Source organism: Garra rufa, chromosome 21, assembly GCF_049309525.1.
Source record: "Garra rufa chromosome 21, GarRuf1.0, whole genome shotgun sequence".
NCBI lineage: Eukaryota > Metazoa > Chordata > Actinopteri > Cypriniformes > Cyprinidae > Garra > Garra rufa.
Window position 1 is genome coordinate 9,657,447 of NC_133381.1, and position 72,089 is coordinate 9,729,535.

A 72,089-nucleotide genomic window follows, 5' to 3' on the forward strand; every position below is an offset into this window, starting at 1 on the left:
ATCAAGAGAGGTGGAGCTGGAGGCCATTTGGCTCTGCAGTGAGCAGTACTTGCAAATCTACCCCAATTGCATTTTAGAGAGGGTCGGGTAGAGGGAGAGGGTAAAAATTATGTTATAGGGAGTAAAATACCTGTTTTTTGTGGGGTTTCGCCTGGAAAAATTCGCATTCCAGGGGCTTAATATCACATTATTGGGGTCGCTTCAACCCGCGCCAACAGTGTTAATATAGCCCAATTACACAGGAAAATCGTGGAAGAACGGGAACGAGACACTGCATCCTCTAGTCCCCTAGTGTCCTCTAAAGGACGCAGTGCGAGATCTCTCAGAAGGGAACATCTCAGGTTATGTATGTAACCATGGGTCCCTGAAAAGGGGAATGAGACGCTGCGTCCTCTAGAGGATGCTAGCGGACTAGAGTGAACTGCGAGTTCCCTCGGAAGGGAACTACCCTAGTTGTATTTCACAGGGCTACCCTAGTTGCATACCCTAGTTGCATTTCACAGGGCATTTCCAGTAAAAAATGTTGGGGTAATAATTATCATTTAGATAGTTCCACGCAGTCCAATTATTTCAGCTAATATATACACAGACAAATAAATAAAATACAAAATAAATAAAGACAAAAAAACAACAACTTTGTGTTAATCTTTAAAGTATAAACCAAGCAATTTTTAGAAACACACTATCAATCACAGTCTTTTTTGTAATTGAAGTACTGATCCAAGTATGATTTGATATTTGCTTTTTGACACTGGCTTTTGTAAGTCCAGACATCTTGTGTGTGGTAAGCTTGATAGTGTCTAATCCTCCCCAGTGAGGATGATGTGCGTCACTCCTGGCTGCTATAAGTATTGCCTCTGCAGCGGGGAATGCTGAAGCTCTGCCCACTCTATTCCCCAGCCACGCCTGACAAACAAGATGCTGAGCAGCAGCAGGAGCAGTCACCTCACCCCCCACCACACACACGCATACACAAAGCACGTGCCGCTAACACACTAAACATGAGCACACGCGTGTCAGAAAGCACACACCCAGGCTCTTTGTCTTTCTCTCTCTTACAATGTTTAAACCTCACTTAGAAACCAAAGAGGTGGTTTGTGTGGTTTTTCTAGGAACATAAGAGCAATTAGATGTAAAATAGTTAGCAAGAGAAAAGAGAAAGTATCAGATCCTTTCCAAAGCATGCTACAGAGGGGAGAGAGACAAGCTAAACGTTGTCAGATGTTTTTATCAAGGATTTGTACCAAAAAAAAAAAAAAAAACTTTACAATTACTGGGGCAATTTCAAATAAACATGCACCTAATGACCCCCAGGAATAAATACACGCTTAAAATAACTTTTATGCCTCTGTGTCAAAGTTAGTCTAGTATCATTAAAATCTTCATCAGCATATTATTTTCTGGTAAAAACATAATAATATCCTTAAAACAAGATAAATCTACTTTAGAAGCAAAACTGTCAGAGAATGAGCTGTAAGTCATAAAATGAGTGTAAAGTCATAAAATGGCAAAGACCTAGCTCATTTTCAATTTTCAATTATACTCTTAATAGTTAATAAATAGTATAAAAGCCTGTTTTCGCCACTGAATAAGAAATAAAAAAGGTAATTGCAACTTCTCGCAAATCTGACTTTTTTTTCCTCAGAATTGCTTTATACAAACTCACAATTCTGACCTTTCTCCTCAGAATTAGGAGATACAAACTCACAAATCTGACTTTTGCATGATATAAAGTCAGAATTGCAAAACAAACTCACAATGCTGAGAAATAAAGTCACAATTCTGAGAAATAAAGTCACAATTCTGGTAAAAAAAAAAAGTCACAATTATAAAAATGGTCACAATTCTGAGAAGTAAAGTCGCAATTGTAAGAAATAAAGTTGCAATTCTAAAAAATAAAGTTGCAATTCTAATAAACTCACAATTCTGGTAAAAAAAAGTCACAATTCTAAGAAATAAAGTCGCAGTTCTGAGAAATAAACTGAATTCTGAGAAATAAAGTCGCAATTCTGAGAAACAAACTCACAATTCTAAGAAATAAAGTCACAAATCTAAAAATAGTTGCAATTCTGAAAAATAAAGTTGCAATTCTAAGAAATAAACTCACAGTTCTGGGAAATAGAGTCCCAATTCTGAAAAATAAAGTCGCAATTCTATGAAATAAACTAAATTCTGAGAAATAAAGTCACAATTCTAAAAAAAAATAAAGTTGTAATTCTGAGAAATAAAGGTGCAATTCTAAAAAATAAAGTCACAATTCTGAGAAATTAAGTCGCAATTCTAAAAAATACTCACAATTCTGAGAAATAAATTCAATTCTAAGAATAAAAGTCATAATTCTAAAGAAATAAAGTTGCAATTCCAAAAAAATAAAGTTGCAATTCTGAGAAATAAAGTCCCAATTTTAAAAATTAAGTTGCAATTCTGAGAAATAAACTCACAATTCTGGGAAATAGAGTCCCAATTCTGAGAAAATCTAAAAAAAAATAGTTGCAATTCTGAGAAACAAACAATTCTGAGAAATAAAGTCACAATTCTGAGAAAGAAAGTCGCAATTCTAAAAAATAAAATTGCAATTCTGAGAAACAAACAATTCTGAGAAATAAAGTCGCAATTCTAAAAAATAAAGTTGCAATTCTGAGAAATAAACTAAATTCTGAGAAATAAACTAAATTCTGAGAAATAAAGTCACAATACTAAGAAATAAAAAAATTGCAGTTCTAATAAATAAAGTTGCAATTCTAAATAATAAAGCCACAATTCTGAGAAATAAAGTCTTAATTCTAAAAAATAAAATTGCAATTCCGAGAAATAAAGTCACAATTCTAAAAAATAGTCACAATTCTGAGAAACAAAGTTGCAATTCTAAAAAATAGTGGTAATTCTAAAAAATAAAGTCAGAATTGTGAGATATAAACTCAAAACTTTTCTCAAAATTACGTTACACAAACTCACAATTCTGAACATTTTATCTGAATTTTGAGATATAAACGCGCAATTCTGACATTATAACAAGCAAATGCAAGTTTATATCTTACAATTCTGAGAAAAAAAGTCAGAATTGTAAGATATAAACGTGCAATTGCTGATCTCGCAATTCTGACTTTAGAACTCACAAATGCAAGTTTATATCTACATTTAACAATTTTGACTATAACTTACAATTGCAAGTTTATATCAGAGAGATATCAGAGAAAAAAAGGTCAGAATACACTACAAATTCAGTAGCACATTAAATGCCTTTTGTTGGCTACATTTACATTCATTCTTGCTGACCAGTTGAAGTGCTCAAATATTTTAAATATCACATTCACCACTGTCAGTCTTTGTGAAGCTCAGTGGATAAATACATGATCAATACCAGAATCAATTACTCAATCAACTAACCAACACCACCATGACTTGTTGATCTAGTAGTAAAATCTGAGTATTCTGAGTTCTAATTCAATATTAATAAACCAACACTTAAAAATGTTTTCATAAAGTTGTGGGGACAAAACCTGCCATTCATTAAGTAGAGGGAACATGTCTTAAAAGCAAATAACACTTACGACCTTGTATATTTTATTTTAAAGGAACAGTTCACACAAAAACTACATCACCATTTACTCCTTCCAAACCAGCATGACACAAAAGTAGACGGATGGTACAAAATAGAGAAAGTGATTCACACAGCTGAGTCATAATTCCCTGAAAACCTTCCCCGACTTGTGTTTCATGGAGGAAAGAAAATCATACTGGTTGTGAGAGACATAAAGGTGAGTAAACGATTTAAGCAATCTTATTTAGCGCTGTTGCATTGCCAGATTTTTTTCCCCAATGGTTAAGCGTAAACCTTTCTTGTTTTCTTACAGCCATTTTGTGCAGAAAACATGCTGAAGTCAGTTCGTTTGCTTTGAGGCTGACAAATCATTGACGGTTTATTTATTCCAAGTGTTCTCAGCTGGAAAACAGCTGTTTTTCTCACATCAAATAGGACAGAAAAAGAACTGGAGACTTTATGCACTGCACTCCATTGGCATCACTAGTTTACGTGGGTAATTCTGCCTAGAAGCATTAAAGATGCGGATCATTTCTAGACGCCATCTCATGCATCTGTTTATCATATGGAGCAGCAAGCCATCTGGAATGAGGCCCAGTGTCCTAGGTAGAGAAATCACAACATCCTTTTACAATACCATCAGTCCTATTAAAGACAAGGAAACAATTATTCGGAAGGTCTTTAAGGAAGCAACACTTCTTATTTCTTCTAATAGAGCAAGCATCTGGACTTGCTGTTAAAAGCTAAATGGTGCAGTTTAAGCTTTAAAAGATTTGTTCATGTTGCATTGTACATTTACTCATTGTGTTTGTGTTCTTAGTAAGCACTGACTAAATTGAAAACACAAAAGTGCACACAAACTCTATTCCAGAAGGCTTACATTTATTCCTTAAATTTAGTTTGATGCTAATATGTTGCAAAGTTTACAGCATAATATCTCAAGTATAATCAATACTTGCGATATTAGAAGCAATATAAGGCATCTCAATAGTAAATGAAACAAAGCAACATTGCGTAAATGGTCATTTTCACTGCAGTTAGCAATGAAATGCATGCAAATTTAGGCCGCAAAAGTCAAGGCAAATTGAATATTGTACTTTTAAGTGTCTGTACTTCATGCATTTCTAAATATCTTTGTTTAATTTAGACAAAAATAAGATGCACATATGCCACTGTTCAAGTAAAAATACTTTCTGCAGTAAAAATATATACACTACCGGTCAAAAGTTTGGGGTCAGTAAATTTTTCTTCTTCTTCTTCTTTTTTTTTTTTTTTTTGAAAGAAATTAACACTTTTATTCACCAAGGGTGTGTTAAATTGATAAAAAGTGATAGCAAATACTTACATTGTTAGAAAATATTTATATTTTGAATAAATGCTGTTCTTTTGAGCTTTTTATTCATCAAAGAATCCTGGAAAAATATCACAATTTCTAAATAAATACTTTGCAGGGCAACTGTTGCAATATATAATCCAATATAGATCATTCTTATAATAAATCAGTATATTAGAATGATTTCTGAAGGATCATGTGACACTTAAGACTGAAGTAATGGCTGATGAAAATTCAGCTTTGCATCACAGGAATAAATTAAATTTTAAAGTATATTACAATAGAAACCATTATTTTATATTGTAATAACATTTCGCAATATTACAGTTTTTTTCTATATTTTTGATTAAATAAATGCAGCACTGATGAGCATAAGAGACTTTCTTTAAAAACATTACAACTCTTACTGACCCCAAACTTTTGACCGGTAGTGTATATATTACAAAATATTTTTACTTCAAATAAATGCTATTCTTCCAAACTTCCAAATAAAGGGAGGAAAAAAGTTTTCACAAAAATATTAAGTATTAATATTAAGCAGTTTTTAATACTGAAAATAATATGAAATGTTTCTTGAAGAAGAAAATCAGCACATTTAGAATGATTTCTGAAGGATCATGTGACACTGAAGACTAGAGTAATGAATAAAAAAGGTAATTGTGACTTCTCACAATTCAGACTTTTTGCAAGTTTACATCTTGCAATTCTGACTTTTTTCTAAGAATAGTGTGATACAAACTTTTTTCTCGCAATTCCAAGTTATAAAGTCACAATTGCGAGACAAAAATCACAATTCTGAAAATAAAGTCAAAATTGCAAGATATAATCTCACAATTCTGACTTTTTTTCTTAGAATTGAGAGTTTGTATATGCCACTGTTCAAGTTTGGGGTCAATCATTTATACACTTTTAAAGAAATTAATACTTCTATTCTTCAAGAAATGCAATAAATTGATTTAAACTGTCAGTAAAAACTAATAATATTACAAAAGAGTTCTATTTCAAATAAATGCTGTTCTTCTGAACTTCATAAAAACATTATCACCACATTATCAGCAATGTTTCCAACACTGATAATAATAAGAAGCACATTACAATGATTTCTGAAGGATCATGTGACACTGAAGACTGAAGATGCTGAAAATTCGGCTTTGCATCACAGAAATAAATTACAGTTTATAATATAATAAAATAGAGAACTGTTATTTTTAATTGTAATGTTACTTCATAAATACAGCCTTGGTGAGCATAAGAGACTTGATTTAACCCTCTGGTGCTCTTCGTTTAGCAGTCACACGTGTGCTCTTCGCGGTCAGAAGTGACCGGACACCTGTAACGCATCCTGTAATTTTTTCAGTAAAACCATTCCAATTCATTTTTGTTTAATAATATTTTTTCTTTTGCATTTTGAGAGGGTTTTGTGGTAATAATGAATATTTATGCTGTAATTAATATCAATTTTTTGCCATTGAGAATAAAAAAAAAATTTATTTTAATTTTTTTTTTTTAATTTTTTTAATGAATGCAGTATTTCAGGTTGAAATAGAGACTCAGCCATTCAACACTAATTTTTGAAGGCAGATTAGCGCCATCTGTTGGTAAAAAACGAGAAAAACATCTGTAATGGCAGGTGTAACTTGATGCCTGTATAGTTCTCTACAAAGCAGCGTGTGAATTGCCTAGTTGTTTTTAGACAATTGATTCAGCATTTTTATTAGGTGGAATAGTTGAACATACATTTAAACAATCTCAAAGACTATTTCTTATCCTGTTTGGGATAGTTTTTTGTTATAAATATGATTTGAAGTGTTAATTTTTTGTATATGCAAGAGAGTGTGTGTCTTTTGCACTCTGGATATGTAATTTTTTTATACATATATTTTTTTTTATTTTACATCTTCTCAATTTGCTGTGTTTCAGTTCATTTGTGCATGTGTGTGTGTGGATGTGTGAGAAAGAGACAGAAAAATTCTGTACATTTTTGTATTTTTGTCGATTTCCCATTCATTTCCTGATGTCGGTCATTTTTGACCAAAGAGCACAAGTTTTTTTTTTTTTTTGGAATCGTCCCCTCATTTTTTATGTGTGTCCAAAAAAGTCACTGAATTTGGTAGCGTTCTCATGAAGCTGTGATTTTTAAAAAAAATTCAAAACCGAAAATGTTTTGGTCAAAAGTGACCGAATAGAGGTGAGTATATTAGTGTGTGTGTGTGTGTGTGTGTGTGTGTGTCTGTCTGTGAATGGGTGTGTTTTAGAGTGTCACCCCTTCACTGCTGTGTACTTTTTTCAGCATTGTGGAGGATTTGTAGATTGTACACACAAAAATTCTCTGAATGTTTGTATTTTTGTCAATTTCCCATTCATTTCCAATGGTCGGTCATTTTAGACCGAAGAGCACAAGTTTTTATTTTATTATTAGTTTTTTTTAATCGTGCCCTAATTTTTTATGTGTGTTCACATTCCAAATGCCATAAAAGTCAATGAATTTGGTACTGTTCTGATGAAGCTGTGATTTTTTGAAAAATTCTAAACCGAAAATGTTTTGGTCAAAAGTGACCGAATAGAGGTGTGTATATTAATGTGTGTGTGTGTGTGTGTGTGTGTGTGTGTGTGTGTGTGTGTGTGTGTGTGTGTGTGAATGGGTGTGTTTATGAATGGGTGTGTTTTAGAGTGTCACCCCTTCACTGCTGTGTACTTTTTTTCAGCATTGTGGAGGATTTGTAGATTGTACACACAAAAATTCTCTGAATATTTGTATTTTTGTCGATTTCCCATTCATTTCCTATGGTCGGTCATTTTAGACCGAAGAGCACAAGTGTGACTATTTTTTTTACGACCACTTAGCCTGCTTGAATCATGCCCTCAATTTTTTTTTGTGTTGACATTCCAAATGGCATAAAAGTCACCGAGTTTCATATCATTCCGATTAAGCTGTGATTTTTAAAAATTCAAAACAGAAAATTTTTCGGTCAGAAGTGACCGAAGAGCACCAGAGGGTTAAAAAAAATTCAAAGTTTTAAATGTTCAGGTCCAGTACGTAACTGAAGACTGAACTCCACGAGGAACCCACCAGGGATTGAGTAATTAAAACCATTAATCAAAAACTTAACATATATGGGGTTACCCACTGAAAGAACCACTATAACCGTAATTTTTATTCAGCTTGTGGGTGGGAGTTTTCAATTTTAGCCTTTTCGTTTAAAAAATCATTTATCACAGTCACAAAAAAAGGAACATTCATGCAATTCCAATAAGTTTCAGTTTTCACTACATGGTACTAGGGGACAAGAGACTGACGTGACCATTAAGTTTTACAGAGGACCACTAACCTCTTCACATTCGAGAGGGGGCAACGTGACATGACAAATTTTATGACAGCAATTGTGGCAGGTCGTGGTTTATTAGAAACATGTTTAGACGAGTCAACCAGCAGTAAATTCACATCCCATCAACTGCTGAGCATTTCAAGATTGCACTCCATGACATCAGCCACTTCTCCCAAGGTTATGCACTTTTCCCGCATATACACACACGGAAGCCGATAATTTATGGCGGCGTTTGGTCAGACAGTGACTCCTCTGGCTTTACTGAAGGAAGTGACCTTACAAATCTCATCGTGCAGGATGACCACGAGGCCTGAGACTCCCGTTAAATCATTCCAAAAAAAGCCCAGCTCCGATCGGTCGACTGAGGATATGACTATTACTGTCATTCTGTGGTTTAGGCAATCCGATCTCAATCGGCCACACCATCCTCTCAGCTGTTATGACTCTATGTTGGTTTGCCTCTACCCGTGTATTTGTCATTTTCAGCTCTTTTCCTCCCCACAACATCCTTGGCTACATTTCCCCACACTGTTCAGATCATGACACTGATATACACACCAACGCTTGTGTTTAAGTAACAGTGGAAGTATACAAGTGTACTCATACACATTGGCAAACGACACCCAGCCACAGGGAAAACCCATACATTCTTCAAGCTGATGAAGCTTGTGAAAAATACGATTTTAGGTGTTTCAACTAAATGCAATTATGTATACAGTAAGGGAAAAAAAATATTTGATCCCCTGCTGATTTGTATGTTTGCCCACTGACAAAGAAATGATCAGTCTATAATTTTAATAATAGGTTTATTTGAATTCCAGAAAAAAAAAACATTTCAAAAAAGTTATAAATTGCATTTTAATGAGTGAAATAAGTATTTGATCCCCTATCAATCAGCAAGTGCTCCTAATCTCAGCTTGTTACCTGTATAAAAGACACCTGTCCACAGAAGCAATCAATCACCTAGATTCCAAACTCTCCAGCATGGCTAAGACCAAAGAGCTGTCCAAGGATGTCAGGGACAAGATTGTAGATCTACACAAGGCTGGAATGGGCTAGACCATCGCCAAGAAAACAATTGGTAACACACTACACCTTGAAGGACTGAAGTCCTGAAGCTTTGGTGTAGGATATATTTCCAACACAATAAAGCATTTACTTTTAGCAACGGTCCCCGGATATTTGAATTCTGAACCACCGCAATAAGTACCTGATGCAACATAATAAAAACACAGCAATACGTACCTATATCAAGGTAATAAATACATGCCAGGGTTCATGTATTAAACCTGTGTTTTAGCACCACTCAGTGGACATTTCTTTTTGAAACGCGCAGGCACGAAAAAACGGTACTGCTAAAAATGACCTAGAGGTACGTATTTTTCTGAGACTGGGTTGGGAAAAAAACTACTGATAAACATCTAAAATGTTACTTTATGAGTTGCTATGCTGCTATAAAATAGCATTATCATGGAAAAGGGGAAAAAACTATGGATAAACAACATGATCTGTCTATAAAATGCTAAAATGATTGATTTATATTCAGGCTTCTGACTTACAAGTATCAATAGTCAAAAGAAACAATCGGAAACATTAAAATTCAATATTGAATTTAAGGATACTCACCATTCTTAAAGAGTCTGAGTGAAGAGTTAACAGATGCATAATCCAAAAAAATCCTTAGAGGATTCAATCTAATATGAAAGTTACTTATTCCACAATTATGGATGTCATTGTGAATTTGCAGTGTTCAAAAAGGCCAAAGAGAGAACCATATTGAATCTTACATGTCACATGATTAAAAGGTCACATTAAATGAAATAACAAAATAAAAGCCAGAACACACTACAGATGTACAGCCTTCACTAGTAAAGTCAAACAAATATATTCTTCTTTATGATAACTATTCTACAGGACAACAACAATATATGATATCTGAAGTCTATACAAGACAAGGCTAGACAAGAACTAGACCATATGTCCCCTACTGTTTTCATTTTTGCTGAAGGTAATGACTGAAAAGCAATTTGACCAATAGCATTCAGGGATTGTCCATAATGGACCAATTGTGGTTTGCAAGAAGTTGGGATCTACAAAGAATGGTCAATGCAATGCAACTATGCATGAGAGGACAGTAGAGAGCACATCAATAGGAAAACAGGCCAAAACCCAGACATTTTACGCAAAATCCCAACCAAGTTGTGGAAACAGAGGACGTATGGTCATAAAAGCTCATATACAGCCACGCTTCAGTTAGAAAAGCAAGACAGATCTTTGTCAAACCTCAAAAAGGCCATATAATGAATCCATCTAGCTTCATACTACAAAAACATTCTCCACTGAGTGCATACAGGAAATTTCAGATGTTTTGTTTTGTTTTCGAATTGCCTTTTACATGGTAGAGCAGGCAAAGTCAATTCACTTGTGACTTCCACCCATAGTTAAAAACCTCCGAAAAGGAAACACACCTCCATTACTGGAAATATAAGACTGGAACAGAATACATCCCAGAGTTTTTGTTAGAGTCACTTATACTGTTGCTAATGGACATGGTCTGTCTTACAACCTCAATAAACCCAGCTTAACTGCTGTCTGCTTGAAGCTCTTTTAGTCCATGTTTATAGCCACTTTAGTGCCTCTCCAGATAGAGCAGCTGCAAACTAATAACATCAGCTGGCTGCGGTAGAACCTGGATGTTAAGTTTCCCACTTAGCACAAACGTCCCACCCCAGAAAAAGTACCGTTCTGTGTCATAGCTAAACATTTCTGACTCGAACGCTGCATGTTGACACTGGTTAAGAATGATCAGCATCTCAAATAGCTTAGGCTTTTGTATTGAGGCATCATATTTATGCATATGGTTGACTTTCTAGTTAGCATATTCATAATCACAAATGCAATGCATTTTGGAATTTTGCAACACATTTTGTGATACTGCATTAGATTTTGACCAAACGAACATCTTATAAAGCAGCATAATCAAATTGAAATATTATAAAATTGTCACATGCATACTATTCAAAAGTTTGGGCTTTGTTTTTTTTTCCAAATAAATACTTTTACTCAGCATGGATGCATTAAATTGATCAAAAGTGACAGTAAAGACATTTATAATGTTACAAAATATTTCTATTTAAAAAAAAATGCTGATATTTTGAACTTTCTATTCATCTGAGAGTCTTGAAAAAACATCAGCATCAGATATTAGTATGATTTCTAAAGGATCATGTGACACTGAAGACTGTAGAAATGGCTGCTTATATATTCACTACTCTATTTCAAGACAAGTCCAAGTCAATTTGACCCTGTACAACATGCAAACAGACTTTTTCTACACGACGACAGTCTAAATTTGGCAGTTTTACCAAATATTAGCAAAAGGAGCTTCAGAGTGTTTTGACTGTCATAGCGCAGTTTGCCGTTTGTAAACCACTGCAGGCGGAAACACTCACAACACTTCACACACTCATGTAAGCTTTACACGGATGTGTATAAAACATGAAAGATGCGTCACGTATAGAGGCAGATCATCCTCCAGATGTCCAGTACACTACTTATTATGGAAGTTAAAAGAACTGTTTATAAGTGCTGGCAAAATGGTTTAATTAGCAAAAAGCTTAGCAGTAAATAGCTTTAGGAGACAGATTTGAAAACCTTTGCTAAAAATGTTTACCACTTTACCACCTATTAACTTTAGTTGGTCAAAATATTGCACCCTTTCCTGCTTACTAAGTCATTTTCCATATAAATTAGCAGCTTGCACATGTTTTTTCTGTAGTTTAGACAGCATAATTTAGCAGAACAACATATTCAGTAGTACATTAACCGTGCAATCCATGCTGTTGTTTACATCCGAGTATTGCCAATATGGCCACGCATCCGGGTAAACCCTCTATTTGACAACAATAAATCCAACTAAACATTGCTTTTTTGCATTGTGGACTATCTCAGCTGAGTGGCACTGATTTCCATCTGTTCAGTATGAAAGGAACACAATACCAGCTCTTTCTCTCGTCAGATTTGCAGATATGACTTGGCGTTTTAATGTACAATGTCATTTCATGGTCTCATTGTCAGAAAACACATAGGCAAAGAGTGGTAAAAATTGGCACTAGAAGACTAAAAGCATCTCTGTATAATCATTATTATGATTTTAAACAGAAAAAACTAAAACAATAGCTGTCTCCACACTGGGTCTCCGCCAACACATTTTGTGATACTGCATTAGATTTTGACCAAAAAAACATCTTATAAAGCAGCATAATCAAATTGAAATATTATAAAATTGTCACATGCATACTATTCAAAAGTTTGGGCTTTGTTTTTTTTTTCCAAATAAATACTTTTACTCAGCATGGATGCATTAAATTGATCAAAAGTGACAGTAAAGGCATTTATAATGTTACAATAGCTGTCTAAAGAAAAGAACTAACTTATTTTCTTTTGAAGAAATTGAACAGTACTATTTCAAACTTTGGGGTGAGTACGATTTGTACTTCTATTATGATTTTGAGATCAATCTTTTTACACTGAAGACAACTGAGGGACTCATATGCAACTTTTACAAAAGGTTCAAACGCTCACTGATGCTCCAGAAGGAAACACAATGCTTTAAGAGCCGGGGGCTGAAAACTTTTTGAATTTGAGGATTAGGGTAAATTAAACTTATTTTGTTTTCTGGAAAACATGTAAAAGGGCAAAAAAGTACTGAAGGGCAGTACTAAATGGAAAAAAAAAAGATAATTAAGCAAAATAAGAAAAATGTACATATCTTCATTCAGTTCAAAAGTTTTCACCCCCTGGCTCTTAGTGCATCGTTTTTTCTTCTGAAACACCACTGAGCATTTGAACCTTCTGTAATAGTTGCATGTGAGTCCCTTAGTTGTCCTCAGTGTGAAAAGTTGGATCCTAACATCATACAGTCATAGTTGGAAAGGGTTCAAATACACAAAAATGCTGAAAAACCAAAGAACTGTTGGGTGAAGCAGCCATTCATGAATTAAACAAAGCTGCTGACCAATCAGAATCGAGGACTGGAACTAATCGAACACAAATAAGTTACTGCGGAGTGCAGACAATATTCTAATAGTTTTTACAGCATCTCTAAAGAGATGATATTTATCTAACAATGGCAAACGCATAAAAACATGAAACATTTCAGTACTACCAATCCTCTCACAGCCCTGATTGTCCTTATCCCTTGTGGAAATGTGCTCTGGGAAAATCTGAAACCACACAAAGGAATGAAGTTCAGCCAAAAGCAGGGAACTTTTTCTTTTCTCTCCACACTGGGTCTCCGACATTGTTAATCTCCTTTTCTGCTGATGAAATTTAAACCCTGCTGCCTCCATTCGCCCTCTTCTCCACCATTCCAGTGCTCTTACTCACAATACACACCTTTTTTTTTTTTGCATGAAGGGGTTAAAACTGTGAGTTATTCCTCTGGAAATGAACTCCTTGACCCCTGCACTCTCTCTCTCTCCTTCTGTATCCATGTGCTGCTTCTTCTCTGGATAAATAGGCAGCTTTCACCAGGGACCACTATGAGCGATGGTTTCACTCTTTACACAGTCAAACTAAAGGAAAACATTTATTTTTATTTTCCTCCAAGGAAATCATTGCTACTATGAGCCCCTAGACTGAACTGAAGGCATATATACACACATTTCTGGCTTCAAACTTGGTAATATAGATGGTGATGGTTATACTATCCATAATGAACACCATCCAGGTGTTTTGAAAATAACAGAACAACATCCTGACTTTATTCTAGCTTCCATAGGTGTTTTAACTGCCAGTTTAAATATATTGATAATTGATAAGTTAAATATGAAGTCAAAAGTTTACATACACCTTGCAGAATCTGCAAAATGGTAATTACTTGACAAAAATAAGAGGGATCATACAAAATGCATGTTATTTTTTTTATTTAGTACTGACCTGAATAAGATATTTCACATAAAAGACATTTGAAAAGTTTACATACACTTGATTCTTCATACTGTGTTGTTACCTGAATGATCCTAAGGTGTTTTGTTTAGTGATAGTTGTTCATGAGACCCTTGCTTGTCCTGAACAGTTAAACTGCCTGCTGTTCTTCAGAAAAAAATCCTACAGATCACACAAATTCTTTGGTTTTTCAGCATTTTTGTGCATTTGAACCCTTTCCAACAATGAATCTATGATTTTGAGATCCATCTTTCCACACTGAGGACAACTGAGTGAATCATATGCAACTATTACAGAAGGTTCAAATGTTCACTGATGCTTCAGAAGGAAAAACAATGTATTAATTTAACTTATTTTGTCTTCTGGAGAACATGTAAGTATATTCTGTAGCTTCTGAAGAGCAGTACTAAATTAAAAAAAATATATGATATTTACATTTATTTATTATTTATTTATTATATTTATTTGTAAGTAAGAAAAATGTACACATCCACATTCCGTTCAAAAGTTTACACCCCTGGCTCTTAATGCATTGTTTTTCCTTCTGGATCATCAGTGCGCATTTGAACCTTCTGTAATAGTTGCATATGAGTTCTTCAGTTGTCCTCAGTGTGACAAGATGGATCTTATAGTAATACAGTCATTATTGGAAAGGGTTCAAATACACAAAAATGCTGAAAAACCAATAAATTTGTGGGACCTGAAGGATTTTTCTGAAGAACAGCGGGCAGTTTAATTGTTCAGGACAAACGAGGGACTAATGAACAACTATCACTAAACAAAACAAAAGAAACACAGCTGTGGATCATTCAGGTAACAACACAGTATTAAGAATCAAGTGTGCGAAAATTTTTGAACAGGGTCATTTTTATAAATTCAACTATTATTTTCTCTTGTGGACTATATGTAAACGTCTTTCATATGAAATATCTTACTCTGGTCAGTACTAAATAAAAAATAGCATTCATTTTGTATGATCCCTCTTATTTTGGTCAAATAATTAACATTTTGCTGATGCTGATTCAAGGTGTAAACTTATGACTACAACTGTATAGTTTTTTTTTCTAAGAATGATGGGTGGTTATATTAATCTGAATCAGGAGAAAAATATGCACAGATCAAACACAGTTTACGAGCTAAAATAGTCCAAAACAGTTCTTAACAAATATGCCAGAGGATTTTGATATGAGAAGACAGGAGATGGACTTTTTCACTGGACGAAGCATTATTATAGATTATTATAGACTGGATTTAGATGGATTATGGATTTGTTCCTTACAAACATAAGCTTTTCTCTTCACAAGATGTTCGTTGATGGACTGGAGTCACATGGATTACTTGTGGTCTATTGTGATGTTTTTATCAGCTGTTTGGACTCTCATTCTGACGGCACCCATTCACTGCAGAGGATCAATTGATGAGCAAGTAACGCTAAATTTCTTTAATGAATAAAAAACACTTGAGTGGACTGAGGGTGTTTACATTTTCAACAGATTTCAATTTTTGAGTGAACTATTCCTTTAAACAAAGACACTCATAAAACTCCTCCTGCTTTCTGACGGCACCCATTCACTGCAGAGGATCAATTAATGAGCAACTGATGTAATGCTAAATTTCTCCAAATCTGTTTTGATGAAGAAAAAAACACTTTGATAGACTGAGGGTGTGTAAACCTTTAACACATTTAAATTTTTGAGTGAACTATTCTTTTAAACAAAGACACTCATAAAACTCCTGCTTTCTGACGGCACCCATTCACTGCAGAGGATCAATAAATGAGCAAGTGATGTAATGCTAAATTTCTCCAAATCTGCTCTGATGATGAAAAAAAACTTGAATGGACTGAGGGTGTATACATTTTTTAAAATTAACATTTTTAAGTGAACTATTCCTTTAAACAAAGACACTCGTGAAACTCCTCCTGCTTTCATATGTAGCCACTTTTGAGCAAAGCTGTTTTTGATTAAGGCTGCAGTGGGCAATGTGCTAAACCTTCCATTCATCATGATTCTGACAATAGCAATGAATCTGGCACTGTGCAGAGATCACGATGTGTTGTGCAATGTGCATGTGTGCACACACATACACAAACTAAATGGAAATCAAAAGCAACACCATTTTCTTGAAAATTCTGCTTTGTCCATTGAATGTTTTTATGCACTGTTTGTTTTGCATGGAGATGGATTTGTTGAAAATGACTATAGCCATCTATCAAACGCTTGAATTGCAACATCACCTTTTCCACATATGGCTGGCGAGAGACAAGGCATCATTCTCAAATATCCCAGCGGGCATCGCTGAGTGCCTTCCATTCTTCTTGAGATGATGTGGAGAGGCTGACTGGAAGGAAAATAAACAAAGCCTGTCCTTGGTTTGACCTTCATCAATGGGCAGCATAGGATTTCCACCACTCATAAACAATGAAGCAACCAGGGAGGTCTGCTGACATCATCACGCCAGAAAGGAAGTCTAGGGGAAATCGATGGTGTGTTGTGAAGGAGCTATGACAATAGTCCGAATGGACAGAAAAAAAAAAAAACACTGTGTAAGGGTGTTGCCACACATAGTTTGATAACTGCTACTAACGTTTTCAGTATGGTACTTTTCTACTACTGTATCCCTCTGGGACGACCTAGAATTAAATACTTTGCTCAAGGGCATAACAGTGGCAGCCAAAGAATTACCTCCTTTGGAGTTTGAACCTACAACCTTAGGGTCACCGACCCACATTTTTTACCCACTAAGCTCTCCATCCTTCATCCACTTCATCCAAGCTTTGGAATTATTGACTAAAAAGTGAAAGATCAGGGTTGAAGGAACAGTTATGCTAAAAAAAATTAATTCTGTCATCATTTACTCACCCTTTTAAAGTATCAAAGCAATTCTTTCTGACATTGAAAACAAATAAGGTTGTTAGGAATAATATTAAATGAAAGTAAATATGGAGAGACACTGTCAAATTTCAAAATGGACTAAAAAAAGAACCAAAAGTGCATTAATGCAACATACACTACCAGTCAAAAGTTTTTGAACAGTAAGAGTTTTACTGTTTTTAAAGAATTCTTTTTTTCTCACCAAGCCTGCTTTAATTTATCCAAAATGCAGCAAGATCAGAATATTAGGATGATTTCTGAAGGATCATGTGACTGGAGTAATGATGCTAAAAATTCAGCTTTGAAATCACAGGAATAAATTATATTTTAAAACATATTCAAATAAAAAACAGATATTTAAAATAGTAAAAATATTTCAAAATTTTAGGGTTTTTTCTGTACTTTGGATCAAATAAATGCAGGCTTGGTGACTAGAAGAGTCATAAAAACATTAAAAATCGTACTGTTCAAAAACTTTTGATCGGTAGTGTAGGTCTTTCACATTTGGCAAAAATACAGATTTTCAGATATATTTTATAAATATATTTCAAGATATACAAAAATGCCCAAAACTTATTGCTAATATACATTTTAAAATATATTTACAGATACTTATATTTAATCAATAATTTTGAGGCAATTTTTTTAATAAATTTTTTTTTTCTATCTATAATTGCTATAAAATTTAATATACAGATTTGTGCATCGCAACTGGTTGAATTTAGGTTTTAAAAGACTTATTGCAATATCATTTGTCATAAGAATTAGTTTATGGTGATTTTATGATGCTTTTTATAGTCTTTTATAGAACTTTGACACTTACTTTGGAAAAGAGCAGCATTAATATTCTGGCTAACATCTTTTCTGAAGACAGAAATTCATATGATGGTGAGTAAATGATAACATAACTTTTTGGATGAACTTTTCCTTCAATAATATGACACAGCCACTTTAAAAAAATAAATAAATAAATAAAAAGAAGGACTGTCTCAAACACAGACAATGCTTATTGAATAAGGCAGGGAAATATATGAAATTATGCCCACAATGACTTAATCAAAAAAGCTTTTGCAGTTGAATGGGAATCACAAAAGTGTCAATGAATAGATTCATATGAGATCAATTTGGGGTCATGCGTCAAGAACGATTACTTCCAGAACAACAGGAAGTGCTACACAATAAATCACAACAAAACACCAGATGGAAGTTAATTGCCTCTTATTTTGTTATCAATGTCTGTTGCACAAAGTGGAAGTGACTCCCAAGATCTCTGGTTTGCATGAGGACATCCGTTGACGTGTTCCACAACCTCTGTGACTCAAGTATTTTTATCCAAGGACGCGTTGGATCCTGACTGGTTTGACTGGTGAATGTGTGTGAGCACTGCTGACCTGAGCATCTTTCCCACCAGAGGCGTGGTCCTGCTGATTTTTTTTTTTTGCCAAGGAGGATGTCTTATATTTCAGCAACTATTGTTCTCGGATTCCTCCTGGCAGACATCCCTCTCTCACTTCCATATACACACATATCACTTCCTATAACTTGTTGACTTGATATGTGAATCTGAATCACTGGTTCTAAGTTCACAGAGAGTTCTGGGTCTATTCTTCTGCTTTCCTTTTTAGTGACGAGAAAAAACTGATTTTAATTCTTTAAAAATAAAATAGTAACAATATAAATGACAATCAAGAAAATGTATAGTTTTTGTAATATTCGATAAGTCTTTTATATTTTTTTAAATTATTTTTTAGCTTATAATTTACTAAATCCCAAGTTTAAAATATGAAGGTGAAGTCCCTCATCGTTTATTTATAGTAAAATATATGTATATATAATATACTATATTCTCATATAGATAGATAGATAGATAGATAGATGATAGATAGATAGATAGATAGATAGATAGATAGATAGATAGATAGATAGATGATAGATGATAGATAGATAGATAGATAGATAGATAGATAGATAGATAGATAGATAGATATAAATCTAAATATATATATATGTAAATTGTGAATGTATAGATGTAAATCTGAATACATAAGTCTGAATATATAAATGTAAATTGTGAATATATTTATACTTCTATTTATTCAGACTTTTCACTATATATTCAGATTTACTTCTACAGTATACATATATCATGATTTACATATATATATTCAGAATTTGTAAATATATATTTAGATTTACATCTATATATTCAGATTTACAACTATATATTTTGATTTACTTATATATCTTTAGACTTACATCTATATATTTAGACTTATAACTATATATTTATATTTACTTCTATTCACAATTTACATTTAAATATTCAGATTTACATCTATATATTCAGATTTACTTCTATAAATTCCGACATGTAACTAAATATTCAGATTTATTCTATATATGTCATGATCGGGGCTGTGGGTCTTCCCTCAGCCACCTGGGGTCGCCGTTTTCCCTTCCCTGCACTGCACTTCCCTGAGTGTTCACTTGTCCTGATTATGTCACCTGTCATTCCCCAGCTGTTCACAATCACCAGTGTCTTTATAATCCCACACTTCCACTACCCTGGTGAGTCTGCATTGTCTACATGTTGCCTGTTCCTGATGGTTTGTCTCTGTTATCTTTGCTCCAGTCTAGCTCCAGTTTGTTGTGCCGTGTTGGCCTTTGTTTTGTTTGTTTATTTGTGTTTAATTAAAATATATTTCTTACCTGCATCTGGACCCAGACCTCTATCTTACCGTGACAATATATTCACAATTGACATTTATATTCAGGCTTATAATTATATACTCACAATTTACACTTATATATTCAAATTTACATCTACTGTATAAATTCAGATTTACTTCTAGATATTTAGACATGTAACTAAATATTCAGATTTACTTCTATATATTCACAATTTACATTTATATATTCAAATTTGCATCTATATATTCAGGTTTACTTCTGTATATTTAGACATGTAACTAAATATTCTAATTTACTTCTATATATTCACTATTTACATTTATATTCAGGCTTATAACTATATATTCACAATTTACATTTATATATTCAAATTCGCATCTATATATTCAGGTTTACTTCTTTTTATTCAGACTTTTAACTATATATTTAGATTTACTTATATTCATGATTTACATTTATATATTCAGAATTATAACTATTGTACATTTATATTCAGGCTTCTAATTATATATTCACAATTTATATTAATATATATTCATATTTACATCTATATAACCAGATTTACTTTATACATTCAGACATTTAACTAAAAATTCAGATTTACCTCTATATATTCACAATTTACATTCAGGCTTAACTATATATTGTAACGCCAGGCCAGCAGAGGGAGCCCTTACTCACACTGACTGTTGCTGCTCCCTCTTTTCCCTGGTTACTTCCTGTTTGTCAGCCATTTAAGCAGGGCCATGCCAAACAGGCCCTCGCGAAGTATTGTTTTGCTGTGCGGACTCTACTAAGCGTTTCTCTGATTTTCTTGCCTTGTTCTTGTTATTTTCACGGTTTGGTTTCTTGTCATAGTTTTGCCATTGTTTTGTTCTGTTTCATTGCCATAGTTTTTGCCTTGTTTAATTGCCTTGTTTATTTGTTACTTTTCGGACTGCCCTCTCTGGTTTTTGGACTCTGCCTGTATTTTTGTGGATTACGCTTTTGTCTTGCCCTGGATATTACTGTTTGCTGGTGTTCGACCCTGCCTGTCTTGACTACGATCTGAAATAAAGCTCGCATTTGGATCTTACCACGCTGTTGTCGAGTCCTGCGTTACATATATTCACAATTTACATTTATATATTCAGAATTTTTAACTATATATTAAAATTTATATTAAGATTTACTTCTATATATTCAAAGTTCACTGATTTATTATCAATGTTAGAAACAGTTTTTGCTTAATATTTTTTGAATAAAAAGGTAAAAAAACATCACTTTTTATTAATTTAGGAGAAATTAAGAAATTAATTTCTTTCAAAAAAATAAAAAATTACAGCCCCCAAACATTTGAACAGTAGTGTAAATTATTACAAAAGATTATTATTTATTTATTCCTCCATTCCGATTTATTTCAGATCGAGATCGAGTTTAAAAAAAAGCTTTAAAAACTCCATAAAAGTAGCTAAAATATTAGGTTTTATTTTTTATTTTAATTTAGACTAAATGGACTGAGTACATTAAACCCACACTGAACTGCTGAGTTTTCACATTTCAGATGAACTATGCCTTTAAGCGCCATTAGAAAGTCGTACATAACTAAACACAAAGTTCTACCGCCGCATCTGATGGTAAAATTAAAAACACGACTGAATCTGAACCACATTTAAGGGGGTTTCCTTGATGTCAGATGTTTTGGGGCTAAAACAATTGTTTTATGGAACAGGGTCTGGTGTAAAAGTGAGAAAACCTTTGGACGTACATCCACGCACAGGTTAGGATACAGTCAAATTTTCCGGCCCTCCCAAGCTCAGAGAATGAGATCCGAGAAACCCCTGAGACAAAAAACGAGGGAAATCTCATTCAAAACATTCCTATTTAACATTAAACATTGAAAAAAAAAAAAAGTGAGGTGAATGTCGTGTTTTTCTTTTGCTAAACCGTGGAGAAAGTCCCTCTCTAGCAGCTGTGAGGAAATTCCCTGATATTAACAAAAGGTCCTCACGTATGAAGTTTGCATCATTACTCCACATCTCTGCCTCGCCATCTGTTTGGATAGCTTGAGTGCTTCCTGTCTGTCATTGTGCAATACTTAAAGAGGTTGAGAAGGTGCAGTAATAAAGGAAGAAAGAGAGGCCATGTTGAAAAGCATGTAGCTTCTCTATAACATGCCTGTTCCTATCCGATCATCACGTGAGGGCAATCGTTTCGTTGAAAACCACTTGTAAATATCCTGTTTGATCAAAGGTTAAGTGTGTGAAAAGAAGGAATTATGGTTTCCTATGCTGTACAGGAATTTTAAAATCACGCTACGTGCTGAAACCGACAGCGAGGATACTGGAGCAGACGGCAATAAATGTGTCATCGTTGCAGTCTTTTTTCTTGTAGCCGTTTCCGATGAAAATGCTTACTGCAAAACAAAAGCACTGAGTCAGCCAGAGAGATCTGGCACATGAAGCCTGGCTGCGGTTTGTATATTTCATTGTGCAATGAGATGTTGTAAACACCTGTACAAGCCTATACCAAGACAGTTCACAGACCACCACTGTCAAGACAACATATCAGCACCAGTCTATAATTGTGCACTACTTCCACGTGTTTGTGTGAGAAACATAAAACTGAAATTTACTGTATGCCAAATATTCTCACTTTCAGCTCTCAAATGTAATTTTCTATTCTGTATCTACAGATATTTATGACATATGAGAACCAAAGGCTTTTGACGTCAATGATGATTTTTCAGTGTGAATGTGGACATGAATTGAGTTGTCAGGGCTTCAGTGAAGGGAAAACAAGCAATATGCAGACATCATAACTGCTATCAAGAACAGCTGTGATATTTCGCAATTAATTATTATCACTTCCCTTCAATGGCCTATGTCTGTCTGTAATGTTTATCTAATAAAATGAGTCAAAAATCCTCCAAAGAAACAGGGAAATGAGTGTTTCTTTTAAGATTAATTGTAAGATTTTGGGATTTTCCCTCAGTTTATTATTATGGCATGGTATTATTATTATTATTATGGTATTATACCAGTAGTAAATACTGTTTAATTTATTTATTTGTATTTATTTATTTATTTATTTATTTATTTATTCATTCATTCATTCATTCATTCATTCATTCATTCATTCATTCATTCATTCATTCATTTATTATTATTATTATTATTATTATTATGATCTTTTTTGTATACCAGTAGTAAATTTAAAGTAAAAGGTAAATTTAAAGTAGTCAAATTGTTTAATTTATTAATAATAATAATAATAATAATAATAGTAATAAATAATAATAATAATAATAATAATAATAATAATAATAATAATAATAATAATAACATGGTCTTTTGTGTATACCAGTAGTAAATACTGGTAAATTTAATTATATTTATTAATTTATTTTTTTATTAAAATTATTATTTTTTAAATAATTGCATTAATAATAATAATAATAATAATAATAATAATAATAATATGATCTTTTGTGTATACCAGTAGTAAATACTGTTGAATTAAATTGTATTTATTTATTTATTTATTTGTATTTATTTATTTATTTATTCATTAATAATTATATTATTATTATTATTATTATTATTATTATTAATAATCATAATAATAATAATAATAATAATAATAATTAATAATATGATCTTTTGTGTATACCAGTAGTAAATACTGGTGAATTTTATATTTATTTATTTATTTATTTATTTATTTGTTTATTTATTTGTTTGTTTGTTTGTTTATTTTCATTTATAATTATTATTATGGCCTTTTGTGTATACTGTTTTATAGTAGTAAAATAGTTGTATTTATTATTATTATTATTATTATTATTATTATTATTATTATTATTTAATAAAATGATTTTATTATTATTATTAATAATAATAATAATAATAATAATAATAATAATGATATAGTATTTTGTGTATACCAGTAGTAATTACTCTTGAATTAAATTTTTATTTATTTATTATTATTATCTTTTGTGTATACCAGTAGTAAATTTAAAGTAAAATGTACAAAGTAGTAAAATTGTTTTATTTATTTATTTATTATATAATAAAAAATATTGTATTAATAATAGTAATACTAATAATAATATGGCATTTTGTGTATACCAGCAGTAAATACTGTTGAATGAATTTATTTATTTATTTATATTAATTAATAAATTAATTTAATTTATTTATTATTATTATTCTTAATATGGTCTTTTGTGCATACCAGTAGTAAATTTAAAGTAAAAAAGTAAAAAGAAAATTTAAAGTAGTAAAATAGTTTTATTTATTTAATAATAATAATAATAATAATAATAATAATAATAATAATAATAATAATGATAATTTTGTGTATGGCAGTAGTAAATACAGTTGAATTTAAATTTTATTGATTGGTTGTCTTTTGCAGATACCAAACAAATACTGTGAAATTAATGAGATTTATGAGACTTCAATGTGTGTGTTTATAGACAAATAATGTCTACATTTAGTCAAATAAGGCTATAAAATAATTTTAAAATCTTTTTCCAGATAATTTGTCAGATACATTATGATTTATTATGCTTGAAATGTTAATTTCATAATCAACTATGAAGGGTGCCCTTTCAAAAGAAAGAAAAAGATGCATAATATTTTTTTAAAAGAAGCTGTACATAATTCTTTAGCTTTGCAAAATGTAGTATAACATTTATAAACTAAATTTGGCAAGTTTTCCTTGGAGCACCTTCTGGTAACATCATCCACTAAATTAAGACAAAGACTTAATGCTCTCAGATCCATTAGCGTAACGAAAAAATGTAACAGCTGCTCGGAAACGTGAAAACAACGTTTAAGAAAAACAAATGGAGCAGGTTTCTCATGAATCTGACACCTACTGTTCCATGCACGAGTGCCTCCCGCCATCAAGAGGAAATTACGTGTTTACATGTAAGGATATGCAACTATAGGGGGAGTCCAGTATCAAATGGCAGCTCTTTAAGGAAGCAATTAGACATATTTTATGCTGTGATTTCTCAAAACGCTCAGGGTCAAACAAAACGAGTGCGCACTATACACCAAACAAGGGTTGCTATGCAGACAAATGCATGATATACAGTGCGAGGGCCTCCCCATGCAATGATGGCATATTTCTTTTCATTGCAGTTCTATTACAGTTGCATTTGGCCATTTGCCGACTATGACTTCAGTGCTTCCATCATAGCTGGGAAAGTTTGGAAACCCCTGCCTCAGACATAAGTATGAACTTGTTTCAGTACAGCATATTTGAGGTTATAATGATGGGTGTTTTTACCTTCTTTTGGTATCGCCCCTATGACATCACTATCGAATGATACCCAGTGGGGGAAACAATTCACAAATCACAACACGGATTTGGATATGCTGACATTTTTGAATGCACTCATGTGCTGAACCAATAGTTTTACAACTAAATTTGTTAGTAAGGTGTTTTCCAGGTGGTTTCTAAACGACTTGAGCCAAAAGAATCAAGCATATTGAGATATTCTGTTTTTTTGATATGGACGTTCCATCAATATAATTAATTTTATCTAATATTTCTTATATAGTTTGCAGTGCACTACAAAATCACAGGATTTGTGCATCTAAAAGAATACTTACTTGAATGTTAAATAAAATAAAATGTATTTAAAAAACTTTTATTTGAGCTACGCTACCAGTCAAAAGTTTTTGAACAGTAAGATTTGTTTTTTTAAGAATTCTCTTTTGCTCACCAAGCCTGCAATCAGTTGATCCACAATACAGCAAAAGCTGAATTTTGTGAAATATTTTTACTATTTAAAATAACTGCTTTCTATTTGAATATATTTTAAAATGTAATTTATTCCTGTGATCAAAGCTACATTTTCAGCATCATTACTACAGTCTTCAGTGTCACATGATCTTTCAGAAATCATTCTAATATCCTGATTTGCTGTTTAAGAAAGATTTTTATTATTATAATTAATATTTAAAACAGTTGAGCACATTTTTTTCATGAGTCTTTGATGAATAGAAAAATCAAACCATAAGCATTTATCTGAAATAAAAAGCTTTTGTAACATTATACACTATACTATTTAAAAGTTTGGAGTCAGTATAATTATTATTATTATTTATTTTTGAGACAAAAATAATAGAAATTAATACTTTTATTTAGCAAGGATGCTTTAAATTAATCAAAAGTGATGATAAAGACATTTATAATGTTACAAAAGATTTCTATTTCAGATAAATGCTGTTGTTCTGAACTTTCTATTCATAGAAACCTAAATTATATAGAAACCTGAAAAAAATGTATTCAGCTGTTTTCAACATAATAATAAATGTTTTTGAGCTGCAAATCAGAATATTAAAATGATTTCTGAAGGATCATGTGACACTGAAGACTGGAGTAATTATGCTAAAAATTTAGCTTTGAAATCACTGAAATTAAATTTTAATATATATTCAAATAGAAAACATTTAAAATTGTTACTGTTTTTGCTGTACTTTGGGCCAAATAAATGCAGGCTTGGTGAGCAGAAGAGACTTCTTTAAAAAAAAAAAAACATAAATTTTTTTTGACTGGTTGTGTAGATATAAAACTATATAAAAAAACTAAAAATGTAAAAAATAAAATAAAAAAAAAAACATAAAATTAACTAAAATTACAATGACAACTTAAAATAAAAACTGATTCAAATATGAATAAAAACAGCATTTTATAATACGTGAGTGCAATATAATTGTACAACTATATATTTATATTTTTTATATTATATTTCATAACATAATACTACTAATATAATAGTATCTCGATACTAAAATAACACTGCAGTACTGTTTTAGTGAAAAGTCTTGCACAGAAATAAATGCAAATTTAAGGATATTTATTAGATATTTTTACTGCTCTTAAAAATGGTGTAGGGTTTAAAAATTTTCACTAAGAAATTGCTAGTAAATTTCACAAGTAATCACAAATAAACATACATTTTGAAGTCAAAAAAACAAAATAGTATTTTCTTGTAAAACATACACTCCAAAATAATCTTTGTTTTAGCTGCAATCTCAGAAAAATCATTTTTTACCATGTGGCAAACAAGAAAAATACAGATTACAAAAATCATATTACAAAATGCTTGAGTTTGTGACACATTTTTTACCTTTAGCCGACTCGTGTTGATATACGTCTGTTGTCTTTGAGGGTCTTTTGGAGGTCCGTCTTTGATCGCGGATTAAAGGTCACCGGCAAAAGCTTTTCATTTTCCCTTAGATTCTTCACTAGACAACATGTTTGCTTTCACTGTCTCCAAAATCTGATTAAACCGACAAGACCTTTGAGCGCTGAGAAGAGTCCCGTAGAGGCCATAAGTCTGAGATCAAACGGAAACTGACATCACCTAAGTGGGGTTTAAGTTCACGACCTGTAACCACAAAATCAACCCTGCAAGAGTGCCGTGCCGGCCACAAACCAATACTGCCATCCAACACAAGATTTATCAAGCATCAAGTCAAGCATCACTATTGCTCACACAGGGTTTGGGGTTTTCTAAACCACATTTTTATTAATGCTACAGATTTGCTACAGAAGTATTTCTCACACTTGTATTGCGCATAAATAAAACAACTATCAGTGTCCTCAATGTTAGGTCACATTAGATCTACATGCAGCTGACTCGAATGAAATAAATAATAGGCAACAAAGCAATGCAACATTCAGTATCAGACTGACTTGGGAGAGATCTTCTTCCAAACTCTGGATTGCTCATAAAGAATTTAAACCACATGCACATTTCATTTTCCATTACAGAAGAGGCTGGAGACCAGAGGGGGTCTCTGAAAGAAGCCATCAGTATCTGTCTCGCTGTAATCGTGCACATCTGCAAAGCACATTTAGAGTGCAAATGATCTTTTAAACAATGCCACTGATTCATTAAGTCCAAAAGAAATCATTAATTTAATGTATTTATGATTTTTGGTTTTTCCAACACTATAAGGTCAGGTTTGTGTGCAAGGGAAGGGAAATTTATTTCAGTGTCTTAAACTAATTAAAAGATGCGCTCCATGAGAAAACAAACCAAATTTGCTATCAACAAAACACAATTTTGTGATGTTTATGCTTAAAACAAGAAGAAAACAATTCGCCAGTGGGCTAAGGAAAATAAATGTCATTCAAGACATAGCACAAAATCAGCCTAAAACTATTTATACACTGAAAACAATTTTGACTCAGAAATTGTTGGTACATTTCTCAAATATAAAGAAACAGCAGTAACACATTGAATTAAATGTGACATTTTGAAGTAGAGAAACTTAAATATATACACAGTTGAGGTCAAAAGTTTACATACACCTTGCAGAATCTACAAAATGTTAATTATTTTACCAAATACCAAAATGATTTAGTACTGAATAAGATGTTTCACATAAAAGACGTTTACATATACTGTAGTCCACAAGAGAAAACAATAGTTGAATTTATAAAAATGACCCAAAAAATGTTTAAAAGTTTATCCTTGTTTGTCCTGAACAGTTCTTCAAAAGAATCTTTCAGGTCCCACAGGTTCTTTGGTTTTTCAGCATTTTTGCCCTTTCCAGCAATAACTGTATGCTTCTGAAATTCATATTTTCACACTGAGGACAACTAAGGGACAATTACAGAAGGTTTAAATGCTCACTGATGCTCCAGAAGGAAAAACAATGCATTAAGAGCCAGGGGTGAAAACTTTTGGATTTGCAGATCAGGGTAAATTTAACTTTTTTTTGTCTTCTGGGAAACATGTAAGTATGTTCTGTAGCTTCTGAAGGGCAGTACTAAATCTGAAAAAATATGATATTTAGGCAAAATAAGCAAAATGTACACATCTTCATTCTGTTCAAATGTTTTCACCCCAGGCTTTTAATGAATTGTGTTTCCTTCTGGAGCATCAGTGAGCATTTGAACCTTCTCTAATAGTTGCATATGAGTCCCTCAGTTGTCCTCAGTGTGAAAAGATGAATCTCAAAATCATACAGTCATTGTTGAAAAGGGTTCAAATACACACAAATGCTGAAAAATCTAAGAAATTGTGGGACCTGAAGGATTTTTCTGAAGAACAGCGGGCAGTTTAACTGTTCAGGACAGACAAGAGATTCATGAACAACTAACACGAAACAAAAAAACACAGATGTGGATCATTCAGTTAACAACACATTAAGAATCAAGCATGTGTAAACTTTTGAACAGGGTCGTTTTTATAAATTCAACTATTATTTTCTCTTGTGGACTATACGTAAGCATCTTTCATGGGAAATACCTTATTCAGGTCAGTACTAAATAAAAAATAACATGCATTTTGTATGATCCCTCTTATTTTGGTAAAATAATTAACATTTTGCAGATTCCGCAAGATGTATGTCACTTTTGACCTCAACTGTATATATGTATGTATTTAAATGATCAGAGAGAGATGCTTAACCTTCAGAAAATTAATGATCAGCCTTAGGATGTCAAACTAAATATTATATTGACTATAACAAATAGAGATAAAATAAAGTTGTGACATATTGTGAAATAAATATATAAATAACTAAATTTAGCTTGGATTTGGTCATAGATTTTTAGACATTTTTGCTGGAAAACAAGATCAAGTTCAAGGTAACGCTATTTTGTATGAACAATGTCCTTTATCTGAAATGTCCTCTATGAACAATGCATTTTATTTTGAAAAATGATATCTGTAGATATTGTGCAACAAGCATTGTTATTTATGGAAGAAAACAATCCCACAGTAGATAACAGCAGGTCATGTTCATGACATTTCACCCGAATACTGAATGTTGGCCAAAAGAGACATCATCTTGACTCTCAAGAGTTACACCCCCAGGAAAAAAGGTACAAAAACTGTCACTGGGATGAACCCTTTCAAAAGATACGCCTTTGTAACTTTTTTCCCCTAAGGGGTGCATTTTAGTACTCTAATGGTACATACGTGTAATTAAAGTGTACCTAAATGGTACATATTAGTACCTTCCAAAAAGGTCCAGCCCTAGTGTCATCTTTTGTACCCTTTTTGTAAGAGTGTATGAACAACTATCTTGAAAGGTGACATCAGTAAACAATAATAAATCTGTCATCAGAATCACCCTGAAAAGACTACTAAGGAAGCAGCTAAAATGTAAACAAAGTTTGTCAGTCAATGCTTGTTAAAGAAAGTGTGAACAGTTCTAAACACTGGAATTTTTTACTGACAGTACTTCTGATTGGCTGGCAGTTAGTTGTTCTAAAAGTGTTGCATATAAAATAACTAAAAGCTCTCACCATGTTTTATGTCATGTAGTCTGTCTACTCCTCCAAGAATATGAGGCAAGCTTACACAAAGTCTTAATCCAGAGCCACCATCCCTGACACCTTCATGTAAAGAAACTGTCGTACACAGATCCAGTTGAATAAACCTGTTAAATGATACACACAGACCATGTTAACCTGGCTCACTTACAATTCTGTTCTTATAGAGGAATGTGTAGTGTAAACCATCTGAAGGCCCTGTTTTGCCCCCAGAAGACTCATTCTGTGTTAATGCAGCACAGACATGAGGAAGAGCAGAGCTGTATGGAAAAAAACACAAAGGGCCCATGTTTGTGCTGATACAGACAAGATATATATAAAAGCTATTTTTAGCATATACAAACCGTGCCAGTAAATGCTTTTGATTTAACTCAGGTCTTTCAGCTAATGACAAAAGCAGTAACAGGGAAAACACATGTCACTTTTACTTCTACTACTCCTCATGTTTACTTCCAGTATTTTCAATTATAGTTTTTCCACATTACAGTAGACTGTTGACACTTGGGGAAGAGTTAAGTGTAATGAAAATAATACAAAAAACTAATGGTCTGATGAACAGTTAATATTACATAAATAGTAATTGAAACAGTAATTTAAAATAATAACAATTTCTCTGTTTTGTGCTTTTTGAACTATTTATTCATACACTACCAGACAAAATATTTTAAACAGTAAGATTTTTATGACTCTTCTAGTCACCAAACCTGCATTTAATTGATCCAAAGCACAGAAAAAAAACACTAAAATTTTGAAATATTTTTACTATTTAAAATAACTGTTTTCTATTTAAATATATTTTAAAATTTAATTTATTTCTGTGATTTCAAAGTTGAATTTTTAGCATTATGATTCCAGTCACATGGTCTTTCAGAATTCATTCAAATATTTTGATTTGCTGCTCAAAAACATTTATTATTATTATTATTATTATTATTATTATTATTATTATTATTATTATGTTAAAAACAGCTGAGTAGATTTTTTTCAGGGTTTTTTGATAAATAGAAAGTTCAGAAAACAGCATTTATCTGAAACAGAAATCTTCCGTAACATTATAAATGTCTTTATCATCACTTTTGATCAATTTAAAGCGTCCTTGCTAAATAAAAGTATTAATTTCTATAAATTTTCCAATACTCCAAGCTGAGTATGAATGGTATAGTGTGTAATGTTGCAAAAGCTTTTTATTTCAGATAAACAACATCTTTGAATCTTTCTATTCATTAAATAATTCTGAAAAACTGTTTTAAAATGTTTCTTGAACAGCAAATCATCATATTGGAATGATTTCTCAAAGATTATGTGACACAAATAACAGGCTAATGATGCTAAAAATGTAGCTTTGATCACAGGAATAAATACCATTTCAAAATATATTTAAATAGAAAGCAGTTATTTTTAAATAGTAAAAATATTTCACAATATTTACTGCTTTAACGTTAGCTGTGTTTTGGATCAACGCAGACTTGGTGAGCAGAAGTTCTTTAAAAACATTAAAACTCTTACTTTGACTGGTAGTGTATAAAATTAACATTTTAATGTTTTCGCCACTTACCTAGTCTCAATCAGTCGTTTAAAAAAAAAAAAAAAAACAATCAAATCCTATTAACTTTGCTGCTATCTAGTGGTCGTGTATCATAACAACACGATGTTTTTGTCATTTTACGCCAGTAAGCATTACTTTACGGTAAGTGTGCAGTAGTAGCAGCATGGCGACCGCAGCAGCAGACGTAAACGATGGAGCTTCATGTGGAAGTGATAAATGTGAAGAAGATGGAGATAATAAACCAACACCGAGCCAGAGTTCATCTACCGAAGAGAACACGGAACCGAAACCGGTGTGTCTCATAGTTTTAGGCATGGCAGGGTCAGGAAAAACAACTTTTGTGCAGGTATGACTAATGAACTGTAACACAACAGATATCACAATTTTCAAATTATATAACATTTATTTGATTATATAAGATTCTGTCAGTGTTAAATGTTATATGTAATCAAATAATTACTGATAATGATTATTAAGAAATACGTAACACATCAACTTGAATTCATTTATGATTGGCTATAATTTTTTACATAATATATATTATTTATTTTCCCACCAGAGGCTCACAGCTTACCTGCACTCCAAGAAAACCCCTCCATATGTTATCAATCTAGATCCTGCAGTTCATGAAGTCCCTTTTCCAGCCAACATTGGTATGTCACACTAGCTTTTATAAGAGAAAAGTGTTTTGAAACCCAACTGAGTGTATGATATTGTGATCTAATAATAGACAGAATTGGGAAATAACGAGTTTATGGCTCTTAAAAGCTTTGACAACAAATGCATCCAAACAATTTGATTACAGTGCGTTTATGACAGAACAGTCTGCTTTTGATATACCTTAATTAGTTTGTACAACCTTTAGTTACAGTTTGCTGATTAAAACACTTGACAATAAGACACCTTTGTTTTTTATGGTGGTTAAATGTTCATGAATTTTGAGCATCTTAATTACATTAATGTCAAAGATCAAGTCTGATTGTGTTTTTCCCTACAGATATCAGAGACACTGTCAATTACAAGGAAGTCATGAAGCAGTATCCTTTCAGTATGAAAGTATGTCTTTTGCTGTGAATCATAATTATCACGCATATGCCATATTTCACCAGGCATATGCTGTTATTTGGATAGTTTTACTAAACATTTTCAGAATAAACATTTCCTGATAATTTACTCACCCCCTTGTCAATTCAAGATGTTTATGTCTGTCTCTCTTAAGTCGAAAATAAATTAAGGTTTTTGAGGAAAACATTCCAGGACTCTTCTCCATATAGTGGACTTCAATGGCAGCCAATGGGTTGAAAGTCCAAATTGCAGTTGCAATGCAGCTTCAAAGGGCTCTACACAGTACCAGCCGAGGAATAAGTTTCTTATCTAGTACACAAATTGTCATCTTGCACCGTTATATTATTTTAGACAGACATAACATTTATAAAAATCCTTATCCAGGGAAATTCATCAATCAAAAAAAGTGTATGAACCCTAGTTTAATATCGTTTCATCTAAGTGGATTGTCTTTGACTGTAATACAGATATGGTTTAGGTCCAAATGGAGGAATTGTCACATCTCTCAATCTGTTTGCAACACGATTTGATCAGGTACTGCATTCGAAAAATCCAATAGATGTCACTGTTTTACTCTTTCACATCCACATACTTCTGTTTTAACTTACCATTTATCTGTCTCCTCTCTTAGGTCATGAAGTTTATTGAGAAAAAGCAAAGTAACCACCAGTAAGTTTGTATTCAAATGCAGTTTGGGGATTTCCATATACAGTTGAGGTCAAAAGTTTACATACACCTTGCAGAATCTGCAAAATGTTAATTATTTTACCAAAATAAAAGGGATCAAACAAAATGCATGTTATTTTTATTTAGTGAAAACTTTTGAACAGAATGAAGATGTGTACTTATTTTGGTAAAATAATTGACATTTAGCAGATTCTGCAAGGTGTATGTAAATATTTGACCTCAACCCTAAAATGTATTTTGCTCATTGCAGTCTCATGCATTAACTTTTTTTTTTTCTTCTTTTTCTTTTTTGCAGATATGTTTTGATTGACACTCCTGGGCAAATAGAGGTGTTCACATGGTCTGCATCTGGAACCATCATAACTGAAGCACTAGTATGTGACTCACTCTTACTCTGGATTATTGTTATTGCAGATTTGTTAAATATATTTGCATTGTTCAGTTTGGAGTCTAAAACATATGGTTTCCTTTCTAGGCCTCTTCGTTTCCCTGTGTTGTTGTTTATGTGATGGACACGTCTCGGAGTGTAAATCCTGTCACTTTTATGTCCAACATGCTTTACGCCTGCAGGTCAGAGTCTCAGAGTTGTTTTTTATTTGTTGTTTATGCATTATTTTGGAGATATAAACTGCATAAAACTTCGTTTTCAAGTTTAGAGCACAGCGTGCTTTTGAAGTTCTCAGTCTTACATTCACACTGTATTATTCAGTGTTAACAGCAGCATGAAAGTTATGTCATGATTGCAGTAGATCTTACCAAAATGTCTTTTTTTTTTTTTTTTTCCTCCAGCATTCTCTATAAGACCAAGCTACCTTTCATAGTTGCCATGAACAAGGTAAAAATGATAATAAAATAATAAAACTGTTTCTCAATGGCCAAAACTGATAATCAATATTTAGAAAGCTGGATGACCAATATATATAGGATGATGCATACAAGCAAATTAGATGTATTAATTGTTTTTTAATTAAATTATTTAATTTTTAATAGTGTAAAAATAATATAAATAATTAGGAAATATACATATAAATACATATTAACAAATACATTTAATAGGTATTTTTTATTGATATTTGTTATTTACCTATTATTTTATATGAAATATGTATATATATAATTATTGGATGTATATGAATACAATTTCGTTCTGTATCTTTATCAGACTGACATCATTGATCACAGTTTTGCAGTGGAGTGGATGCAGGACTTTGAGGTGTTCCAGGACGCTTTGAACCAAGAGACATCCTATGTTAGTAACCTGACCCGCTCTATGAGTCTCGTCCTGGATGAGTTCTACACCAACCTAAGGGTGAGTCCAAAGCTTTGGTCCAGTTAAACTGCATTACTATATATTCTGGATGATTGCTAGTAGTTGTTTAACGGCCAAGCTGAAGCCCAGCCTTACATCTTCATGATATTCTGGACTCTAGACATGCTTAGAAAAAGGAACTGCAATACTTAGAAATGCATGTTTGTTCAAAAGGTTTGTTCACCAGACTCTTAAGTATGAGCCATGGTTATAGTGATGCTTATCTTGGCCAGCACCACCAATAATAAAAATAAAACATGACGTGAATACAGATTTATCACACTCTCAGACAGTGTCTGAAATGTATTGTAGGGCTTTAAGGTCAAAGTTGCAATTAGTCTTTTGTGACAGGTTGTTTTTTTTCTCTCACTCAAGTGCCCCTTACAGACTTTTTGTGTCCTGTAGGTTGTTGGTGTGTCTGCAGTCACAGGTTCTGGGCTTGATGAACTGTTTGTACACGTTGCTGATGCTGCTAAGGAATATGAAACGTACGTTTCCCTACACGGTGTAATAAGGAGATTCAAAGTTAGACTAACTCAGGGTGTTGTTATTGTTGACTACTACTAAAAATCGCTTAAATCTATTAAAAATATTTTTTGTTAATCAGCCATCTATCTATTAAGTTTAGGTACTATGATTGGTAAAACTGAAATTAAATGAGTGCTAAACAGACATAAAAAGTACAAAAGAATTTATTAAAATAGCACTGCTGTCTACAATGGAAAAAGCATGGACAAAGAAGCTGCACTTCAGAAAGAATTAAAAAAAAATCATATTGGTGTAAATTTTGAATAGACTGTTTTAGAACATATACAGTACATGATAAATATTTTTTTTGAATTGGAAGGCCAAAGCCTAGAAATATCACAAGCTGGGTTTGATGTAATAGTCAAAATACATACATTTTAATAGCTTTTTAGTAGCACTTCCAGCTTAGTTTATTATAGCGGGAATAGGAGAAGTTTCATTTTAATGTTCATTATAAGGATGTATTTTGTTTTAAGAAAAATCTAAATATGTTTTTTTTTTTAAATCATGCTTTTCTGCAAATATTTAACAAGTTTTACTGTCTTGCAGAGAGTATCGCCCTGAATATGAACGTCTGCACAGGGAGTTGGTGAGTAATCATTGATGTGGGCTGATGTACTAGTCATAAATCGACTGGCCATGTCTTGCAAATATCATTCCATCTCTTATTAAACTACAGTGTGTATATATATATTATTGTTGGCTTTTTTATTTTGTCATTTGAAAGGCAAATAAAAATGTTCCTTTTTTGTTCCATGAGAAAAGGTCAAGTCTGACTGTTATTAATTCTTTCATCTCATAATCAGGCTGAAGCTCAGAGTCAGAAACAACAGGAGCAGTTGGAACGCCTTCGGAAAGACATGGGAGCAGTTCCCATGGAAACTGCGGCACCAACCGGTACATTCATTCAGAACGGTCACGTCTCTGTTCATTCAAAAAAAGATATTTCTAAGTCATTAAGCAACTTTGAACTCTTCACATATAACGTAAGAACTGATCTTTAGATGAGAACTAAAATGACTTGTACATCTTGTTTCTAAAAGAAAGTAGGGTAAGACACTACTGTTTAAAAGTTTAGGATTGGTAGGATTTTTAAACAACTTCAGTACTGCATTCATTACAGTAAAACAGTAATATTGTGAAATATTATTGCAACTTAAAATAAGTTTTCTATTTGAATATATTTTAAAATGCAATTTATCTATGTGATGCACAGCAAAATTTTCGGCATCATTGTCACATGATCCTTCAGAAATCATTCTAATATGCTGATTTTCTGCTCAAAAAACATTGCATATTATTATCAATATTGAAAAAAGTTGTGCTGCCTAATTTTTTGCAATACATTATATTCAGAATGCTTTGATGAATAGAAAGTTCAAAAGAATCGAAATTATTTAAAATAGAAAACTTTTATAAACTTACACTATGATTGTCTTTACTCTCACTGTTGATCAATTAAATGCATCCTTGCAGAGTAAAATAAATATTTTTATAACAAATCTAACTTGAACGTTAATGTATAATTTTAAGGATGCACCGGAATGAAAATTCTTGGCTGAACATATTTTTTCGTGTTTTTCCCCCGATGTATTTTGCCAATTTTTGTTCACCATTGCATAAATGAAATAACCAAAATGTGCTTTTTACAGTTTTGTCTTGCTTTTCAAAAAAAAAAAAAAAAAAATCAATTACAAGAAACAATTTAAAACTATTTACCTAACACTGAACATTTATAACATTCTAGTAGACATTATAGCCTACCAACAAAGCACAATTTAACTTAAAATTAATAAGTTAGTAAAATAATATTCTTTGGCCATTTTTAGGACCCCCTTCTTGAATCAGGCATGTGTTTTTAATGCACAAATAAATGCAGCCTTGCTGAGCAAAGGAGAATGTTATAATAAATGTATTAATAGAGCTGTTGCAATGATTGATTTCATTATTTTTTTTTATACAGAACAACAGTGAAATTACAATGCTAACATTAATGAATGTTGTACTACTTTTTGCTGACAGCAGCAGATTTATGAATGATTCTCATTAAGCTGTTTCAGTGCAGATTTTTCTCACGCTTTGGACTTTGAACCCTGGCTAACAAGCTCGTGCAGCGCTGTCACAATGCATACAATTTGAGCGTGTATTAGACAACATAACGTTCTTTAGTTTATTTACTAATGGTTTAAGGCCATTTTGCGATTTCAGTCTTCATACAGTAACCAGCAACGACCACCCCTTTCTCTTCTCGTGGAAGACATGCGATGCGATACTAAACAGTCTCTCGCTGTCGGTGTTTGTAATGATTTTTGTGTCTTTCTCGGACAGTTTAAATGCTTCCACACTGCCGACATGTTTGCTGTATTAGTGTGTGCCTCTATCTGATCGTGTTTGGTTGCCGAACATTTGGTTCATAATATTATTTGCTGTCATTTTTCTGCATTCAGTTGGTCTTTTGATTCTTCTCCAAAAAGTATGCATCTGTCCTGTATACAATGGCACATCTGGTTCTATTATGTTTCAGAAGCGCCAGATCTTGGTGGGCCTAGTGACCTCATCTTTAACCGCGGCAATCCTGATGAATCTGATGAGGATGTAGACAGCGATACCGATGATATCGATCACACAGGTGAGGATACTTAAAAAGGCTCCTAAAGAACCATAATCACTATGTAACCATATGACACCGGTATTTATAATGTCACTTTTTCCCAAACAGTCACAGAAGAAAGCAAAGAGACCGGTGCTTTCAAAAACTTTCTGAAGGAGAGAAGGGAAATAGTGGATGTGCGCAACAAGAAGTCCAAGTGAGGGCAGGCAGTGGAGGAAATGGTCACTTGAGTTTGACCCCTAAGCGTTGACCTTTTCACTGTCTTAGACTCTAAATAATTGTTACAGCTCATTTGGACAGTGTACCTGATTCCACATCAGCTGGTCTGCACTGAGATTTCAGATTTGCAAATGAATCAATTTGTATTAGAGTGTAAAAGAGTATGTTGCATCATGCACAGGTTAAGAGCTGTGTTCGTTCAAAACCAGTCAGCATTGATTTGAATATCTTTGGTCTTCACTGAGCATGTATTCAAACAATTGTACTCAAGCAACATTTTTGCATTATATTTATGTATAATTATGTGCACTCTAGTCTACAATCTTATATGGCTGTTAATAACAACCTGAAACAAAAACCAAAATTCTGCAAATTCTGACTTCCTGTACCTTTAAAGTTCATGTTTCTATGATTGGAAATAAAATATTTTTATATATATACACAAAGCCTGCTTTGCTGCATACTTTTTGCTTTGTCTTTTCATAATAATGCTCTCGAGTAAGAAGCTTTCAGCGTGTTCATATTGAATGGAGCAGAGCGTGTGCTGAGCTGACGGGTGGGCAGTAGTGGTTTTTTCATCCATATGGCAGAGGGATCCAGTGGGTGTAGTGAGACTGTGGGATCCAGATTCACGCCTTCAGCCCCTCTGTTTCATGAATTAAGATTCTTGTAGACCTTCACATGTGTGAAATACCACTCGGCGAGACCTTCAGCTTACAATTTCTTTGAATGTGAGTGCTGGAGAGGTAATAGAAAGTCAACTTTCAGAGGAAACGACTGAAAGATTTATTTCCTGTTCTTTTGTTCACAGTACAGGTTACTAGAGTGACCTTCATTTAATAATTTGCATGCAGAAATGGCATTCAGCTGTTGAATTAGTTAAGTGCTACTTTAAGATTGGCTTTAATGATAGATAGATAGACAGATAGAGTTGAAGTCAAAAGTTTACATACACCTTGCAGAATCTGCAAAATGCATTTAATTTTTTTATTTTTTGGTTTAGTGGTAGTTGTTCTTGAATCCCTTGTTTGTCCTTAACAGTAAAACTGCCTGCTGTTCTTCAGAAAAATCCTTCAGGTTCCACAAATTATTTGTTTTTTCAGCTTTTGTGTATTTGAACATTTTCCAACAATTACTGTATGATTTTGAGGTCTATCTTTTTACACTGAGGACAACTATTACAGAAGGTTCAAATGCTCACTGATGCTCCAGAAGGAAAAATTATGCATTAAGAGCTGGGGGTGAAAACATTTGAACAGAATGAAGACGTGTACATTTTTCTTACTTTGCCTAAATATCATATCTTTTTCATTTAGTACTGCCCTTCAGAAAAGATACTTGCATGTTTCCCAGAAGACAAAATAAGAGTAAATTTGCCCTGATATTCAAATTCAAAAAGTTTTCACCCCCAGCTCTTAATGCAGAGTTTCCTTTTGAAGCATCAGTGAGAGTTTGAACCTTCTGTAATAGTTGCATATGAGTCCCTTAGTTGTCCTCAGTGTGAAAAGATGGATCTCAAAACCATACAGTCATTGTTAAAAAGGTGCACAAAAATGCTGAAAAACCAGAGAATTTGTGGGACTATATGATTTTTCTAAAGAACAGCAGGCAGTTTAACTGTTCAGGACAAACAAGGGACTCATGAACAAGTACCTGAATCAGGTCAGTACTAAATAAAAAATAACATGCATTTTGTATGATCCCTCTTATTTTGGTCAAATAATTAACATTTTGCAGATTCTGCAAAGTGTATGTAAACTTTTTACTTTGACTGTACATTAAGAGAACATTGTATTGTATTCCTCTGAATTTATTCATTAAATTCTCGTTACTTGGTCTTAAAAGTCTTTAATATACCTTCATAAAACCTGCAGAAATCCTGCACAAAGATACGAATTTTGTAGATTAGAGCGTTTGAATATATCACTATAGGTTGCTTCAAAATTCTGCATCATGGTTTGCATATTCATTGCATTAATAGTAGTCTTCTGTACATTTAAAGACACCGAAAGGTCATGCCACACTTTACATCCTAGTCCTGCAGACTCTAACTGTAGTCTGTAAGTTTCTAGAATAGAGTAGTCGTGAACAGATGCCAGCGCGCTTTCACTGTGTGGGTGACTCATCACATTCTGAGGAGTGTTGGTTGTGTGGCAAACCTAACAATGGCAGATGCCTTTGGATTTTCACAGAGCGTGAGTCACTATGTGGTTGAGTTTACCAGCGCTCAATCCTAACACCCTTGCATGCTGCCGCCACACACATATACACACACATACACACACACACACACACACACACACACACACACACACACACACACACACACACACACACACACACACACACACAAATTCTCGTTAACCAAAGATAAAGGGAGAAAGGATGAGTTGAATGGAAGCGGGAAGTGTCAGGACGCCTACTATAATTGCATGTCTGGGAGGAAGAACATTGCCTGGTGAGATGCAAAAGTCAGTCATAACTGGTTCTTACCGGTTTTAAGGATGCTATTCTGTGTTTTATCAATGTTAAAGGTCAAAGAGGTATTTTGTAATCGTTCATTTATAGACAGCACAGTGCTGCTTGGATGGCAGTATTACTATAAAATACTGTACTGTCACTGTGTATGCATTTTATGGCCAATAAATACTTTGCCAGTGAGGCAAGGACAGAATCTGTTACTATTGCAAATTGAACGACTGAAATGACACTACTATATTATTTTAGCAGTACGTTTATGATGCACACTGTGCATGTTAACTGCTTGCTGTATACTGTGAGGTATACAAGGAATACTGAATAATGTTTTATAAAATAGAATGTGAAATTGTGCAAATGCAACAATTGAGATCTGATACTGGAGCTGCTATTAGTTTTGGTTCTTTTGTCATAGTGGGAATGTAAGGTCAGATTGAGAATACTGTGTTAGTGCAGTGCACATTTTGGGAATCATGTATGGTCTGTATTCTGTGCATAAGAAAAATTCATATGTAATGTTCATAGTGCAGAAATATTGTTTGCAGATGTTTATTGATGGACTGGAGTCTTGTGGATTGTTTTTATCAGCTGTTTTGACTCTAATTCTGACGGCACCCATTCACTGCAAAGGATCCATTGGTGAGCAAGTGATGTAATGCTACATATCTCCAAATCTCTTCTGATTTGCTACACTTAAAGGATTATTTCACTTCCAGAATAAAAATTTCCTGATAATTTACTCAACCTCATGTCATCCAAGATGTTCATGTCTTTCTTTCTTGAGTCGAAAAGAAATTAAGGTTTTTGAAGAAAACATTCCAGGATTTTTCTCCATATAGTAACCTTCAATGGGGATCAATGGGTTAAAAAAGTGCAAATTGTAGTTTCATTGCAGCTGCAAAGGGCTCTACACGATCCCTGCCAAGGAATAAGTGTCTTATCTACGTAACCAGTGTTGGGGAAAGTTACTTTTAAAAGTAATGCATTACAATATTGAGTTACTTTCTAAAATAAAGTAACTAATTACATTACTTAGTTACTTTTTATGGAAAGTAAAGCGTCAAGTTACTTTTGCGTTACTTTTTAAATCTGGGCAGGGCTTGCTTGCTTGTTTTTAATATAAAAAGTTCTATTTTTGGCAAACGTAAAAGCCTTTTAACACCAAAAGCCTTAGGCTTAGAGAAAAGTAAATTCACGTCTGTACAGTAGACCGCAGAAAAAAAAAGGGAAAACAAATGATTATCTTGAGTCATTTTTGCTTATTAGTATGGATGAATTTTAGTATGGATGAATTTCACAGTTTTTTATTTTATTTTGAGGAATACTGTATCTGCTTTTTTAGTGAGTGAGATGAATTAATGCATGTTCACATTTATTCTAGAACTAAAGTAACATCTTACAATTTCTCTCAACATGTGGACAGGAGAGCTTTTAATCAATAAATGGGGGGAAATGTAACTGGCCTTATTTGAAAAAGTAACTCAGATATTTTCTTGTCAATTAAAAAGTAATGCGTTACTTTACTAGTTACATGGAAAAAGTAATATTAAAAGTAATACACTTGTAATGTGTCACCCCCAACAAAAAGGTAGGATGGAGCGAAAAACTCATCTCACTTTCTCCTCTAACTTCCTTTGCACGTTTGCTTTGTAAACACTCAGTCTGTACTTCTACCAACGTCATGCGTGACCTTTTCCAACATGATGCGTGAAGTCGAGCTAGTGCAAGATGAGCATTTGTGGTTAAAAACTAAGTATAGTTTTTTTTTCTTTTTTTTAATGACCATTTGTTTACTAGATAAAACCCTGATTCCTTGGATGGAATTGTGTAGAGCTCTTTTGGTCTGCAATTTGGACCTTCAACCCTTTGATCCCCATTGAAGTCCACTATATGGAGAAACATCCTGGAATGTTTTCATCAAAAATCCTTTAATAGTAAGCATGGTAGAAACATTCATCGTGATATTGCATGCTGTGCCATATATTTTTCAGAAATAGTAGCTGCTACACCATATTCCATTTTCCTCATACCCACTGTCTTTATCTTTTTATGACTGCATGTGACGTCATCTTTTGTTCTCTGTTTATTGTACGTAAACAGCATGGCTAAGCATGCAGATTGGTTTTGACTGTAAGCAAAGGCCAGAGACCAGAGTTAAAAGCTATGAGTCATGCAGCACGCGACCATTAGAGTGATGTCATGTCCTGAGTTTAGAGCCTGCAGATATGACCTACTCTCCCATCACACTATCCAGAGCACTTCGCACCTAGAATACAGAATCAGATCACGTAAGGCTTCGACTTATTCGTTTAAATGCTAAACCCTTTACAGCTACAAATGACGCCTAATGGATTGTAACATTTGGGCGTGTGGATTGAATGTCAAGGCTGTGGAAGAAAAGTAGGGTTCCAATGCCTCAAAAATAAAATGTACATTTATTACAATATAAATTGACTTGATACAGTTGAAGTCAAAAGTTTACATACACCTTGCATAATCTGCAAATATGTCATTATTTTATATCATATTACAAAATGCATGCCATTATTTTTTTTTATTTAGTACTGACCTGAATAAGATATTTCACAATAAAGATGCTTACATGTAGTCCACAAGAGAAAATAATAATTAAATTTATAAAAATGACCCTGTTCAAAAGTTTACATACACTTGATTCTTAATACTGCGTTGTTACCTGAATGATCCACAGCTGTGTTTTTTGTTTAGTGATAGTTGTTCTTGAGTTTCTTGTGTGTCCTGAACAGTTAAACTGCACGCTGTTCTTCAGCAAAATCCTTCAGGTCCTACAAATTCTTTGTTTTTTTCTGCATTTTTGCGTATTTGAATGACTGTATGATTTTGAGATCCATCTTTTCACACTGAGGACAACTGAGGGACTCAGCAGCTATTACATAATGTTAAAATGCTCACTGATGCTTCAAAAGGAAAAACAATGCATTAAGAGCCGGGGGTTGAAAACCTTTGAACAGAATGAACATTACATGCATTTTTCTTATTTTGCTAAAGTAACATATTTTTTTAATTCAGTACTGCCCTTCAGACGCTACAAAAGATACTTACATGTTCCCCAGAAGACAAAATAGGTTAAATTTACCCTGATCTTCAAATTCTAAAGTTTTCACCCTCCAGCTCTTAATGCGTCATATATGAGATACCTTATTCAGGTCTGAACTAAAGTAAAAAAAAAATAATAATAATAACATGCATTCTGTATACCTCTTATTTTGGTAAAATAATTAGCAAATTCTGCAAGGTGTATGTAAACTTTTGACTTCAACTCTATTTATAAAACAACACTTGTCCTTAGAATGTAGAATCTGTGTTATATTGTTGACCTTAATGTATGCCAGTGTAGACAGTTTTGAGACCAAAATACAACATTCACTCCCAGGAAAATAAACAAGCATTTGTGCATTTTTGACTCAAAACAAAGCATGACTATGAATTATTCACTGTTTGGCTCTGTATTATTCAAGAGGGGTGTGTCAGAATGAGCTCATCACAATATGTTCTAATACAATTCAACTGGAACACTGTAATATTCCTCTTAAGCAAAGTGTGCTCATCAGTCATTCTGCCACAAGTATCACAATCCATTAGATCGATGTGTTACTGATGTCAGAATATTCAACTGCAGCTGTGCTTTACTGTGCATGAAGTACAGTATGTACCAAACGAGTTTTAAGTTTTAATACAGCAGAATTATGTCAATATTCCTTGTTTTATTTAATAAGTGCAGTATGCTAAGCCTAGCATTCATATTCCTTTATTTGTTTGTTTATTCAAGGTCAAAAATGCCCAAATATGGTCAAAAATTATGGCAGGCTTTTAAAAAAGCTTGGACTAAATGACCTTTCCTTACACAAAGGATAACTCTTACTTTACTTTTTTGGAGCAATAGCCAAAAATACATTTTTATAGGTCAAAATTATAGTTTTTTTATGCCAAAAATCATTAGGATATTAAGTAAAGATCATGTTCCATGAAGTTATTTGGTACATTTCCTACCGTAAATATATCAATACTTAATTTTTGATTAGTAATATGCATTGCTGAGAACTTCATTTGGAAAACTTTAAAGGGGATTTTCTCAGTATTTTGTCTTTTTTGCACCATTATATCTCGGCCAAATATTGTCCTATTCTAACAAACCATACATCAACGGAAAGCTTATTTATTCAGCTTTTTAGCTTTTAAATGTTGTATAAATGTCATTCTCAAAAAATGAACCCCTATGACTGTTTTTTTTTTTTTTTTTTTTGGTCCAGGATCACATCTGTGGTATTCCCAGGCCTACAAAAAAATTGCTTATTAATTTCTCAATAAGGTATATAACCACCAAATATTGAATTTAATTTTTAAAATTGAATATGAAATTTTTTTTTTTTTTGTGAAAACAGCATTATTTGTGAATATTTTGGAAATTTTCAGCTAAATAATACTAAAATAAGTTAGCAAAAATACTGCTTCCAATATTTGCTTATAATATACCATACTGAGAAATTAATAAGCAATTTTTTTTGTAGGGAACACCACAAATGTAACAAGGTAGGGGGGGAAAAAATCCAAAAAAGTACAAAAAATATCCAAATTTGTTGTACCCTTTGTGAGCAAAATTGCACTTCCAAACACATTCTCTTTAAAAATCTCTTTTGAAAAAAAAAAAAAAAGTAGTTATGTTATGCAAAAAAAAAAAAAAGCATGATTGTATGCATGATTAGCTTCATCATCGTCATCCTCACTGCTGTCAGGTCAGATGTGAACTGGAAACTGCATCATTCTGACTAGAGAATCCAGCGCACCGCTTCTGATTGGCTGGAAATGACATCATAGCAGGGTTACCAGCGATGATCAGGCTTTCCTTGCAGGCACATTGTTTTCCTTCACTACATCCCCCACCCTTGTCTTCTCAGTCCCTCGTTGTCGCTCAGCAAAGGATTTCGGTGCACCTTTTGCGAACAATTCAACTCCCACTTACACACACTTCATGTGTGTAAATCAGGTCCAGGAGCTCATTTGCTGCATTCCTTGCTCTGTTGCCATGTGAAAAACCCTGTATGCTTGCACACGACTCTCCACCTAGCAGACAGCTGGATGACATCATCGCTAAAGCGCTGCCGTCTCCCCTCCCCCTGCGGCCCCCTTCAGTGATCACATCCAGCATATACCAAACCCAACGCTCCCCTACGGTTTATATGGGTGGGTGATCCTTTCTTGCACAAATTATGTGCTTCTATATCATTTTGTTGTATTGTTAACTGCAAAAATGTTTTTTTGTTTTGCATTTACCCATGTGCATTGAGTTCCTTTGTTTTATTCACTTAGCCTACATCTTGGTTGGAGATGTATGGCATGTAATTTAGTTTAGTTTGGTAGGGTAAGTGCCTGACGTCAGTGTTCTTGAGGCCATTGGGAAATAAAGCAGGTACAGTGTGTTCTGTTCCGCCATATTCAACATCCATATCCTACCGCTGGGAATATTTCCACCTCACCTGAGAGACCTCGAAACTGCAAACAGGTTCATATAAGTACCTTATATGGTTGCTGAAATCATTAAAGAGTACTGGCCACATTCATTACATGCATAGCTAAGCCCAGAATTTATATTTTATCATCATTTACTCAGCCTCACATTGTTCCAAACCTGTATGAGTTTCTTTTTTCTGTTGAACACAAAAGACATTTTGAAGACTGTACCAGTTGTTGACTTCCATAGTATTTAGAAAAAAACGGTGCAAAAGGCACAAAAGCTGTCACGGTTGGTACCTTTCCTTCGCTGAAAGGGGGCATTTTAGTCCCTAAATGGTACGTATAGAGTGTTTTAAACAATTGGCCATATTGTCAGTACTAAATGTAACCTAAGCCACTGAACCAAACAAAAATTGCATATTTTACTGATTATTGCAGCTGAAAATGGTCCATTAGTCATGTTTTGGCCTGTACTAATCGGTCGGACCAGAAAAAAAACATTTAGGCCCGGTTTCACAGACATGGCTTAGACTGAGCCAGGATTAGGCCATAGTTCAATTAGAACATTTAAGTAATTTTTATAAACATACTTAGATAAAAACATACTGGTGTGCATTTTGAGACAAAACAAAGGCACTGATATATTTTAAGATCAATCAGTGCAATTTTATTTAAGTTGAAACAGCTCAGACTTACATTTTAGTCTAGGACTAGGCTTAAGCCTTGTCTGTGAAACCGGGGGATAAAGTATAGACTGCCAAAACTGAACCAGGATTTCCAGGGCATGAATCTTGACAATATTTGTGTTTGTTCTTATCATTTCCAGTCAGGTAGGTGAAATATTAGGCTAATATTTCAATTAATACTGCTTGTATGTATCTTTACCACCTATTAACTTTAGTTTGTCAAAGTATTGTGCCCTTTTCTGCTTTCTTTATATGATTTATCAGCGTCAACATGTTTTTACCATTGTTTAGACAGCCTTAGTTAGCAGAACAACGTATTCAGTTGTACAATAACCATGCAATCCATGCTGTTGTTTAGATCTGAGCGTCAACTGTGCATCCGGGTTACTGACCAAATCGAGACACACGTGCAAACCCTCTATTTTCTTCAAAATATCTTTTTTTTGTCGTTCAACAGAAGAAAGAAATTCAGCATGTTTGGAACAGCTTTTAGGGTGAGTATATGATGACAGGTTTTTCATTTTGGCCTAAACTATCCCTTTAACACGGTTACATTCAGATACATTTTGGTTATTAACACGAGTGACAACCGCATTCTATAACCGAGCTCAAAATTTTCAGCACTCATAACCATGTTTTAAGCAAAGCCCGGTTGTGTGAACGGAACTTCTGAAGAAGTAATTGCGTAGGCTACTATACAGTGAGAAAGTGGAGCTCTGCGCTGCACATAGACCTCTGGCTTATTTTGGTTTCTCATTTATAGTTTCGGTAACTCACCGAGACGCAGATATCCCTGGTGAAAAAAAACAGCTAAAACCAGCCCAGGCTGGTTGGCTGGATTTAGCTGGTCATAGCTGGAAGGCAGGCTGGTTTTAGAGGGGTTTTGGCCACTTTTCCAGCCTGGCCAGGCTGGTCAGGCTGGTCTTAGCTGGTCAGGCTGGGAAACCACCAGCTAAAATCAGCCTGACCAGCCTGGCCAGGCTGGGAGACCAGCTTAAACCAGCTAAGACCAGCCAACCAGCCTAGGCTGGTATTAGCTGTTTTTTTCAGCAGGGATGAGCTGAGTGTCAGCTGAAGATTTAGATCCAGTCATCGTACCGTCCTCAACCGGAGCTGCTACCGTCAGTTTTGTGGACTGCGAGGTTAGCTTCTGTGGTTAAGTAAGATTTGACAAAGAAGTTGCACCTCAACCTGAACTTTTGTCTTGTCAAATGTGATATACAGTATAAGATGTTGTGTTTTGCACGTTGCACGTTCATACAGACCGCATTCGAGGCTCTATTATAAACTACTGTGTGAAACCCAAACACTGACAGTGTGATTGTAGCCTTTAACAAATCTCATTTACACTAAAATGTGAATAAATCCATCTAGAAACCATTATTTCCTCAAATTAGAGATGCTACATGCATATATTAAATCCAATTTTGGTTGTAAAATCGGGTTTTTATACATAAAAAGAACGCAATGTTCTACAAGCTGTCTTTGAAATTGTTAAAACTCCTGTAATTGATTTGGCAGAGGACCAGAGCAACAGATGGGCCATTGACAGACTGTTCAAACAGGCCTGGTCTGCCCGAATCCAGACGAGCATGTTGGCAAGGTTACTGTGTCATAGTCATCAACAAGACTCCAGCCATGAGTGAGTGAGAAGATGACACACAAATCCCTGTCCTCCTCCGTTTTTAGACATGACATTTCGAACAGCTCCCAAAACCAGACAGAACTGGTTTAGCACACGATCCTGCACGTAATTAAATTCTAAACTGAAATGAACTAAAAAAGGAACGTGTATGTGATCCAAGCCTGAATTCTTCTTAGAAACGTAGGAAAGCAAATGAAATAATCTCTGTGCTATTGATAGCTCCAATAGCCAGGTTTCCATAAATAATATATAAAGCAAACAAACAAAAAATACTGATATTTACTTAATGATTTCAATTATTTAATGCGTTATAAAACAATAAAAATGAATTTGTATTTCGTCTGCATAAAGCTGCAGAATCTCTGCCCTTCTATGAAATCATAACCAGCTTTCAACAAAGAGTTAACCACCCCCTATCTGCACTCCCGACCATTTCAGCCCATCAGGAGCCTGCATCCCTCTCAACCAATCACGGCGCTGGAAGGTGATGTCATGCTTTATCTAGCAGAGGTGGTGCTGATGCTGCCAGGTTGAGCATCCAAACAGCAGCAGACTGTCAGACTGAACAAGAGGGAAAGACTCTGACAGAAGACCACAGCGGACTGTCGGTGAGTTAAGCTGAAATGGTATATCATAACCTGGTATTTAATGCATTATTGTTTTGCAGGACAAAAGGAGACTGGCGATCTGTCGGACTAAAGTTTTATTTCCTATAGCTAGTTCCATTCAATTTTATTTTTGCTTTGTTTTTAATAGCGCAGAATCAAATTCGGCATTCCTTAGATTGTTGCATTGCAGATTTGGACGTTTGCAAGATTTAGAGCATGCTTATATATGCAAGACTTGTGCATATGTAAGCATGATTTTTGAGGGATTTGCAACTGTCACATAATATTGTGCTTAAAAAAGAAAAGATGTGCATTGCATAGTCAAATAGCTGTGGAAAAAAGTGCATTGCTAAATTTAAAAATAGAATGTAGAACAAAGTGTGTATTTGAATAGACAGTGGTCGCAGAGGACCTGCAGTGAGCGTGCTAGTCTGCACTATGGGTGGTACTGAGAGGTGAGATTATACAGTATGTTGGTGTGCAAAAGGCCACAGCCCCTTACAAGAGCGGCACTTCCTCTGCTTTCAAAGCAGCGAGCGTTTATTCCGATCAGAAAGCAGTGGGAGGTTGAGAAAATGACTTGCTTTGCTTTGCAAACAAATGTTCAAGGTAGACAACAGTGCTGTTGGGTTGTGTTGCAAAGCATGTATTATTTATTAAATCAGCATCAATAAAACAGGAGGATTTTTAGGTTTGTGTGCATGCAGTGTTTGAGTAAACATAATGCACATTGTCATTTAATGGCCTACAGAATGCCCTTCATGCTATTAAATGACTTTTAAAAGTGTTGAAATGTTATATATGCATTGAAAATGTCAAAGTTTTAAAGGTGTTAGCGGGTGCAGCGATCGTGAGCGTGGGAAATGAGGGGGCACAGCAAGGGCAGAGGCAGAATGAACGAGAAAGACTGATAGAAAACAAGCGTAGGCTGACAGATGATCATAATTCCTGAACAAACCACATTCATTCAAGCTCTCTTTTGCGAACGATTGGCATCAAGTATATTATCCTTGTATTTAAGTTTGTTGTTTGTTTTGTGGCTTTGGATTGATTTGTATATGGCATGCATACCATGTACTTAGATGTAGCTGATTCTTTTACACTGCAAACAAATCATTTTCTAGATTTTGTTTTCTTTTTTTTAAATAACAAATGTAAAGTAAACATTTTTTATTAAATCTTGGCTTTTTTTTAAAGATGACAATTCTGATTACAAATACAAAAATGATTTGTTTGCAGTATAAATGTTTGCTTTCTGCTTGTTGTTCATAATCTACATTCGCTTGTGATGCTAAACCTTGTGGGACCTTTATGTGAGGACAAAGACAAAAAGGGGAATCGATTGACTGTGGTTTCTGATTACATCATCGTTTCTCTCTCCTGTAGGATCAGCTGAGTTTGAAACGCCTCAGAGGACTCAGAAGAAGGAAAGATGACTCTTGCAGGTACGTGTACATCCACCTGCTTGTTCGCATGTGAACTTGAGAGTGTTTAATGGAGCTGAAGGAATGATGTGTGAGCACATGGCATTGGTGATGATGTTACCTCAAAATAACTGTCTCTCTCTCTTGCAGCATACAGAGAAAAGATGAAGGAGCTCCCTCTAGTGTCTTTCTTCTGCTCCTGCATTCTACCAGAGCCTAGAGAAAAGCCCACCAAGAAAACACAAGGTACCTTAAAGGCTTTTAAAGAACTCAAATCTAAAATCTTGCATACTTTAGGATAGATGTCTCTCAAGTGAACCTACAGTCAATGAAACATACTGTATTTGTGACCACAAAACCAGTCATAAGTGGCACAGGTATATTTGCACATTGTATGGGTCAAAACTATAGATTTTTATTTTATGCTACAAATCATTAGGATATTAAGTAAAGATCATGTTCCATGAAGATATTCCATGAAGATATACAACTTAATTCTTGATTAGTAATATGCATTGCAAAAAACTTCATTTGGACAACTTTAAAGGTGATTTTCTGAATATTTTGATTCCAGATTTTATTTATTCAGCTTTCATATGATGTAAAAACTGACCTTTGACTGGTTTTGTGGTCCAGTGTCACATTTATGTCTCCTCAATCAATCAAGTAGTTTGAATAGTTTAAGCATGAATAAATATCAATCAAATCAGTCATTGTTGATCTTCTGATCTTTTAGATGTTGTGGACCTCAACCTTGGGATTATTAAAGACATGGAGGTGATCGAGCTAAACAAGCGGTCATCAGGCCAGGCCTTTGAGGTCATCCTCAGACCTCCATCTTTTGATGGTCAGAGGGAATTTCATCCCACCTTCCCACCTCGCAGAGACCCATCACTGGAAGAGATCCAGAAGAAACTGGATGCAGCTGAAGAGAGAAGAAAGGTGAGGAACAGTTATGGTATTTGTGGAGGATATACTCAGTAAGAATAATTAGCTCATGTTAATAAGTAGGCATATCTGATTATTATCATTTTCACTTGCATATTTGTGACCCTGGACCACAAAACCAGTCTGAAGTAGCATGGGTGTATTTGTAGCAATAGCCAAAAATACATTGCACGGGTCAGAATGATTGTTTTTTTCTTTTATGCCAAAAATCTTTAGGATATTAAGTAAAGATCATGTTCCAAGAAGATATTTAGTAAATTTCCTACCATAAATATATCAAAATGTCAAAATATGCATGGCTAAGAACTTAAAAAGCGATTTTCTCAATATTTAGATTTTTTTGCAGCCCCAGATTCCAGATTTTGAAATAGTTGTATCTCGGCCAAATATTATCCTAACAAACCATACGTCAATGAAAAGCTTATTTATTCAGCTTTCAAAAAATGGCCCTTATGACTGTTTTTTTTTTTTTTTTGTCCAGGGTCACATATATAATTTAAATATAGTTTGGGCTGCTAATTTGAACTTAAATGGACGGGAGACAACTTCATACAGATGCTTAAAAGCTGATATGCTCAGTGTTTTTTGTAATATAAATCATAAACATTATATTATATTATATTATAAATATTGTAGTATTTTTAATCTACTATTATAGTCCTATATAATTTTCATTTTAAGTTTTCATTTTAATTTTAGTACATTTTTAGTAATTTTGTTGTGCTTTTGTAATTTTATTTTATTTTTTTTATTTCATATATATATATATATATATATATATAAAGTATTATTTATGTACTATTATAGTCCTACATAATTTTGCAAGTTTTCATTTAAATTTTAGTTAAATTTCAGTAATTTTGTTGTGCTTTTGTAATTTTATTAAATTGTTTTAATTTCATATATATGAAAAAATATAAAAACTAAAAAAAAACTAAAAAAAAAAAAAAAAAAAAAAATATATATATATATATATATATATATATATATATATATATACTTTTTATTATTATTATTATTATTATTATTATTATTTTCTTTTTCTTTTTTTTTCAGTGTCCATTTTAATTATTTTAGTGCTTCAACTTTATTTAGTTGCCAAGGCCGCATTTCTAATTTGCATTTTTTTTATCTAATATTTCTATTTTATTTTACGTATGGCCAATGCAACAGTACTGATAATGAATATGCTTATATATGAATCTCATACTGACTTCCATCCATTATCTTCACAGTGTCAGGAAGCTGGACTTCTCAAGCACTTGGCTGAAAAGCGAGAACATGAGCGAGAAGTTGCCCAGAAAGCCATAGTGGAACACAACAACTTCATCAAGATGGCCAAAGAAAAGCTGGAGCAAAGAATGGAGATTAACAAAGAGAACCGGGAGGCCCACATCGCAGCCATGCTGGAACGTCTTCAGGAGAAGGTACGGTCTTGATATCCTAACCCAGTTTAATTTTTAAAGTGGGACAAAAGGGAATTGCAATCTGTTTGTTTAAAAAAAAAAATGCTCAATCGAGTTTGAAGCAAAAACATTACTTGTTAGGAAAGTTATGCAATTCCATTTGGTGCCACTAAGTAGATCTTTTTAAAGAGTTGAGATTGAACAATTATTTAATAGTTCTTCTTTTTTGTGTCTTTTGTTTTTCCAGGACAAGCATGCTGAGGAGGTGAGGAAAAACAAGGAACAGATGGAACTGGACTGGCAGTAGAATAGAATCAAGAGCATTTCTTGTCTAGTATTGTCAAGAGAAAAACTAAATAAAGCCTAGCAGGTCCTAGTCATGCTATGAAACTGGCAATGATTTGAAGGCCTGTCATACGGTATTTGCAGATAAAGAATCGTGTATCGTAAATGTGGAATTGGGAATCAATTAGATTTGAAAAAGTCGTTGGATTTGTTTGCTGCCAAACTGTGTTTGAAAAACCGTCATCAAGCATTTCTTTAGTCTTTAATAATAGCTTTGCATGTACTGAACAAACGACAAGGCAGATGTGTATTTGTGTTGTACTCCTGTTTGTAAAATTGTTTGTGCATTTAAAAGCCGATGTGTACTTAGTACTGTAGTTTGGCTTTGTATTTCTGTGTCTCAGTGTTGGTTCCTCGTTTGTTAGTGCCAACAAATAGTGTACCAATTGTGGCCGAAATCAACATTTTAATGCTTGCATGCCGTGATGCACTTGATAAAGCTTGTGAAAAGCCATTTGGTGTGTGACCGTGTGGTTTTTGTGCTGTTATTAATTGCTATATCTCTGAACTTTATGTTCCAGGTGCCTTGAGATCTTCTCACAACACACGCTGATCATGTGGGAGACCATTCACCAAAGGACTGACTATCACGCTGAGCTTATTAGCTTGGATCATAAGAGATTATGACTCTGAAAGCAGATTATGATATCGCTATATCATTGTACGGTACGACGGCCATGTTGTCAGATGAACGGAACTGGCCGGCGAGCAAAGATTGTCATGGAATCTTTACTACCTTAATCTGAGAAACGCAGAGGTGTGTGTCTTGTATGCCAATAGTGCCAAAAACGAATGAATGTGACTGTGTTTGGATGGTTTCATGTACTTTGCTCATGTCGGATGCAGTCAGTTTGTCCTCTGTCCTGTCTTTAAGGCTCTATTTTTGGTAAACTGCTCAAGCTTTTGCCGCTGTACATATGTTCACTTGCCTCATGATCAGCTGGTGTCTGATTTGGCTATATAATTCTGTACAGAAATTGTGATATATTTTAGAGGCAGAGGGAATTAAAGGACTGCTGGTATAGTTTTGAGAGTTGTGAGTTCTCTTTATGCCTTTTGAGTTTTTTTTAATTCAAAAGAAAGATCCTCAGAACAATATTTGTCTTTTTTTTTCATTTATTGCATCAGTCATAAGCTTAAAAACACATTTGGATCATAAAAATAAATAAATAGTTAGTATAAAAATCAATTTCAAAAGATCCAATGAAAATAAATAACCTGCATTTGAAAGCACGTGTAATGACAAAAATAAATTAGATTATTAGATCAAGTCGGATGAAGAGTTAAACTCATTATCCAAATATCAGCCAGTATGATGATAAACAAATGTCAAATACAGTATAAAATGTCACGAAAATAAATAAATAGCCTACACTTTGCAAACATGATACCATAAATAATTTATAAAGTCATGTGGATAATAAATGTAATACTACTCATAAAAACAAAGGTGCTTCACAATGCCATTGAAGAACCTGTTTTTTGTTTAAACGGTTCCATAAAGAACCTTTCTGTTTCACAAAAGGTATTTTAAAAAGGTAAGAAAGAGATGGTTCTTTAACTGTTCATTATGGCATGACTGTGAAGAACCTTTTAAAGCACCTTGATTTTTAAGAGTGTGTAACACTAATGATCAAACATCCACAATATTGTAATTCAATCAGCTCCCACATTTTAAACTTGTTGTACAAATGGACGGACGCAGGTGCATCCCACTGCGATGGTTTTGTACTCGAGTTTCAAGGAATAGTTGTGCTTTTCTCCTTTAATCTTCCTCAAGACCATGATTTGGGTGTAAATCGGTCTGGACTGGTAGTCGTTGTCCTCTAAGCCATCTATCAAACATCCAGTCAGCGAACACTTGGCCACGGCGATGCTAGAAGGAAACAGGCTTTCATCATCCATGTACCTATGGAACAAAATGAATCATGTGAAGTTTTAGATTCACGTGTTGCAACAGTCACATTCAAATTCTAAAATCAACAAAAGAAGCGTATATGATACAAATAATATGATACAAAAATGACAGTTCATCAGCATTACCCTTTCAAAAAAGGGCTCTTAAAAGAACATTTGAATAAACTAAAGAACTTTGTGCAATGATAAGGTTCTAAGGATGTTTAAGGTTCTTCATTGAATCTATAAGCGCTTACGTGTAGGTCCATGGAGAGATAGAGTCGTTGTTTATCGGAAGGATGGGGTTGGCTGAGGATTTGAACTCTGAATCCAAGATCAACCGGTATGATGATGATGGATCCGATTCTTCTGATGACCTGTGGTTTCCTTTCTTCTGAGAATGTCTTGAAGGAGCCCCCTCAGCTCCAAATGATATCAAAACGAGCCCCATCATACAAGCCACCTGCCAAAAACAGACACTGTCATTTCAGTCTCAAACGTAGTAGTATCACGACTTGAGCAACGAAAATCCTTATAGGAGATGGTTAGCAGGCCGTCTTCTAACATTTCGAACTACGAACTTGCAATACTCACCATGAGGAACTGGATGTTTAGAGCTGATGACATAGTTGCATTCATTTGACCTGTTTTTTTTTTTTTTTCTGATGTGTTCTTTCAGTCTGAAGTCTTGCTGTTCTACATTTGCAGTGGTAAGTGCTGTTTATATAGAGAGGCCTGTTCGTGCATTCGCAGCGGTGGTGTAGGAGCACTTCCTGTGATGAATTCTCCCCTTATGTTGTCATATTCAATGTGTCAGCAGAAATCACTTTGAGTGTATTGTGTCACTACAATCAAATATCAAAGTGCTATTTCCTTTTGATAATATGTCGCTGACAAATGTGTTTTAAACAATGCTTTTAACCACTTAAAGACTTATTAGGAGATATAAAACGTCTAACGTCTAAAATGTATAAAAAGCCAGAATTTGCTGAATTTGATTTTTTGAATTTTGCTTGAAATTGTGAAATATAAATTCAGAATTCTATTTTTAAAGGCAGAATTTCAGAATTATGAGATATAAACCTTAGAATTGTGAGATATGAACTTAGAATTCTGATTTTAAAAAGTCAGAATTGCAGAATTACATGATATAAACAGAATTGTAAGATATCTCAGAATTCAAAATAATAAAAAAGACAGAATTGCAGAATTACAAGAGATATAAACTTATGTTATAATTATAATTCTATATAATAATTTATAGTTATAATAATTCTATAATATTATATATACTGTATATATAATATATATATGTATATATGTCTATATAATATATCTTCTAATTCTATAGAATTGTGAGATAAAAACTCAGAATTCTAGTAAAAATCTCAAAAAAGTCAGACTTATGAATTATGATATATAAACTTAGAATTTTTTAATATCTCAGCATACTGATTTGAAACGTCAGAATTGCATAATTACGATATAAAATTATTATTGTGGAATATAAACAAAACTGTAGAATTGAAAGATATACGCTCAGAATTATGATAAAAAAAAGTCAGAATTGTAGAATTCCGAGATATAAACTTAAAATAAAATTCTGATTTGCAGGATTACGAGATACAAATTTAGAATTATGAGATATAAACTCAGAATTCATATTTCAAAATTCCGAGATATAAACTCAGAATTCTGATTTAAAAAATTCAGAATTGCAAAATTCCGAGATATAAACTTAGAATTGTGAGATATAAACTCAGAATTCATATAAAAAAGCCATAATTGCAGAATTATGAGATATAAACTTAGAATTGTGAGATATAAACTTAAAAAAATTGATATATAAACTCAGAATTCTGATATGAAACAGTCAGAATTGCAGAATTACGATATAAACTTAAAATAAAAGTCTGATTTGCAGGATTATGAGATATAAACTTAGAATTGTGAGATATAAACTCAGAAATCTGATTTTTTTAAAAATCAGAATTGCAAAATTACGAGATATAAACTTAAAAAAATTGTGGTTATATAAATTTAGAATTCTGACTAAATAAAGTCAGAATTACTTAGAACTTAGAGTTATGAGATATAAACTCAGAATTCATATTAAAAGTCAGAATTGCACAATTCCGAGATATTAACTTAGAATTGTGGGATCTAAACTCAGAATTCCTAAAAAGTCCGAAAAGTCAGAATTGCAATACTGTACTTAAACTTAGAATTCTAAAAAAAAAAGTCAGAATTGTAAGATATAAACTCAGAATTCTGATTAAAAAATTCTGAATTGCAGAATTATGAGATATAAATTTAGAATTGTGAAATAAAAAACTCCTAATTCTGAATTGTTTCTTGCAAATTTGAGATTACATCTCACAATTCTGACTTTTCCCCCAGATTTCTGACTTTACAACTTTTGACACAAGTCTGCAACATCTTTTTCTGTTCAAAATTGTATCTCATGATTCATAATTTTCTGGACCATTTTGCTATTAAATTGAATTAAATGGAGCCAAAGTGATTTTTAGTGGATGTAGTCACTGATATGATATGGAGAGGTTCCCCTATTGTTTTACAACCAGAAAGAGCCCAACTACTGCACTTTTTGACTTTGTAACTGTGGATTGATATCTAATGTTTGTAAAATGTTTTGTTTAAAAACTCTATTTATTTAACATTAATGTCTTTATATTTTGTATTTTGCAAAGACATTTATACATTTTGTGCTTCTTTGTGTCTAAATACATTTTGTGACCACATTTTGTTGTGTTTATTGCACCTTATAGCATAGCAACCATTACATACCACCATAACCTACTTTCAGTGACAGCCGTCTCATAAGCACTCAGATCAGAAGAAATATATTAGTATGATGAAATAAATTCTTGCTTTGTATGTTTCTGTCCACTATACATCAACACCCACATGGCTTTCTGTTAATGCCAGTGACCTTGATTGACATAGTTTGCAAAAAGTCATATCGACGTGCAGATTTCCGCCCCAGCGTAATGGCATGCATCTCACCGATGCATACTTTCCCACCGGTGATGGTATATGTTTGCGTCAGTTGCAGAGCAATTGCGGTCTTACCTTCTCCTACTCTGAAATTTCTAAGGATTGCGGGCAAGAGACGAGCCCGCATTTTCATGACTCAGAATTGAGGACGATGCACATGCAAATGACAGTAATACAATCAAAGTAATCCCCCTAAACAATATGACAGCTTTAATTGTGAAGATTGATAATGAATACTGTTTGTAGTTTATTCAGTAAATATTTAGTTTTATTTAAAAACTTAAAATGCTTAAAGGGACAGTGCACCCAAAAATAAAAATTATTTCATGTTGTTTGTTTCAAACTAGTCTGTGAAACAAAGAAAATGCTGGAGATTTGATTGGGATCAATAATGAATTTCGTATGTGGTTTATTCAGTATATACTTTGCTTTATGATTAAAAACTATTTAAAGGGACAGTGCACCCAAAAATAAAAATTATTTCATGTTGTTTGTTTCAAACTAGTATGACTATTTCATCTGTGAAACACAAAGAAAAATATTTTAGATTTGATTGTGATCGATAATGAATATCGTATAGTTTATTCAGTATATACTTTGCTTCATGATTCAAAAATACTTAAAGGGACAGTGCACCCAAAAATTTACATTTTTCATGTTGTTTGTTTCAAACTATTATGACTTTATTTCATCTCTGAAACACAAAGAAAAATGCTGGAGATTTAATTGTGATTGATATTAAATATCATATGTAGTTTATTCAGCATATACTTCGCTTTATGATTCAAAAATATTTAAAGAGACAGTGCACCCAAAAATGAAAATTTTTCATGTTGTTTGTTTCAAACTAGTATGACTTTATTTCATCTGTGAAACACAAAGAAAAATGCAGGAGATTTGATTGGGATCAATAATGAGTATCGTATGTAGATTATTCAGCATATACTTCGCTTTATGATTCAAAAATACTTAAAGGGACAGTGCACCCAAAAATAAAAATTATTTTATGTTGTTTATTTCAAACTAGTATGACTTTATTTCATCTGTGAAACACAAAGAAAAATGCTGGAGATTTGATTGTGATCGATAATGAATATCGTATGTAGTTTATTCAGTATATACTTTTCTTTCAAAAATACTTAAAGGGACAGTGCACCCAAAAATGAAAATTTAATTAAATTTTATACTGTGTATATTTATTATGTATATATAAATACACACACATGCATGGATATATTTAAGAAAAATATGTTATGTTTATATATTAAATATTTTTATATATATAATATAAATTATATAAATGTAAATACATGTGAATATTTTTTAAATATATACTGTATGTGTGCATCTTTATTAATACATAATAAATATACACAGTACACACATGTATTATATAAACAAAAACTTTTATGTTGCATAAGGTTAATCGCAATTAATCATTGCCCAGTATTTAAGAAAAAGCCATTGCAGTTTGAAATGACAGGACAAAATGTTAATTTTTGGATTAAATATGCCTTTTAAAAATATTATGATTCATCATTTTAGGCCAAAAAACCATGAAGACCATTTAAAAGCCGTTGAAAATGTGACTCAGGCCTCTGACCTATTTCTTGGAGTTTCAAAAGGTCCAGGAATCTTAGATCTCCTACTTTGTTACTCATGAAAAGGATTTCAGTTGCACAACATCCAGGAACAGGGGCTTTTGTAGTGACCCACATAAGACCACAAATTTGGAGAATCGTTAGAAAAGCTGAAATCAATAACCTCAATTTCCACACTACATATTAGTTACGTAATTTTCACAGATTCATCACATTCTTTCCACATCCTACTCTGGATTTTTACTACCAGAGGCATATTATGTTGCATTATTGTGTATACATGTGTTCACATTATTTTACTACTATTTTACAAGAGTTACAAAAGTAGCATATTATTAACTACCATAGATATTTAATTTCACATTTCCAATGGATTAATCACAAACGTGGGAGAAACTTTTATAAGAAATTTTTTATTTCTTTAAATTAGACCATGATGAAGTTCAACTTAAATGCATAAGCAGCTTTGTAATGCTTTGTAATATTCTTATTTCATCACAGTGCTCATGCTAATGTTTTTTTTTTTGCCACTCAGTAAGTGAAATCCCAAAAAAATGACACAATATAGGGCCGACTGATGTATTGCAAAAAATCTTTGCTATGCTTTCATCAAAAGCAGAATAGTAAAATGAGGTCAGCGACTTGCTGAGTAGCTTCCGCTCGCTGTGTAAATGGTTCGTCATCAGTCAACTTGAAAGCAAGTCAAAAAAACCTACACAGAGAGGATTCCCGCATTGGTAGCCGCCACATGAAAGAAAGGTATAACTGTGACATAACTTTGGGTTAAGCCACAGGGCACCCATGATAAAACTGCCCATTAATGGACGTCACACTCTTATACTGATTAATAGTCAAATTTGCAATATGTGGGTTCATCATTTTTGAATGGATGCTCAAGTAATTCCTTCTTCTTTTATTTTCTAAAAAAGACATGCTTTTCCAAATAAACTTACATTATATATCATACAATTATAGATAATAAATAAACCAAATTGACAATACTGACCAAAAAAGGAGTTGTCTTTGCAACCAAAATGTGACCGGTTATGTGGGTTACGAAAATAGGCCGGTTTGCACAGTAGCGCTTAAATGCTGTAGATCTCACCGCATAGAGACACTGTATCAGTGAAAGCAATCTATCAAGAGCACTTCTCACTTTGATGCTGGGATAAGCTCCCGTATATCAGCCTACCACAGTGAATAAGCACAAGCATAACCATAAGAATAAGCATTATTTTACATTTTGCATTGACGCTTTTCACGTGACGGAATTTCCCTGAAGACTCTTCTGATGGCAAAAAGCTTTAATGATTGTCCATCACTTTAGATAATCAACTTTCGTTATTGATATTTGGCGGGCATTCGTTTTTTTTTTTTTTTTTTTTTTTTTTTGAGTGCATTGCTGTGTTTATTACATTGTTTTTGATTATTAATTTAGTTACAAATATTTGTTGATACAAACACTGGCTTATTCATTCATGCATAGTTTTGCCATTGTTTGGGTTCAGTACTGATTTGAATCAAATGAGAATAATGCAAAGATAGTGAAAAGGTAATGTTTTACAATGATATAACATTCAATGTACAGCTATTACAGCAATTTCGGCCATATTGGCGGCACTGAACAGAAACAATGGCACTGAATCCAAACAAAACTCGCATATTTTGATTATTGCTGCTAAAAATTGTCAATTATTGTCTTGTTTTGGGCTGTACTAATTGGTCCTGGACCAGGAAAAACATGGAGTACTATTGGAGTACTACAGACGGTCAAAGGTTATAACAAATCAAGGAGAAGAGTGGAAAAAACTGTTTGAGGAACAAAAGGCTGAACCAGGATTTCCAGTGCATGAATCTTGACAACATTCATGTTTGTTCCTATCATTTCCGGTCAGGAAAGGTAAAAATATTAGGCTAATATCTTAATTAATACTTTCTAGTATATAAAAGTATAATTTTAAGTATACATTATATAACAGTAGAAAACTTTGAGTACACAACTAGTTTACATCTATGTTTTTAGTTTGTTCTGCAAGTCAACTAAAAGTGAACTTAAAGGTATACTGATAGTTTAATAATTAAATACTTTTTATGCATTTTTAGTAGACTTTGAAGTATAGTTACAAAAACTATTTATTCTAGCTTCATGCATTATTTTTATAAACCCTTGAATGTGGATTTCATAAATATAAAAAAAAGACTATTAAGCACTAAAAAGACTAAAAAAAGACTATTCATGGTAATAAAAACGTAGATGGAGTTGATCAACACCCCAAAGGATGACAGTCATAATTCCCTCTATATAGGTCGACATTTTATTCCATAACATTACACAGTTTTACATATCTGTGGTTTTGATGCTGTTTTATGTCTGACAATTGTGTTAGATTACATATGGAAGAATCTGTTTTTTTGGTCTCTTCTTCACTTGTGTTTTGGAAATTATGTTCTGTTATGTTCCAGTTTCTATGTATAAAAAACTTTTTCTGCTAGTGCATGATTCTCAGGCATGTAGTGCAGTGGTTCTCAATCCTGGTCCTGGGGGACCCCTGCTCTGCACATTTTGCATGTCTCCCTTATTTAACACACCCGATTGAGATCACCAGCTTGTTAGTTCAGTTCATAGATCTCTCTCTTAATGAGGTGATAATCTCAATCAGGTGTGTTAAATAAGGGATACATGCAAAATGTGCAGAGCAGGGGTCCCCCAGGACCAGGATTGAGAACCACTAATGTAGTGTATGATGGAAAGTTTTCCTCTGTCACTATTTTCATGTATGATGCCCAGTGTTTTAAAAATCTGTTCAGATTTGAAAAGTTGTGTAGTGTATTCCAGCCGTAAAATGTTTCAGAAAAACGTTCCATAAATTGTATAGATGATATACTATATATATGGAAGAATGTTTGTCTATAGCTTTAAAAGAACCATGCCAGATTGTTAAGCAAAGTATTAAATAACAGTGAAAGAATAGACAAGCTATTCAGTAAAACCTCAAGGGATAGTTCACTCAAAAATGAAACTTCTGTCATCATTTACTCACCCTCATGTTGTTTCAAATCTATAACTTTCTTTCTTCTGTGAAACAGAAAAGATCATGTCTCAGTATTTTTTTATCATACGATGGAAGTCAGTAGTAACCAAAACAGTATGGTTAAATATCAACCAACACTGTTGAAAAAAAACAGCATAAGCTGGTTAGATAGTTTTTGTTGCTGGTATACTGGTTTATGCTGGTCCTTTGCTGGTTTGTGCTGGTCTTTGACCAGCTAAGGACCAGCATTAACCAGCAAAGGACCAGCATTAACCAGCAAAGGACCAGCATTAACCAGCAAAGGACCAGCATTAACCAGCAAAGGACCAGCATAAACCAGCAAGGGACCAGCATTAACCAGCAAAGGACCAGCATAAACCAGCAAAGGACCAGCATAAACCACCAAAGGACCAGCATAAACCAGCAAAAGACCAGCATTAACCAGCAAAGAACCAGCATTAACCAGCAAAGGACCAGCATAAACCAGCAAAGGACCAGCATTAACCAGCAAAGGACCAGCATTAACCAGCAAAGAACCAGCATTAACCAGCAAAGGACCAGCATTAACCAGCAAAGGACCAGCATAAACCAGCAAAGGACCAGCATTAACCAGCAAAGGACCAGCATAAACCAGCAAAGGACCAGCATTAACCAGCAAAGGACCAGCATTAACCAGCAAATGACCAGCATTAACCAGCAAATGACCAGCATAAACCAGCAAAGGACCAGCATAAACCAACAAAGGACCAGCATAAACCAGCAAAGGACCAGCATTAACCAGCAAAGGACCAGCATAAACCAGCAAAGGACCAGCATAAACCAGCAAAGGACCAGCATTAACCAGCAAAGAACCAGCATTAACCAGCAAATGACCAGCATTAACCAGCAAAGGACCAGCATAAACCAGCAAAGGACCAGCATAAACCAGCAAAGGACCAGCATTAACCAGCAAAGAACCAGCATTAACCAGCAAATGACCAGCATTAACCAGCAAAGGACCAGCATAAACCAGCAAGGGACCAGCATTAACCAGCAAAGGACCAGCATAAACCAGCAAAGGACCAGCATAAACCACCAAAGGACCAGCATAAACCAGCAAAAGACCAGCATTAACCAGCAAAGAACCAGCATTAACCAGCAAAGGACCAGCATAAACCAGCAAAGGACCAGCATAAACCAGCAAAGGACCAGCATTAACCAGCAAAGGACCAGCATTAACCAGCAAAGAACCAGCATTAACCAGCAAAGGACCAGCATTAACCAGCAAAGGACCAGCATAAACCAGCAAAGGACCAGCATAAACCAGCAAAGGACCAGCATTAACCAGCAAAGGACCAGCATTAACCAGCAAATGACCAGCATTAACCAGCAAATGACCAGCATAAACCAGCAAAGGACCAGCATAAACCAACAAAGGACCAGCATAAACCAGCAAAGGACCAGCATTAACCAGCAAAGGACCAGCATTAACCAGCAAAGGACCAGCATAAACCAGCAAAGGACCAGCATAAACCAGCAAAGGACCAGCATTAACCAGCAAAGAACCAGCATTAACCAGCAAATGACCAGCATTAACCAGCAAAGGACCAGCATAAACCAGCAAAGGACCAGCATAAACCAGCAAAGGACCAGCATTAACCAGCAAAGAACCAGCATTAACCAGCAAATGACCAGCATTAACCAGCAAAGGACCAGCATAAACCAGCAAGGGACCAGCATTAACCAGCAAAGGACCAGCATAAACCAGCAAAGGACCAGCATAAACCACCAAAGGACCAGCATAAACCAGCAAAAGACCGGCATTAACCAGCAAAGAACCAGCATTAACCAGCAAAGGACCAGCATTAACCAGCAAAGGACCAGCATTAACCAGCAAAGGACCAGCATTAACCAGCAAAGAACCAGCATTAACCAGCAAAGGACCAGCATTAACCAGCAAAGGACCAGCATTAACCAGCAAAGGACCAGCATTAACCAGCAAAGGACCAGCATTAACCAGCAAAAGACCAGCATTAACCAGCAAAGGACCAGCATTAACCAGCAAAGAACCAGCATTAACCAGCAAAGGACCAGCATTAACCAGCAAAGGACCAGCATTAACCAGCAAAGGACCAGCATTAACCAGCAAAGAACCAGCATTAACCAGCAAATGACCAGCATTAACAAGCAAAGGACCAGCATAAACCAGCAAAGGACCAGCATAAACCAGCAAAGGACCAGCATAAACCAGCAAAGGACCAGCATTAACCAGCATAAACCAGCAAAGGACCAGCATATGTTGTTGTTTTTTAACAGGAAAGTCTTTCTGGTGAAGTTGGTTCACCAAAGTGGTATTCCTGACTTAGATGTCTAGAAACCAACCAACCATGGTAGAATACAAGCATCCAAAGTGTAATATATGCTGGTCTGTTTTGTCAGTTAGTTAGAAAGCAGGAAATGCATGTTCATTTTCAATAGAAGAAATATATGGCAGATTATGATTACTGAAGAAAGCCTTCATTACAACAAAGATCGGTTGCTTTTTACTGAATTCTACCACATATTTTACCATGTCCATAATACAGTTTTTTACAGACGCTAGGACACATTTCTCAATACTTAGGTCACTTTTGCAAAACTCTTCACACAGTGAGCACAACAGAAGTCTATGTGGGCTAAACTGAGGATCAATTATCATTGTTTTGGCACAAAATGCATTCAATGACTACATCTCTCAAATTTCATGAATTCTTTTCTCACTCAGACACAACAAATGGCAAAAATCTTTGTACGTACAGGACATTTTGCACTTGCTTACATATAGTTTTCAAAACTGTTAAACTTATGTTCAAAACAATAACATAATGCAAAACTGAATAAGACAGCAACATTCAACAGCAATATTTTATTGAAACATATTTCAAATCTAAAAATGCAGTAGATTAGCATTACTATTGTATCTGTATCAGTGGATGGTGTGTATACAAATTCTTGTATTTTGGAATTACTTAGTGCAAAAAAATTAAAAAAAATAAACAACATAAAATATTGACGAATTCTGCATCATGTCTGATTCATTCCAGTAACATATATTGCAGTTATAAACAATATATATTGCAATTATAAACAGAGATGTGTCCTTGTTTTAGACAAGAAAACACTGTGTAATGCTACATGTTGTTAGTGTTTTTAAGGTCATTGTTTTGTGGGTGACAAAGTGTGTTTGTCGGCTGTCAACCTTTGCTAGTGTTCTGGAAGAATGAGTTTATTTGAGACCTGAATAAAGTGTTTTGGTAGTTGTAGTGCATTTTGAATGTGAAATGAACTGCTTTGCCAAGCTGAAAGTCGGTTAGGAAAATTGTGTGAAGAGTTTTGCAAAAGTGACCTAAGTATTGAGAAATGTGTCCTAGCGTCTGTAAAAAACTATATGCAAAAATAATTTTTCAAAGTAATACTATTTCAGTCTTCTTCTAGCAATTTCTTAGTAAAATTGGTTTCAAACCCACTTTTTTCAGTGTATTAAACTGGCATGAAATGAATGCAAGGTGTCTTTAATAAAGTTTCTAAATTGTTCTCCATCTGAAAAATCGAATCAGACAAGACACAACCGAACAGAGTTTCCGAAACCTGACTAAAAGATTAAACAGAATCCAAAATCTTGATAACTCACCCCAAAAGCCTGATAATTATGATTCAGCATTTTTTTTCCCAACCGAAATTCAGTGAAATGGATCTGCAATGATGCCAACATAGACTGATCTTTAATCCGTAGGTTAGATTACTGGTAACGAGAGGGAAAATGTAGGTCTAAACATAGCTCCCCTCACCTATCAATTGATCTGATGAGGGAATCCAGGTCAGAGGTAGGCCATATTATCTATGCAATCATGATCAAGCATTGCATAAATAGATGAGGTGAAAGAGAAACATTTTCACACGCAAGAGAATAAAGAAGAAGAGGGCATTAAAGATGTTTCTGAGCTTCTTCAACGCTAAATACGTGGTGAGATGACCAAAACGTTCAGGTTATTTTTGTTAGCGATGCTAATAGCTATGCTAACACTATTTGCTTTACTAAGAGATTAATCTTAAAACATTTAGACTAAGTTTAAATGTAAGATGTTGTGGCGAAAAGAGGCCTCCTCTCAGAATTGGCTTGATTTTAATCAAATATAATAACAGATAATGATCTTTCTTTCAGGTTTTGCTAAGCTGTGCGCTAGCGAGCCTCACATTTGCCAAACAAGGGCAGAAAAGAATATGTGACACTAGTTTGACGATTGACTTTTATGCCTCAATGGATGCGGACTCAGAGGGAAATGGCAACATCCACAACCGCTCACTATCTCCATGGACCTGGATGTGAGTTGCAAAGTCATACATAAAATTAAACTTTCATTAAACTCACAAGTGAATCACAAAGAACTAAGATTTTGAGTTATAGAGGTAGAATGATGTTTGTATCTGTTTTATGTTGACAACATTTTAATCAGATATATTGTTTGGGAGATGAACATTTAGCTAGCTGTCATGGCTTCTATGTAAGCATTTTTAAGATACAGCAGGTCATGTGACATCAGTATGAAACAAAGTAAAGCAGGTCTTGGTTAGTTCTGTGGGTTTTGTCTCAGAGAAATAAGTGTCTTGTTTTCTCTGCTTTCAGACCAAAGTTTTCACCAGACAGAATACCACAGTTCATCTTTGAAGCCCAGTGCAATTCAGAATATTGCGTCTTTCCCAGTGGCACGGATTTGGGACTGAACTCTTTGCCTATTTATCAGGACATCCTGGTGCTGAAACAGGATATGGAGGACAGGAAGTGTTTCAGGGCGACTTTTGAGAGAGTAATAGTTGGTTGTACGTGTGTGCGGGCCTAAACCTTCTAAAATGACTTGTATGTTTTTATTTTAGAACAAACTTATTTATTTGTTCTGATCAAGCTGAGAATTTGAACAGATTTTAAGTTATTTTGCAGACAAATTAGTTCCTGAGTTAAATTTTCAATAAATATTAGCATTTATTAATTTAGCAGACACTTATGATATTTATGAATTGAGTACTAGTAAAATATTTAAACATGTTTTTGAACGTTAACAATCAATTTTATGAATTATAACATTTATCTAACACTGATTGCTATTGTGCACTCTCCATAACCAAACTGACAAGTTAAACACTGTAAAATTTATTTCTAAAAATGTTTGGATGGTTGGTTTTGCTGAAAAAACATAAAATAAAGACATGTCAATAAAAACCATGTTGTTTGGCTGACAAAATATGTTCTAAGAATGTTTCCTAGATAGGATACTAGATCACAGATCTCTCATCATTTAAAATACTTTGTGAAGGGAACAATCCATTTTATGATTCTGTAAACATTACTGGAATGTTATTTTTAATTTTCTCTGTGCCTTGCGAAAGTATTCAAACACCTTCATTTTTTTCACATTTTGTTATGTTGCAGCCTTATGTTAAACTGTTTTAAATAACTTTTTTTTCCACATCAATCTACACTCCATACACCCAATGACAATGTGAATTTGTTTTTTAACAACTTCGCAAATTTATTAGAAATAAATAACTAACATGATTCCATTGCATAAGTATTCATACCCTTTTGGAAAATGGAAATCTATCTCAGGAGCATTCATATAACTTCGAGTGAAGTTAACCTGTGGTAAATTCAATTCAGTGGGTATGATTTGCAAAGGCACAGACGTTTTAAAGGCCTAACAGCTGAAAATGCATATCAGAGCAAAAACCAAGCCCTGAGATCAAAAGAACTGCCAGTAGAGCTCAGAGACAGAACTGCATCAAGCCACATATCTGTGGAAGAGTTTAGAAAACATTCTGCTGCATTGAAGGTTCACAGAAGCATGTAGCCTTCATTATCCATAATGGAGTTTGGAACAACTAGGACTATTCCTAAAGCTGGCCTCTTGGCCAAACTGAGCAATTAATGGAGAAGGGTCTGGGTTAGACTGGTAAGGAAGAAGCTGATGGTCACTCTAGTTGAGCTCCATGATCATATATGCAGATGGAAGAAACTTACAGAATAATAAACATCACTGCAACACTCCATTGATCTGGGCTTTATGGTGATGTGACAAGACTTAGTCCTCTTGCAACAAAGCAAGAACTCTCAGAATGTGAGAGACAAGATTCTCTGGTCTGATGAACCTCAATTCCAAGCATCATGTTTAGAGGAAACCAGACATCTCCTGCTCATCACCTGCAAAGTACCATGCCAAAAGTAAAGTATGGAGGTAGCAGCCTCATGCTGTGGGGCTGTTTTTCAGCAGCAGGTACTGAGGGACTCGTCAGAGTAGAAGGAAAGCTCAACACGGCAAAATATAGAGATAGCCTTAATTAAAACCCAGTCCAGAGCATTCAAAACCTCAGACTGGGCAGAAGATTCACCTTCCAACAGAAGAATGTCCCTAAGCACACAGCAAGAGTGGCTTTTAGACAACAAAGAAACTTGAAAATGTGCATCTGTCCCCTTCCAAGCTGACAAAGTTTGTGAGGTGAAGAGGTGAGGTGAAGAATGGTAGATCATTTCCAAATGCAGATGTGCAAAGATTGTTGCATCATACCCAAAAAAAATTGAAGTTGTAAAGGTGTTTCAACTAAGTACTGTGTTAAGAGTATGAATACTTATGCAATGGAAACATTTCAGTTATTTATTTCTAATAAATTTGAAAAGTTGTTACAAACATGTTTGTAGTGCAGACTGATGTGGAAAAAGCTTATTTAAAGCAGTTTAACATAAGGCTGCAACCTAAAACGTGAAAAAAATAAAGGGGTTTGAATACTTTCGCAAGGTACTGTACATTTTTAAAAATGTTAGACAAGCATCCAACTAAAATATTTTGGGAGGATTACAGTACTGAAATAACATTTGTTCAGAACTTTGAAAGACATTTGTCAGAACGTTAGCCAATCTTCTGAGAACATTCCCTGTTAAGTGAGTGGCCTCTGCTATACTATACTTCTATCAAATATAGTAGCTGCTAATTAAACACAGACTACACCAGTATTGTCTCTCAGCTCTTATCTTATCAGAATACCCATATATCAAAATACGCTGTTGCTTAAACAGGATGCGCATGACAAAAAATGCTTAAGTGCAACTTTTGCGAAACTAATAGTGGGCGCTACATGTGTGCGAGCCAAAACCTCACAAAACATCTTATTTCAATATTGCAATATACGTATTTATTTGTTCCAGTGAAACTGAGAGTTGTGTTATAAAGAGAGTACTTGTGTACTGTAATTGTATTATGTTATTTAGTAGACAGAATAGTTCCTGAATTACAATTTTATTATATTTACATTTATTAATTTTCCCAGACAACGGGACAGAGATTTTTTGATATTTGTGTTTGACCAAATAACAATACATTTTATACATTTATGAATATATGTAGCCTACAACAGCTTGTCAGCTTACCAACAATTTTGTTCATTATCTATGCCTAAAAAGTGTAAATAAGGTAAAACGTTGTACATTTAAGGGTACTGCCCCAATGACAAGCTGTGGTACCCTTAAAGGTGCAATTTTTTGCTTTTTTTCTGAGAAATCACTGATGCTTTAGTGAGAAGAGAGGATCTAGTCATTACATAATGAAGTACTTAAATAGCAACAATTGCATCTTGTACCACATACATGTCAGGACGGACGTGGATGTGGTCTCTGGCACTCATCACTGTATGACCATGGTAACCATAGTATCTGTCATAGACAATATTAGTCTATGTATTAGTTCTTGTTACTACAACAAATCATTACCACCTTTGTCATCCAAAAAGAAAATGATGAAATCAAAGCTATTCTGAACATCTGAAGTATTTTTTATAGGTTAGTGTCATACAAGTTTTAAATGCAGTATAGTTTGCGGAAATGCAATGTTTTTTTTTTTCTCTTGTGAGTAGATCATTTTGATGAAGTATGATCTAACATAAAATTAACTAAAAGTAGCTTTAGTCTACATTTAGTCTACATTTGCAACCCTGCCATCTTATTTATGAACAGTGCAAAAATAAGATAATTTATTATTGTGGCTGGAGTACAAATAAATATAGTATGGTAACTTTATATGACCCTATAGATACCCTATCGGACTTGGACTTGGGAGATCAATTGTTTATTATGCATGACATAATGCATATCAAAGTCATATAAAGGTCATTCTACAGAATTGAAACTGCATTTTATGTAAGAAAATTTTATAACATCCAAGGTACACATTATTAGTAATTGTGCAGTTAATTCTCATATTTTATTTTTTATTAAGTTTTGGAATATTAGTCCTCTCCCCAAATTTGTCACTACCAAAACACAGTAATAATAACTTAATTAGAAGGGTTATATTGGCCTGTAAACAGTTTGCTTACGTCTATATTGTGCATATACAGTGGGTACGGAAAGCATTCAGACCCCCTTAAATGTTTCACTCTTTGTTACATTGCAGCCATTTGCTGAAATCATTTTATGTTAATTTTTTTTCCTCATTAATGTACACAAAGCACCCCATATTGACAGAAAAACACAGAATTGTTGACATTTTTGCACATTTATTCAAAAAGAAAAACTGAAATATCACATGGTCGTAAGTATTCAGAGCCTTTGCTGTGACACTCATATACTTAACTCAGGTGCTGTCCATTTCTTCTGATCATCCTTGAGATGGTTCTACACATTCATTTGAGTCCAGCTGTGTTTGATTATACTGATTGGACTTGATTAGGAAAGCCACACACCTGTCTATATAAGACCTTACAGCTCACAGTGCATGTCAGAGCAAATGAGAATCATGAGGTCAAAGGAACTGCCTGAAGAGCTCAGAGACAGAATTGTGGTAAGGCACAGATCTGGCCAAGGTTACAAAAAAATTTCTACTGCACTTAAGGTTCCTAAGAGCACAGTGGCCTCCATAATCCTTAAATGGAAGACGTTTTGGGACGACCAGAACCCTTCCTAGAGCTGGCCGTCCGGCCAAACTGAGCTATCGGGGGAGAAGAGCCTTGGTGAGAGAGGTAAAGAAGAACCCAAAGATCACTGTGGCTGAGCTCCAGAGATGCAGTCGGGAGATGGGAGAAAGTTGTAGAAAGTCAACCATCATTGCAGCCCTCCACCAGTCGGGGCTTTATGGCAGAGTGGCCCGACGGAAGCCTCTCCTCATTGCAAGACACATGAAAGCCCGCATGGAGTTTGCTAAAAAAACACCTGAAGGACTCCAAGATGGTGAGAAATAAGATTCTCTGGTCTGATGAGACCAAGATATAACTTTCTGGCCTTAATTCTAAACGGTATGTGTGGAGAACACCAGGCACTGCTCATCACCTTTCCAATACAGTCCCAACAGTGAAGCATGGTGGTGGCAGCATCATGCTGTGGGGGTGTTTTTCAGCTGCAGGGACAGGACGACTAGTTGCAATCAAGGGAAAGATGAATGCGGCCAAGTACAGGGATATCCTGGACAAAAACCTTCTCCAGAGTGCTCAGGAAATCAGACTGAGCCAAAGGTTTACCTTCCAACAAGACAATGACCCTAAG

At 34.0% G+C, this 72,089-nt stretch overlaps 4 protein-coding genes across 5 annotated transcripts; 3 read left to right on the forward strand and 1 right to left on the reverse strand.

The window, feature by feature from the left end:
* Positions 1-31,718: 31,718 nt before the first annotated feature.
* On the forward strand, positions 31,719-38,080 carry gpn1 (GPN-loop GTPase 1). The gene is made up of 14 exons (XM_073827209.1): positions 31,719-31,901; positions 32,115-32,208; positions 32,553-32,592; positions 33,088-33,154; positions 33,252-33,289; positions 33,603-33,681; positions 33,783-33,877; positions 34,097-34,142; positions 34,470-34,616; positions 35,022-35,104; positions 35,694-35,733; positions 35,951-36,041; positions 37,669-37,773; positions 37,864-38,080. The coding sequence occupies exons 1-14, from the start codon at positions 31,719-31,721 to the stop codon at positions 37,953-37,955; spliced, it is 1,200 nt and encodes a 399-aa protein (XP_073683310.1). The 3' UTR covers positions 37,956-38,080.
* Positions 38,081-50,448: 12,368 nt separating this feature from the next.
* On the forward strand, positions 50,449-53,561 carry stmn4l (stathmin-like 4, like). Of its 2 annotated transcripts, XM_073826997.1 has the most exons (5): positions 50,470-50,551; positions 51,042-51,247; positions 52,489-52,680; positions 52,907-52,924; positions 53,526-53,561. In XM_073826997.1, exons 1-5 carry the CDS (start codon positions 50,470-50,472, stop codon positions 53,532-53,534), a joined length of 507 nt encoding a protein of 168 aa, XP_073683098.1. In that variant the 3' UTR covers positions 53,535-53,561. The 2 variants fall into 2 exon arrangements, with proteins under 2 accessions (XP_073683099.1, XP_073683098.1); XM_073826998.1 differs by lacking the exon at positions 53,526-53,561 and having other exon boundaries at positions 50,449-50,551; positions 52,907-53,036.
* Positions 53,562-54,678: 1,117 nt separating this feature from the next.
* Positions 54,679-55,539, reverse strand: il17a/f1 (interleukin 17a/f1). Its single transcript, XM_073826410.1, has 3 exons — positions 55,495-55,539; positions 55,158-55,363; positions 54,679-54,913 (listed from the first exon to the last, which is right to left on the reverse strand). Exons 1-3 carry the CDS (start codon positions 55,537-55,539, stop codon positions 54,679-54,681), a joined length of 486 nt encoding a protein of 161 aa, XP_073682511.1.
* A 10,961-nt stretch (positions 55,540-66,500) lies between these two features.
* il17a/f2 (interleukin 17a/f2) lies at positions 66,501-67,407 on the forward strand. Its single transcript, XM_073826414.1, has 3 exons — positions 66,501-66,533; positions 66,732-66,892; positions 67,194-67,407. Exons 1-3 carry the CDS (start codon positions 66,501-66,503, stop codon positions 67,405-67,407), a joined length of 408 nt encoding a protein of 135 aa, XP_073682515.1.
* The last annotated feature ends 4,682 nt before the right edge of the window (positions 67,408-72,089 follow it).

Coding starts and splice junctions, on each gene's coding strand:
- gpn1 (XM_073827209.1), top strand. CDS start 31,719: ATGGCGACCGCAGCAGCAGACGTAAACGATGGAGCTTCATGTGGAAGT. Junction 33,155..33,251: donor TTGCAACACGATTTGATCAG/GTACTGCATTCG, acceptor CTCCTCTCTTAG/GTCATGAAGTTTATTGAGAA. Junction 37,774..37,863: donor CGATGATATCGATCACACAG/GTGAGGATACTT, acceptor TTTCCCAAACAG/TCACAGAAGAAAGCAAAGAG.
- stmn4l (XM_073826998.1), top strand. CDS start 50,470: ATGAAGGAGCTCCCTCTAGTGTCTTTCTTCTGCTCCTGCATTCTACCA. Junction 50,552..51,041: donor GCCCACCAAGAAAACACAAG/GTACCTTAAAGG, acceptor CTGATCTTTTAG/ATGTTGTGGACCTCAACCTT. Junction 52,681..52,906: donor TGGAACGTCTTCAGGAGAAG/GTACGGTCTTGA, acceptor TTGTTTTTCCAG/GACAAGCATGCTGAGGAGGT.
- il17a/f1 (XM_073826410.1), bottom strand. CDS start 55,539: ATGAATGCAACTATGTCATCAGCTCTAAACATCCAGTTCCTCATG. Junction 55,364..55,494: donor TAAACATCCAGTTCCTCATG/GTGAGTATTGCA, acceptor TGTTTTTGGCAG/GTGGCTTGTATGATGGGGCT. Junction 54,914..55,157: donor ATCTCTCCATGGACCTACAC/GTAAGCGCTTAT, acceptor TTTGTTCCATAG/GTACATGGATGATGAAAGCC.
- il17a/f2 (XM_073826414.1), top strand. CDS start 66,501: ATGTTTCTGAGCTTCTTCAACGCTAAATACGTG. Junction 66,534..66,731: donor TCTTCAACGCTAAATACGTG/GTGAGATGACCA, acceptor TCTTTCTTTCAG/GTTTTGCTAAGCTGTGCGCT. Junction 66,893..67,193: donor CTATCTCCATGGACCTGGAT/GTGAGTTGCAAA, acceptor CTCTGCTTTCAG/ACCAAAGTTTTCACCAGACA.